Genomic DNA, 71914 nt, shown 5'->3' on the forward strand with positions numbered 1-71914 from the left:
CGTCCAGCAGCACGACGCGCTGGCCCTGGTTGTGTCAAAGGGGGGGGATTATTTTTAACACAATAACGTGCTACTACTATGATTCCTGCATTTTCTATAGATTCTACGCGCTCCTTCCGTGTGAAATGAAACACCCAATGTCGCGACAGGCTCGGCTGCAGGAGAGACGGACTTCAGTTCTGTTTAAAACAAAAAAATACCTGCCTGTAGGAGACTTTCGCTCTGCAGAAGAGCTTTGTCGTGGTCTAAGCAGTCAGGATGTTACTCTGCGGTTTTTAAGGCGCTGTTCCGGGGGGTCTGCAGTAATTGTTCTCGCTTATTGTGGGCTCCTTCCTGTTCCTTACTTTTTGACGTTGGGAAAAAAAATTAAATTCCCCCCCTGAGAATCTTTACTTCTTGTTACTTTTGAGCCGCTGGCAAGATGTCATATGAAAAAAAGGAGCACGTGTTTATCTGTGTTCATCTGTGGCTGAAAACGGGTAGTTTGGACGTGTACCAAAACAAAACCGCCAATGCTTTAACGCTTCTCACGCGGAAATGCAAAAGGACTGAACCTCCAATTAAAACGTGAAAAATAAACATGACCGATGTATGTAAACAAAATGGGCTTTCTTGTGCGCAGAAAACAAACAACAAATCACTCCTGTCTGTCTTGTGGGGTCGTGAGTGGTTAATTGGTTCCAGGGGCTCACCCAGCTGTGTCTGGAGAGAAGCCTGGGTATGGGCTTCAACCACAGGGCTGGGCAGCTTGTTCCCAACCCCCACCCCTCTCTGTGTACGGAAGCGCCTCCTGTCCTGACTAGAGGAGCTCATCTCAACCCAGGGTTTGGGCTTCAAACAAAGGGCTGGGCAGCTTGTTCCCCACCCCCACCCCCCCACTGTGTAAAGATGTGCCTCCTGTCCTGACTGGAAGGTCCCATCCATCTGTGTCTGGAGAGAAGCCAGGGTATCTGCTTCAACCACAGGGCTGGGCAGCTTGTTCCCCACCTCCACCCCCCTTTTTGCAAAGTAGCACTGCCTGTTCTCTGTCTGAAATGCCCTTCCTCTGTGCCCTCTGGTCCACGATTCAGTATTCACTCTGAAGAAGCCAGCTGGACTGACTTGGCCAGTGACCATTAAGGATTTGGAAAATTTGTATCACATTCCCCCCATTCTCCTCTGTTTGAGAATAAAGAGATCTAGTGACTTATCCCTTCTTTTCAGCACAGAAATGTATCCTATGTGATCCCAGAGCAGCGATGTCTTTTCGAGTAAAATCGCATGCAGCATTCTCACCAAGGTGTGAACTATGGCGGCGTGCGGGTGGAACATAGCGTGGTTTTGTGTTTTGCAGCAGGTACCCTTGTGTACGAACGCGCCTTTCTGCACTGTACTGGGGCATCTGTGAACAGGATGTTGCCGTCATAGAAAGACCTTGCTGCAGTCTTCGCCACCTGCCATAGAGAAATACGTGGGGGGGGGGGGGATTAGACGAATATTAAGATCTGGTCATGTACATGAAACGGGTTTGTGCGTGTGCGTGTGTGTAGGTACACTCTCCCCTGGTGGAGATTTGCTAGTCGTATTCCAGAAACAGCAGTGAAATGGGAATCAGGGGGCAGGAGTGGACACTCAGATGGTGTGCGTTTTGGAAAGGAGAACGATTGGCGCTACTTTACACAAAGGGTGGCAGGGGTCGGGAACAAGCTGCCCAGCTGGGGTGTTGAAGAGGATCGCCTGGCGCCTCGCAAGACACAGCTGGATGAGATCCTCCAGTCGGGACGGGACAGGGAAGCGCTTCTTTACACAAAGGGTGGCTGGGGTGGGGAAAGGGCAACTTAAACATCCTGTGTTGTCCAGCCCCACCTGTGTGTGTGTGTGTGTGTGTGTGTGTGTGTGTCTCCCTGACTGTGACAGAAGCTTCGTAGGGCACCGATGTCCTCTGCTGTCCCCCTGGACTACTGAGGGGCTAAGTTTGTGTGAGGCTACATGGGTCAGTTTAATCACCTCTCTCCTCCATTTCTCCTGCCTGATCTCTCTCTCTCTCTCTCTCTCTTTCTCTCTCTACCTTAGATTCATCAGCCGGAGGTGTTATATATATAGCGCTTTTCTGGACACTCCACTCAAAGTGCTTTACAGGTCATGGGGATCCCACTACCGCCACCAGTGTGCAGGTCTTTACAGGTCATGGGGATCCCACTACCCCCACCAGTGTGCAGCTCTTTACAGGTCATGGGGATCCCACTACTGCCACCAGTGTGCAGCTCTTTACAGGTCATGGGGATCCCACTACTGCCACTAGTGTGCAGCCCCACCTGGATGATGATGCTCCAGTCCACTCCCCACACACCGGCTCTCAGTGGGGAGGAGAGTAGAGTGATGAAGCCAGTTCAGAGATGGGGGTTATTAGGAGGCCATGATGGATAAGGCAGCAGCCATATCACCCTGCAACTCACAACTGGCAACCCACTGAAGCTAAGAAGGTGTGAGCCTGGTCAGTACCTAGATGGGAGACCTCCTGGGAAAAACTAAGGTTGCTGTTGGAAGAGGTGTTAGTGGGGCCAGCAGGGGGTACTCACCCTGTGGTCCATGTGGGTCCTAATGCCCCAGTATAGTGACGGGGACACTATACTGTAAACAGGCGCCGTCCTTCGGATGAGACGTAAAACCGAGGTCCTGACTCTCTGTGGTCATTAAAAATCCCAGGGCGCTTCTCGAAAAGAGTAGGGGTGTAACCCCGGTGTCCTGGCCAAAATTTCCAATTGGCCCTTACTAATCATGGCCTCCTACTAAAACCCCTCTATGAATTGGCTACATTAATCTGTAATCTGATGGTATTAGAATCCAGCCTTGCGGGATAACTCGAACAACGCACACACACGGGTACTAATACACGAGGATACATTTATTAATACATAAAATGTGCATATAAACATAACAGATCTTATCGTGAGGATTAGCAGAATACAAAAGGTATATATTTAATCATGAAGAGTTACAGATACCAAGAGGACATACATTCAGTATATCATTCATTTAGACCGTTTCGTAAATGAACTTGGATAACAACTTCTACACTAGATACTCAAAACAAGTACATCACTCATAGGAATTAAATTGATATCAACTGGTTGGGATAACAATTGAATTCTCGAGCTGTAATGCAGAATGTTGAATACTCATCCAATCTGTGGGAATTCAGATCTCCCGTGGACACAAAGAAGCAGTGGCAGGCTGTTCCTGTGTCCAATCGGCACTCTCTGGCTCTGTGCCAGGCAGTGCTCAGTGCAGCTTGCGACATCGTGGGAGAGATTCCTGCAAAGCTCTAGCAGTGGGCTCTCTGAAGACCAGCTAGTTAGTGTTGGCTGAAACTAGCAAAGTTTGTGCACAGGAGGAAAAGTGACTGCGGGTCCCAGCAGGTCAGGATGAAGACTGGTTTGTTCCTGATGAAGCGCTAGTCCTGAATTCTTATTCAGCTGTCCACAGTTCCGACCTGTTCATGAGGCTTGCTGCTGATGCTAACTTCGGGTGGATCCTTTGGTTACGTGCTGGCAACTTTCGCCCTCGACTCTTAGAACAAAGGAAAGTCCTGCCACTCGGACACAGTGGCCATTATGTGGAGGTCCGGACCGAGTCGGAGGATGTTCAGGACGTGCTCCAAGGCTGAAAGTCCAGCAGGCGTGCTGCGAGAATGTCCTGCTCTTGGGAACTGTGCTCGAGAGGTGTCCAGCCGGCCCAGAGGCTCTTTGTTGCCTGTTTATACCTGGAGGAACTGCAGGTCGCTCATTGGTTGAAAGTTTTATGGGGATCAGAGACCCACGTGGGGTTAACCTGCGCTACCAGTTCCTGATTGGCTGATGATGAGTAATAATGCACTCTGACCTTAGGGTCATAAACCAACTTTGAATGACATTTTCCCTTGGAATCTCAGACTTTTAGTCACTAGTAATGACATTTGTTAAGGTGGTTGATGTGTACCAGCTTTTGGGAGCTGTTCCTTAGCAGGACACTCTATCGGCTAGAAAAACACCTTAATTGTGAACCAAATTGAATGGACTCTGTATCAAGCACCACTGAGGTGAAGGAGAGAGGGACTGGCAAGGGAGCAGCAAACTTAATTCTTGTATTTTAATAAACCTTGTTGCTACAACGGTCTCTCTCCTGCGTGAGTGCGCTGGTGGGTTTTTAAGTCACTTGACTGACTAAAACTCTTCTCACACTGACTGCAGCTGAATGGTCTCTCTCCTGTGTGAATGCGCTGATGTCGTTTTAAGAGGTGTGAGTGACTAAAACTCTTTCCACACTGACTACAGCTGAAAAGTCTCTCTCCTGTGTGAATGCGCTGGTGTGAATATAAGTGGTTTTTCTGACTAAAACTCTTCCCACACTGACTGCAGCTGAACGGTCTCTCTCCTGTGTGAATGCGCTGGTGGACTATTAAACTACTTGACTGACTATAACTCTTCCCACATTGACTGCAGCTGAATGGTCTCTTTCCTGTGTGAATGTGCTGATGTCGTTTTAAAAGTTGTAAATGACTAAAACTCTTCCCACACTGACTGCAGCTGAATGGTCTCTCCCCTGTGTGAATGCGCTGGTGTGATTGTAAGTGGCTTATTTGACTAAAACTTTTCCCACACTGACTGCAGCTGAATGGTCTCTCTCCTGTGTGAATGCGCTGGTGGGCTATTAAGCCTCTTGACCAACTAAAACTCTTCCCACACTGACTGCAGCTGAATGGTCTCTCTCCTGTGTGAATGCGCTGGTGGGTTTTTAAGTTACTTGACCGACTAAAACTCTTCCCACACTGACTGCAGCTGAATGGTCTCTCTCCTGTGTGAATGTGCTGGTGCCTTTTTAAGTCATATGACTGACTAAAACTCTTCCCACACTGACTGCAGCTGAAAGGTCTCTCTCCTGTGTCAATGCACTGGTGTGACTGTAAGTGTCTTTTCCGACTAAAACTCTTCCCACACTGACTGCAGCTGAATGGTCTCTCTCCTGTGTGACTGCGCTGGTGGATAATTAAGCTACTTGACTGACTAAAACTTTTCCCACACTGACTGCAGCTGAACGGTCTCTCTCCTGTGTGAATGCGCTGGTGGGTTTTTAAGTTACTTGACCGACTAAAACTCTTCCCACACTGACTGCAGCTGAATGGTCTCTCTCCTGTGTGAATGCGCTGATGCCTTTTTAAGTCATGTGACTGCCTAAAACTCCTCCCACACTGACTACAGCTGAAAGGTTTCTCTCCTGTGTGAAGGTGCTGATAGGGTTTTGAAATGCTAGACTGACAGAAACACTGCTCCTCCATGTGCCATAATGGCAGTTTGTCCACTCCATCTGAGCAAGGCCTTGAGTGATTCTTCCTCATCCCCTGATCGTCCTGTGGTCTCTTATTCTGCAAATGCTCCATGGAATGGTCTTGCTCTGTGTGATGAAAGTGAGATTTGTTTTCTTCATTATGTCCCTCACTTTTCTGCTCAGCAGTGTGAATCATCTGGGGCTCCTTCTCCAGCTCTCTGAGACTAAAACCGCCCAGTTCATTCAGTTGTTCCTCTCTTTGCCCAAGAACAGACACACTCTCCAGTTCATTAAAACTTTCAACAATTTTCTCAGTAACCAGATTATTAAACCTGTGTGTAAAGTCATCAGATGCTAAGGGATTACATGATTGTTTGAGACTGTGCAATGACAGTCTCTCCACTTGAACAGAACAAGGCCTAATTATCAAGCCCTGTAGGAGCTGCTGTTGCTCCTCCCTGTACTGACTCTCCTCTCGGTGCTGTATCTCAACAATGTTCTCTTCACCAGGTACATCAGTCTGCTGCTCTGTACAGTCAATCAACTGGGGCTCCATGTCCTGCTCTGTAAGATTAAAGACATCCAGTTCTTCACTGTGCTCTTGTACAGAGACACAGCCCAGTTCATTACAACCTTGTTTAATATTGTTTGAGTCCAGATTATTCATCTTCTTTGTAAAATCATCACATACTAAGAGCCCAGGTGTCTCACTCTCAGACTCCATTTTCATCATGGGCACAGAGTCCAGAACCTCAACAATCTGTCTGCTCTCTGTGTGCTGCTCACTGAGAGTCTTTTTCCCTTCTGGAGCAGTGAGCTCTGTCTCCTGCATCAGACTGGAGCCCCACTCCTCCTCACTGTGCTTCTGTTCAAGAGGAGCCCTTTCCCAAGCCTCAGAGAGAGCACTGGCCTCTGAACCTGTAAACAGAACAAGACAAAATCTTTATAATAATAAAAAACTTTATTTTATATAGCACTTTTAAAGGTGGCTTCTCAAAGCATTTTACAGAATGCCAACAACAAAAAATACACAAAATAAGCATGATGAGAACACACAGTTAGAGGAGACAGTAGATGGTGGTACTAAATACAGTAGGAGCAGAGGGGTAAAGAATAGTTCAATGAAGGGTCTTCTAAAGAAGAAGGTTTTGAGTCTGGATTTGAAGGAGTTTAGAGAAGGTGACTCTCTGATATCCTTAGGGAGAGAGTTCCAGAGCTTGGGGGCATAACAGGAGAAGGCCATGTCACCCATTGATTGTAGTCGGACTTGGGGACAGATAGGAGAACACAATTAGAAGAGCGAAGGTTGTGAGGTGGGGAGTAAGATCATCTCATATCGCCGACCACCTAATCTGCGTAACCTCCTTGTTCACAGCTCCCTTGACCGCCCTCAACAACCATCCACACCAGGCACTTTCCCTTGCAACAGAGCTCGCTGTATCACCTGCAAGTACACAGCCACCACCACACTCATTCAAGGCCCCTCAGGACAATTCCGGATCACCCAGACAGCATCTTGTACCTCCAGCAACCTTATTTACTGTATCTCTTGCAGTAAATGCCCAGCCATCTACATTGGAGAAACAGGAAGGAGACTCGGAGACCGCTTCAGAGAACACGTCAGGGCTGTGAAGATCAAAGATCTCTCCAAGCCCATTGTTTCTCATTTCACCTCTGACGGCCACGACCACACTAATCTCTCCGTCTGTGTTCTCAAAGACGGTTTTCCGAACTCATACATCAGAAAGACCACTGAAACTAAAATTATTCTGCAGTTAGGATCACACATTCTCCCTTCCCTTAACGACAGATTACTGTTCTTTTAAATTTTCTCCATTCATTGGAAGTTTCATTTCACACCTCTCTGCACCCATTCTGACTTCACACCTCTTGATTGGCCTCTCTTTCTGTCCCCTGCTCCCGCCTCTCACTCCTCCTACCTCCCAACCTTTGTTCTCCCGCTACTTTACCTTTGCCTACTGCCCTGTCTCTCTCACACCTGAAGAAGGCTCCACAGCCGAAACGTTGTGTTCTCTTTCTTCTTTTTTTCAGCATGGAATAAACCTATTACTTGTTCCTAAATAGAATAGAGACAGACACATCAGCGTCAGGTTTGGTATGGATGTATATTTGAGTATCATCAGCATAGTAGTGATAGCTGAGGCCATGTTATCTAAAAAGCTTTAAACTACACAAACGCGTACTAGTACACTGACGATCAATTTGGGTTGTTTAAACAGCGGAATAAGTGGGTATAAGGGGGTGTTCTGATTTAGCTTTGTCAGAAACCTAACTACCATGTAAAAAGTAAGTCTACTGTAATAATATCACAATCACATTACATTTACATTAACAGTGCACTGAGAGAGAGAGGGGGGTTAATACAGACACATTGACTGGACACTACAGTACATTAACACTGCACTGAGAGAGAGGGATGAATACAGACTGACTGGACACCACAGAACATTAACACTGCAATCAGAGAAAGGGGTTAATACAGACACACTGACTAACTGGACACTACAGAGCATTAACACTATACTGAGAGAGAGGGGTTAATACAGACACTGACTGGACACTACAGCACACTAACAATGCACTGAGAGAGAGAGGTGGGTTAACAGACAAATTGACTGCACACTACAGTACATTAACACTACACTGAGACAGAGGGGTAAATACAGACACTGATTGGACATAACAGTACATTAACACTGCACTGAGAGATAAGTGTTAATAGATAAATACTGACTGGACACTGCAGCATATTAGCACTGCACTGAAAGGGGTTAATACAGACATGCTGACTGGACACTACAATACATTAACACTACACTGAGATAGAGGCATTTATACAGACCATACACTAACAGTGCTCGGGGGGGGGGGGGGGGAGACAGACTGACTGGACACTACAGTACATTAACATTGTACTGAGAGAGAGGTTAATACAGACACTTTCTGGACACTACAATGCATTAACACTGCACTGAGAGAGACAGGTGTTAATACAGACACACTGACTGGACACTCCAGTATATTAACACTGTACTGAGAGAGACAGGGGTTAATACAGACACACTGACTGGACACTCCAGTATATTAACACTGCACTGAGAGAGACAGGGGTTAATACAGACACATTGACTGGACACTCCAGTATATTAATACTGCACTGAGAGAGACAGGGGTTAATACAGACACACTGACTGGACACTCCAGTATATTAACACTGCACTGAGAGAGAGAGGGGTTAATACATACACACTGACTGAACACTACAGTACATTAACACTGCACTGAGAGGGGTTAACACAGACACACTGATTGGACACTACAGCACATTAACACTGCACTGAGAGAGAGGGGTGAATACAGACAGACTGACTGGACACTACAGTCTATTAACACTACACTGAGTGAGACGTTAATACAGACTCTTTCTGGACACTATAGTACATTAACACTGCATTGAGAAAGAGAGGGATTAATACATACACACTGACTGAACACTACAGTACATTAACACTGCTGAGAGAGGGGTTCATACAGACACTGACTGGACACTACAGGACATAAAAACTGCACTGAGAGAGAGGGGTGAATACAGAAACATTGACTGGACACTACAGCACATGAACACTGCAGTAAGAGAGAGGGGTGAACACAGACAGACTGACTGGACACTACCGTGCATTAACACTATACTGAAAGAGAGGGGTTAATACAGACACTGACTGTACACTATAGCACATAAACAATGCATTGAGAGAGAGAGGTGGGTTAACAGACAAACTGCTTGCACATTACAGTACATTAACACTACACTAAGACAGAGGGGTAAATACAGACAGTGATTGGCCATAACAGTACATTAAAAGTGCACTGAGAGAGAGGTGTTAATAGAGACATGCTGACTGAACACTACAGTACATTAACTCTGTACTGAGAGAGGGGTTAATACAGACACACTGACTGGACACTCCGGTATATTAACACTGCACTGAGAGAGGGGGGGGTTGATTCACACACACTTACTGCACAGTACAGTACATAAACAATGCACTTAGAGAGAGAGGTTAATACAGACACACTGGATCAATATTCCAGACGAGTTAATACAGACACAGACCGTGGAGGACGGTAATACAATTGAAATAATTTTTATATACACAATCATTAGTATACATATAAAATCTAGACCAATACAACGTAAATACAATATTTATAAATGTTGTTTCATAATGATGTTGGGTTACAAATTGATTCAGTGGAACAATTGTTAAATGTGAACGTGGTGTTTTCAGCACCGTAACCGGACAAAACAGTTCAGTTTCCAGTAAAGAATCCCGTTGCTACATCACACAAGTCTTTCCCACTTCACTCTGCATCTTTCCACTATATTCTCACCAGTGAGGAAAGTTTTTTGATGACAGTTTGATAGTTTGTTAGATAACGAGAATGTTTACTCTTGCGAGATGTTTTCTTTAAAATAAAGTTTGTTATTTAAAAAATCTCACCAGTGAGGAAGTTATAGACACTGGTTTTAAACACACATACTGACTTCATACATGTCACCACACTGACCTGAAAGCTGCAGTTCCGTATCCATTTCTTCTTTTATTTCTGCAGAGACTTCACAGGGAAGCGTGTGTCCAACACTGTTTGTCGGTTCCTGATCTCCTCCTGCTCCAGACTCCTTCTCCCTCAGCTGCAATCTCCACTTCAGGCTCTCGTTTTCCTTCTTCAGTTGCGCCATTTCACTCCCGACACTGTCCTCCACACACTGTGTGATTTTAAACACGGCCCGTCTCTCCAGGATCTGGGAGACGCTGCGGAGTTTGTCTTGAAACTCGTCCTCCGAATCACACATCCTGTTTCCAAAAACTTCTGACACTTCATACACGATCGATTTGAGCAAAACGTGCATGAAAGAGTCAAGCTGGGTTTGCAGATTTAACAAGCACTCCGCCATCCTTCTTCAGAGTCGGTCAGAAACAAAGGCTGACTTCCGGAGTTTAAACAGAACAACTTATTTTTTATTCTTCACAGATCCTGTTGTCAGGGCTGTGCTCTGTTCAAGCATAAACACAGTCGACAAGACGTTACGTATTCAGAACCTGAAGTTATTTTAAAGAAAAACAACAACTTTCTTTAAAGAAAATTATTCAGTCATCCACACGTGGGTGAAATACATGCAGGGTCGCGCAGTATAATGACGTCATTCGTTAGCGCGGCCACAGCTTCAAAACAATAGAGAAGCGGAGCTGAGAAAGAGGAGTTTCTTCAGCCGGATATAAACTTCTCTGCACCTCCTAGCGCGACCTAGTCAAGAGGAGTGAATCACCTGCGACCTTAGCCGTTTTTTCAAGTGGATTTTGATCTCCCTATGCAGGTTTTTGGTTAGAGAAAAACAATGCTGTCGTTTCTTGCCAACTGGCAGTATTTCTTCTGCACTGATAAGCAAGATTTCTATTTCATATTTCATAAATTGTTTGAATTTGTCCATATTCCATAATTGTTTTTTATGTTTGATTATCAGACAAAATATGACAACCCCTCTATTGAGCATATACTTTATTTTCCTGATGTACTGTAGCAGCCCCGACACTGAGAAACGAAGAGAAAATTACTTTTATCTAGCATTTTTCATGTTCAATGCGTTTGACATATCCCAACAGCGACAGAGTTCTTTTGCGACACTGTTTCTACTTCTATCTTCTTTCTGTACGCTTTGATAAAAAAACGAGAAATCGTGCAAGGGGAAAAATGTCTTTTTTCATAGAGAAAACGTGCACCAGGAACTGTGGTGTTGAGAAGAAATGATTTAACACGATACGTGACCTTATTTAACGGAGCAAATGCTCACCCAGCAAGGTCTGGAGAACTTGGAGAGTCTGGTGGATGTGATAATTTCACGGTATTGTGGAAGAAAACAGTCTTTCTTTGAATTCTCAATCAATCGGAATTTCAGTGCGAAATATAAACCCTTTGTCTGATTTAAATATATTATATTTTAAAACTCATAATAAATCAGAAAACATGTTTCTCACTTTGAAATCGGGGCGGTGTATTACTAGTAGCGGCGCTGAGCACACTATGGGGGAATTCAGGTTATGTGATATACTAGAGTTTTAATAAATAACGCATCTGATTTCGGATCTTAAGATTGTAGGTTCGACTTCTAGCTGGTTCGTGTAAATTTTAATCAGGCTCTTCAGTAATAGATTATGTAATGAACCGCACCTGAAAGCGAACGTTGGGTCTGTTTCCTTTGTTTTCCAGCATGAAATAACAAATCGTTACAAAAGGCACCAGCTAATGTCTAATAGCGGTTTTTTTTTTTCAAATTACATTTTCAGGTTTAAGACACTGTTCAATAAAACACAAGTGTCCTTAAAATCTTCAACTTTCAGGTTTGTTTTACTCTGTAATAAAGGAGATCTGAAACTGAGATCTGATGTAGCTGTCTCTAAAGACGGAGGTGATGATTCGCAGATGTGAACCGTGCCTTTTCTCCTGTATGCAAGGGTATTCGCTGCGTGAGCTACTAAATGCGTGATCTGTATTACCCTATTTTGTTCAGATAATCTATGTGGTGTACAGATAGAACTCAACTGCATGGTGTGAATTCCGTGTTAAGCATAAGCAGAACCTGAAAAACCTCGACGTAGCCTTTTGATGTGAAGTCAGACGCGCTTCCGTTGAGCCACGAGGTCACGCCAAAGAGTTACTTTTAAGCCCCCATCAGCGTCGCGATTTTTTTTTCCTCCTGTGAGGAGCGCCGCTCTTCCAAACAGAGTCTCTTCTTCCCAGACCACATTTTATTCTTGCTGCGCAGCTCTTGAGCAGGTGTTGTTCTCGACAACAGATCCAGGAACACTGATTGTTTTTCATTAAGGACCCCATGGTGCAACGGTAGCACGTCTGACTTTAAATCCGGAAATTGAGTGTTTTAAGTACATGGGAGTCAACTGATACTGAACAGGTTCTGCTGCTGAACCTGCAGCCTTCGCCATAAGGTCCAGTTCCCCAGCCTTCTGACCTTATATGTCCATCCCTTCTTGTCAAAACTCGTATTTTCACAGGGTACCCTTCAGAAATCGCAGTATAGAATGAAAAAACTCCAATAAATCTCGGCCGCTGTTGGTGATTTTCCTTTAAAAACAAATGAATCTCCGAAACGTTTATGGAGTGTGTCACTTGCACTAAGACCGAGACGTGTTAAGCTGTACATGAGTCTTTGTGGCTCGGGTGTTAACCAAAAGGGTGGTGTTTTGAGCCCTCCCAGGGACGCTGAGCCTTTTAATGAACACACCCTCCTCACTTCATTTCTCCACGGGCGGTCTTGTACCGCAATCAAATACAGAGCCTGTACGGGGCAGTAAGCTTGCAAATATAGCTCGCTGTGTATATAATGAAGAAGCAGAGGTTAGTTTCTCATGTGCATGTTGCAGAGCCTTACGAAACTCATACCAACAGCTGGGGTTTGATCCCTGCACGGGCTATTAGTTAAAAGGCCATTGTAAATGACGTGTAACAGATTTTCCAGCTGGCTTTTATGTTTCACACTAAATTGCGATCTTGAAACTAAAATAATAAGAAATATGGAACACAACCGTTGTTCCCCAAGAAGGAAAGCTGTTTTACACTGATGTCACTCCTTTTAATAAAATCCAGATTGTGAAGACAACTCTGCCTTATCAAAAGAAAATGTTACACAAAAGTTGGAAAGCACACTCTCAATCCATCTGTATATTTGATTTCCGCCATCCATTCAAGGGTGCTTGGTGCTTCGCAAACAAATCATTTCAGGGAAGAAACTTAGTTTAGTGAACTACTGTTGTATTTTCGCTGATTGAATTTGATCTTTGTACTCTCTTTGAATTCTCAGATATAATATTTCAGAATTACAGTTCAAATTTGTTGGAAAACTTCACAGGCATTATTAGGTTAGCACTGTACAATTGTATTTTAACATCTTGGTATATTTACCTTCATTTTAATATAGAAGTAACCATAAATGTTATTTTGTACTTTTGTCGCACTTTTTAAAACATTTTAGCGGAGGATGCACGGCGACAATTGTATGCTATTATTCCTTGATATCAATGATCAGTTGAAGGATTTGAAGAAACTATCAAAGAAACAGCAGCAATAGCAGATGATTTTGTTTTTTGAATCCATCTTTACACCTCAATAATCCATTTGTCCTTGAAAAAAAGAAAAGACAGGCATGTTTTGAGTTTTGAGAGGAATGATCCTCTTCTCGATCGAAAAGAAACGTATAAATTTGATTGCTTCAGTAGAATTTTGGATTTTCTTTCGAAGATCTCACAAAGTATTGCCAGGATCTATATTTAGCGTTCGGGAGTGATAACACTGCTGATATTGATGGAGTAGAAATCTATGATGTATTGACAGCTTTATCTGAAGCAAAAAGTCCTAGAACGCTGCCTATGAAGTTTTGGGATTCATACCAAGAAGTACTCTTTGTTTTCCACCCCAAATGCTACTATTACATTACACATTATGCAAACATTACCAGTTTTAGTAGCTTCTGGGCGCGATTTTCCAAAACTGAAACTAATTACAAATTATTTAAGATGAACCATGTCCAAAAATTGTAAATCAGGATTAATATAATATCAACTGAAATTACTACAGAAGAAAAGATTTAACTGAAATATGAATAAGACTATGCAAGCCTAGAAAGTAGAACAATTCAGTTTATATAACTTATTTTTTTATTTTTTGAGAAATGGGCTCACACACCGGAAGACACTAACGTTTCTCTTCGTTAGAGTATGTGAATTACAGTTTAACCCAAATGTTTGTAATTGTGAATCTGTTAAAATTCAATAAATCGTCTATCAACAGTAAGAAATTATTAAGAAAGTAAGAAATTGTTTTATTTCATAAACTATAAGACAATGAAGAGAGTTTACTTCGCTTTTGTTCTTTTAACTTAAGTGTTCAGGATCTGAACCCATCTGCAGACGATTGTGTTTCTTGAATCTCTTGTAATCATCAAAAGTCATTGTTTTGTGCTTCAGTTTTTGCTCGAGTTGTAGCATGGATGTTTTAAACGATCATTATTTTTCATGCTTTTTTGCATTTTCCTTCACATACAGAAAAAGTTCAAGGTGTTCATGTCACTGTGCTGCACATTTACGCTTGACCACCTGTAACAGTACAGGACACACAGTGAGGAATTCGTGCAGCTTTCAGCTCAGTGCGGAGTCCAGAGGGAGGACTCGCTCGCTGAATGATCTCTCAGGAAATCCTAGGTGAGATTCAAAAGGTAAACCTGGCTTTCTATGAACATGAGCAAAGAGTTCTCACTCAACAGAAGATTGCGATGTGAGTACAGTAATATAAAACACCTGAAGATGCCAGGGATTGAACCCCGGGCCTGTGGAGCAGTAAGTGACTTGGAGCGCTAATGTAAGAGATACTCACATAAAGTGCTTTTACTGACCATATTACAAATCACAGGAAGTAAGGTCTTAAAACATTGGGCAGTAGTGGGATTTAAACCCACACGCCTGAGAAAGTAGAGCCTAAAATCCAGCATATTAGACCATTCAGCCACACTACCTCTGGCCCCCTCTCCTTTCCTCACATTGCTGAGTATAGGTGCCTTCATGCAATTGAGCCAGGTTTGAATCCCAGCCAATGCATCTCCAAATCTTTTCAAATGAATCTGTGATCTTGTAGCACATCCTCTGAAACCAGCAATCGAAACTGGAGACGTCTTCTTCAACACTGAAAAGCTCAATTAGGACAAAGCAGTAGTACTCAGGACAGCAGTACCATATGTGTTCTTTATTGATTCAGACTCGTTCTCAGTGGTTCTTGCTCACCAAATAACTTAAAAGCTGAGGAAGAACGCTATGAAAAATACTAATCAAAATACAAAATAATAATCATTATTAACCAGAAACAGCAGAAAAACTGGTCACATTTGTGATTATGTCGCTTCTCTGCTTCAGCAAGGTCAATAAAGGACTCTCTGAAAGTAGTGTGGTGTTTCCGGGGGATAGTTTATGTAAACGAAGGTAGTACTTACACCACACTTTACTGTACTCAGATCCGTGGCGTTTCTTCCAATAACTGTCTTCCTAATACAGTCCGTAATCCGTTCCCTTAGTCCTGATCCGTTCCGAGTTCCAAAAGTTCGTAATAAAGCCAATCTGAGATGTATCCTAAACCTGTGTCCGTAATCCAAAATCATAAACCTTTCTCCTTGCAGTAGTTCGTTGTTCTCTTCCAAGTCGGTCCATTTTATTTTCTCCGGACAGCTCATCTTCTTCAGATCGTGTAGAGGGGCGGCCACGGCTGCAAACCCTGGGATGAAACGTCGATAGTAACTTGCCAGTCCCAAAAACGTTTGAATTTGCTTCTTGGTAGCTGGTTTGGGCCAGTTCTTGATTAAGTGTACCTTCTGATCTTGGGGCATGATTAATCCTCTCCTGATCGTATAACCCAGGTAATTGGCTTCCCTAGCCCCCAGACAACATTTACTTGGGTTGGCCGTTAATCCTGCTGCTCGCAACGCTCCAGTTAGTGCTTCCAGGTGTTGTAGATGTTGTTCCCAGGTCGTGCTGTGGATTACGACGTCATCCAAGTAGGCGGCTGCAAAATTCTGATACGGTCTCAGAATTCGGTCCATCAATCTTTGGAATGTTGCGGGAGCACCATGCAAACCGAAGGGTAGGACCCTATACTGATATAGTCCCTCAGGTGTGGCAAAAGCGGTTTTGGCTTTATCTTCTTTGGCCAGCAGCACTTGCCAATATCCCTTCGTAAGATCAAGGGTGCTGATGTATCGAGCGTTACCTAATCGCTCGATTAGTTCATCTATACGGGGCATGGGGTATGCATCAAACCGCAAGATCTCATTTAACCTTTTGAAATTGTTGCAAAATCGAATAGTTCCATCCGGCTTTGGGATCAGAACTATCGGGCTAGCCCACTCACTATGGGATTCCTCGATTATTCCCATCTCCAGCATTTTTCCCACCTCTTCTTTAATCAATTTCCTTTTGGCTTCTGGTACTCGATACGGGGGTAGCCTTACCTTTTTCCCTGATTCCGTGACAATCTTATGTTGTATAAGGTGGGTTCGACCAGGTGTCCGGGAAAAAACATCTTTGTTTTGGTTTAGGAATTCTTGTAGTTCCTGTTTCTGTGCCGGAGCCAGGTCTCCCACGGCTACCGCACCCGTTTCTTCTTCCAGAGGGTCTGGGGAAAAGTTGGTGAGCAGAACTTCGGAGCCATGCCATTTTTTCAGCAAATTGACGTGGTAGATTTGATGCTGCCGTCTTCTGTCATGTTGCTTGACCTTATAGTTGACTGGCCCCACCTTTTCCACCACTTCATAAGGTCCCTGCCAGGATGCCAAGAATTTACACTCTGGGGTTGGAACTAGAACCAGTACTCTGTCCCCAATCTGAAATTCCCTCGCAACTGCTCCCCTGTTATAAATTTGTTGTTGTTGAGCCTGGGCTTTCTCCAGGTTTCCTTTCACTATGGGAACAATAACATTTATTCTTTCTCTCATCTGTTCCACATGCTCAATGATAGTTTGTAAAGGGGAAGGTTGATGTTCCCACAATTCTTTGACCACGTCCAATAGGCCCCTTGGTTTCCGAGAGTATAATAATTCAAAGGGGGAAAATCCAGTCGAAGCCTGCAGTACTTCTTGAACCGCAAACATGAGATACGGGAGCAGCTGATCCCAATTTTTCCCATCCTTTTGCATCGTCTTCCTAAGCATGCTTTTCAGGGTCTTATTAAAACGTTCTACTAGACCATCGGTTTGAGGGTGATAAACAGAGGTTCTGATCTGCTGTATACCCAGTAGCTTACATAAGTCTCGCATGACTTTAGACATAAAAGGTGTACCTTGATCAGTTAGGATCTCTTTAGGAATTCCGACTCGAGCGAACAGTTGTACTAGCTCCCTAGCTATGTTTTTGGCGGTGGCAGCTCTCAACGGAATGGCTTCGGGGTACCTGGTAGCATAGTCTACTATTACTAATATATACTGGTGACCTTTGGTGGTTCTGATCAGGGGCCCCACCAAATCCATCCCAATCCGTTCGAAGGGGGTTTGAATAATTGGGAGGGGAATCAAAGGGTTCCTATAATAAGGTTGTGGCACACTTTTCTGACACTCAGGGCATTCCCGACAGTACTTCTCGATGGCCTTATAGATCCCTGGCCAAAAGAACCTAGAGAGGAGTCTCTCAGGAGGGGGGGAAGGGCTGTGGAACTATATGCATCCTTAGCATTGGCGTATAATAAGTCCAGTGTTTTGTTTTCTCTGGTCGGGCACTTAACAAACTGGTGGAAAGTAGGCAGAGTGGTGGAAATAGATACGTGGTTAAAGTCCCTTGAAATAGCTATAAAAGCGCTAGGGTGCTTTGTTTTTAGCCTGGCTGTGACTGTGTTTATGACGTCACGCGCTACCTCTGCATTTGCCGTAGGTGGAATGTAAACAACGACAAAGATGGCGCATGTAAACTCCTGCGGCAGATAGTAAGGACGCAGTCCTACGGCTACCAGTTCGATGTCCGGGTTACAGACGTGCTCCTTAACATGAGTATGTCCAGGATTACAACATCTGTTGTTGACAAGCACTGCGAGCCCCCCTCCTTTCCTCTTGCCGCTCTCGGTGTTTCTGTCTGCCCGCACCGTCTGAAAGCCACCGATGGTAACGTTCGAGTCCGGAATAAGTTCCTGCAGCCACGTCTCGGTGAAACACATGATACTGCATTCACGATACTCCCGCTGGCTCCTCACCAATGCTCCCAGTTCGTCCATCTTGTTCGCTAAGGACCTCACATTTCCCAGGATGATCGAAGGAAGGTAGGGTTTAAATCTCCTTCTCTTCGCCTTTCGCCTCGGCTTCTCCTCCTCAGCTCCTCCGGCACCAATGGCTTCTCTCCAGTGAGTAGAGCCGGACGCGCTAGCGCGATCAGCTGGTCCCGCGTGTAGACAATGCCTCTGTAGCTATTGGCATTAGATAGAAACAGAGGTCCGAGTATCAGAAAAAACAAGAAAAAGTTTCTCAGCTTCCTAGTATCCATTATGTTGTGATCGCAAATCTAGTTGCCGGCAAAGGTATGAAGAAAAAACACTAACACACTAGCATTAACTAACTGAAAGAAACAAAAAGACACAGAGCTGCTGTAGCAGGCTGCCACTAACACGGCGCCATCTTGAATTTGTACCAGTCTGAGCTAGTATTGTCCTACTCCCCACCTCACAACCTTCGCTCTTCTAATTCTGGTCTCCTGTCTGTCCCCCAAGCCTGTCTATGGGTGACAGGGCCTTCTGGTGTGATGCTCCAAAGCTCTGGAATTCTATTCCTAAGGATACCAGAGAGTCACCTTCCCTGAGCACAATTAAATCAAGACTTAAACTTTCATTCAATTGCTTTGCTCTTCCACTGTATTCCAAACCCTTATTGTAATGGTGTAATTCTGTTGTCTCCTCTCATTGTGTATTTTTTTACTGTAGAGTGCTTTATTATTTATGTACACAGCAAGCAAATGTTCTCTTTCTCAGAGCACACCATTAGCATTAAGCCTTATTAGCTACTAGCCAGCAGCCACAGTGGCAACCCACTGAAGCTAATCAGGTGGGAGCCTGGTCAGTACCTGGATAAAAATAATAATAATAATTATTAATAATAATTGCTTACACTCATATAGCGCTTTTCTGGACACTCCACTCAAAGCGCTTTACAGGTAGTGGGGACTCCCCTCTACCACCACCAATGTGCAGCCCCACCTGGATGATGCGACGGCAGCCATAGTGCGCCAGAACACTCGGATCGGAGACTCCTGGGAAAAACTAAGGTTGCTGCTGGAAAAGGTGTTAGTGGGGCCAGTAGGGGGTGCTCATCTTGTGGTCTGTGTGGGTCCTAATGCCCCAGTATAGTGACGGGGACACTGTACTGTAAAAAGGCGCCGTCCTTTGGATGAGACGTAAACCAAGGTTCTGACTCTACATGATCATTAAAAATCCCAGGGCACTTCTTGAAAAGAGTAGGGGTGTTACCCTGGTGTCCTTGCCAAATTTCCCCCTGGTCTTTACCCATCATGGCCTCCTAATAACCCCCATCTCTGAACTGGCTTCATCACACTGCTCTCCTCCCCACTGAGAGCTGGTGTGTGCTGAATGTAGGGCTGGGCTATGTGGCCTACAATTTAAATCACGGTATAATTTTAATTTGTAATTTTGGACAGTAATGATATATACAGATGCAGCCATTCAAAATGCGTGGGCGATACCGCATTATTTTCCGGTACGCTGTACGCAGTCTACCGCAAGCTACCGGTAAATACCGCGAGTTACCGGTAAATACCGCTAGTTACCGTAAATTCTCCTATAATACAACAAGCAAAATAATAGTATCTAGAATTTCCGCAAGGTGGAGCTAATAAAGCTCAACCTCTCATGTTTGAGCTGTGGCCATCAGTCTTTAACGAAGATATTACTAATAGTATTAATAATGAATGACCTTGGACAAGCTGTAAGTGTAAACTCAAAGTATTGCCCTGGTTAACATTCTTTTTTTCATTGACCGTCTTTGTAAAAGTAACACCACAGCATTTCGCAATCACGCATTTGTTTCCAATCATGCAAAGTACAGTGATTCACGATGCCTTTCACATGCTCATAAAAGAGATTGATTTAGGAACATAAACATATTACCGTATGCAAACTGTACTGTATACAGTATGTATATGTATATTTAATGTCTTAACTGTGCCCGTTTAAGTATTGAATATTCATATCTAATTTTACCACTGAAGGGAAATCTTAGTAGCTGAGCATAAAAAGAATAGGAGCATACTGCAACACGTGTGAAGGCCATAAACGATATTAATTTTGGAACATAAACATACAGTATATAGCTGGTCTTGGTACTTTAAAGAAAAAAAATACACACCAGTATTCCATTTCTCCCTAAACATTTTAAGCTTCGAAGTCTTTAACTAACGTGATACCGGAGTCAACAAGCATACTTTTAGAATTTGATTAAAAGGGAATATAATATGGAATCGCGTATCTAAAGAATTTAATAATGGTATGATTATATTTGTGTACTGCGACAGGGCTGTGTAAGGCTGTTTTGCCTCCCTGATCATGCGACTTCACCTGTAGCCTACTGGTCTAGGTGCGTGACTAACAATGCACAGGTTGTGTGTTTGAATCCAGCTGGTGCTGGACTCCTCCTTTAACAAACATTTCTTCGAAAAAATAGAATAGCGATATTATGGACAATCAATTGACTTTTATATTTCAAAATATCGCAACATGATCGATTCTAAGTCATTTTTGATAACAATGAATAGTCACCTTCTTCCCTTCTGGCAGCGGTTCCTGCTTCTATTGTGTGTGTGTGTGCAACAGAGTAAATTTTTATAGAGAAATGGAGGCTGGACAGTATGCGTTACAATATAAACATTTATATTGATTTAAATCGTGTTCTGATTTAAATCGCAAACGCGTGTTTAATTATGTGTTTTTTAATCATAATCAGGCTAATGCATTTCTACATTTTCTGTATGAACCAGCTTAGAGGTTCATACAGAAAGACAGCTTGTGTTTAAATTGAGTGTAAGGTAATTTTACTTACACTCAATTCCCTTACACAAAGCAGAAGGGAAATCTGCTGCCCCTTATGCAAAACCCTTATGCAAAACCAAACCCTCCTCCCATCCCAGTTTACCCTCTTTATCATCCTCAAAATCTACCTCGATTTTCAACTTAAAGCATTACTGCTTACTGGGTTTTTGAGGGGGAGGTGTCTTTCGCTGGAAATCTCGCCTGCTTCCACTACTGTACTCAACCCCCTCTCTCCCGGAGTGCTGTGACGAATTAAACCGGTTTCACAGGCATTCAAAGTAGGAAGTACAGTGTTAAGTGTTGCAAAAGAACTGCAACGGACATAAAAACTCCCTTGCTTTTAACAGAGCGTTCCATAATTTCTAACCATGAAAATGCCAGGTGAAAGGATTTGTAAACATATTTTGTTAAAGCAAGTCAGTTTTTTCCGCAACACATAAAATACATTTTTCCAAGAAAGTTTAGCCTTTGTCACTAATGAAACCACTAAATAAAGACATAAATATAGAAATCTTAAGATTTGTTTTATTTAATGTTGGTAGCAGGATGAACTGCCAGGTTGAGCTGAGTGTTTATTTTGTCTCAGAGTTGCTGCAAGATGTTAACAGTGAAAAATGTATTTAGAAATGAGTTATTTCAAGATGAAAATTTTCAGAATAATTGCAAATCTAGCAGGATAGAGAAAGCACAGAACACTGGCAGTTAGATTGATCAGATTAGTATGAAAAGTCATTTAGCAAAGGGAATGAGAAGAGTGACAAACTAGTATACTTTAGATCTTTTTTTCTGAACCAGGGAAAATCTGATCATGTTTCCCTATAACAATAATAAAAAAACTTTATTTGATATATCACCATTAAAGGTGGCATCTCAAAGCAATACAGTAGATGTAAAAACAGATAAAAGGACCACAGATTACAAAGTAAATGCATATAAGAAAGACAAGCAGTTAGAGGTGCTACCAAAATTAGAAAATGAAGCAGATACAGACACTAAGTCTTCTGAAAAGAAAGGTTCTGAGGTTAGATTTAAACTGGCCCTGGTGTATGTGTGTGTTTGTGTCTGTCTGTCCTGTGATGGACTGGCGCTATGTCCAGGGTGTATTCTGCCTTGTGTTCGTCGCTTACTGGGATAGGCTCCAAATCCTCTGTATGTAACGAACAGTTCTTTCCGGACCCTATGCGGACGACACAATCCGACGAAGTGGGGGAACACTGGGGAAACGTCATGCAGGAAAACGGGGCTGAAGACAGGGGGGCGTGTCCAAGGTGCGCTGGTGCACGGGGGAGGTGTGGCCGAGGCGAACAATCCAAGAGTAATCCTTAGGGAACATCCAAAAACACACGAGTAAGTCCAAAACCAGAAGATCCATCAGAACAAGATAAAAACCACGAAGACCGGGTCGGAACCGGTGGACAGGGACAAGGAACAGGGGTTAAAACCTTAACGGGACCAGGCGCTTCCTGGTCCCGGACTCGCACGATATGGAAATCAGATGCAGAGCCCGGAAGAGCGTCAGCGCCTGGCTTTTAAGGTGGGCAGGGAATAGGGAGCAGGTGCATGGAATAAAGTCTTGAGTGATAGGGCTGGAGCACCCTTAAGGAGGGGGAACTAATATCGTGACACTGTACTGGATAAAGAGATTAGAAATGGATGGAAGTAAAGGCACTGTGTGGATGGAACTATACACAGTGTTAGAAACCCACTATGAAATGGCAGCATCTCACTGAGAATAAAATATTTTATAGTGCTGGCTTAAGGAAACTGCCTTTCCACCTCTCTTGCACATCAGTATCCATACCTTGTTATTTAAACAAATTGCCTCTAATTATAAACATCTTAATATGCTGGCTCTGTGGATCCGCATCAGCTATGTTTGCCCATTCCTTCAATTCATGTGCATCCAACACACAGTTCAACGCTAGCAACTACACAAAATCGAAAATACAATCCTCACAAAGGCTAAACTTTCTTGGAAAAATGTCTTTTATGTGTTGCGGAAAAATGTTTACAAATCCTTTCACCTGGCGTTTTCGTAGTTAGAAATTATGGAACGCTCTGTTAAAAGCAAGGGAGTTTTTATGTCCGTTGCAGTTCTTTTGAATATAATTAAATCGTTATTAATTTCTTGAGATACGCGATTCCATATTATATTCCCTTTTAATCAAATTCTAAAAGTATGCTTGTTGACTCCGGTATCGCTTTAGTTAAAGACTTCGATGCTTAAAATGTTTAGGGAGAAATGGAATACTGGTGTGTATGTTTTCTTTAAAGTACCGAGACCAGCCATATACTGTATGTTTATGTTCCAAAATTAATATCGTTTATGGACTTCACACGCGTTGCAGTATGCTCCTATTCTTTTTATGCTCAGGCACTAAGATTTCCCTTCTGCTTTGTGTAAGGATGGTATCAAAAGCAATCTTAGGTGGTGAGAACGCTGTGCTCAATGTTTTTAAGGGACTTTCGAAACTCTGCCCCAAAGTCATGTGACTGATTTTTCGCCCTGTTTCATTGGTTAAACGCAATGATCACAAGCACCACCATGGTAACTGGGATGTGTAGTTTTTAATTCTGTTTGAATTATAACTGTACGTACTGTCTTCATATTTGGCCAGGGCTTTAAAGAGAAGGCGCGCCAAAAAATTTCGGTGCCGTCGTCTCTGCTTTAAAGGTACCCCCGTGCTGGAAGAATTTGACCTCGGAACGTTTGCCCAGCGTACTATTAAACCAACGCATTGGCATGTTAAAGCGATTCTATTGAGGGAGTTACTAAATTCTTTAGATACGCTATTCCATATTATATTCCCTTTTAATCAAATTCTAAAAGTATGCTTGTTGACTCCGGTATCACGTTAGTTAAAGACTTCGAAGCTTAAAATGTTTAGGGAGAAATGGAATACTGGTGTGTATTTTTTTCTTTAAAGTACCAAGACCAGCTATATACTGTATGTTTATGTTCCAAAATTAATATCGTTTATGACCTTCAGATGCGTTATGCTCCTCTTCTTTTTATGCTCAGCTATTAAAATTTCCCTTTAGTGGTAAAATTCCATATAAATATTCAAAACTAAGCGGATTGAAATGTGCACAGTAAAGACATTAAATGATTAAATCTTTTCACTACCAACCAATGCACCACGAGTGCCCCTGTCGGTCATTTTGGCCAGCCAATCACTTGCCCTGCGGTGCCCTACGGTGCCCTGCGGGTTGGTTACTGCACCGCGGGTTTTAACCACTCATTTTGAATGGCTGCATCTGTACATTCATAACTACAAATACACTATAAAAAACACTAATACAAATACCACTAATATTGCAACAGTAACACTATCACCAAGACTTACACTATCATCCTCTCTAACACTGACACAAAATACTACTACACTAATAATACTAATAATAACAGTAATGCTATCACTAAAACTAACATGACTACTAGTGTAAATTATCTAACCTCAGCTCTGTAATTATCACTAATATTAACAGGAATACTAGCATTAAAACAATCAATAGCACTATCATCATTAATACTCACATGAAAACTATCATTAATATTAAAAGTACCGATTGTACTCACACTAATATTAACATGAAGACACTAATATTAGTATTAGTTGCTGTCCGTGACGTCACACCACTCTTTGTGACGAAGGCGAGACACCTAGCCGTGGACAGTGACGTGGCGCCTGTTGCTGTGGTTACCATACTGATGATTTGTAAACAGTGGAAAAATGCATTTAAACTGTTACACAAATTTATCAACTTGGAACATAATTTTTAAGCTCTAGCATACAATTCCTAAACAATCATTTGAATAATAATTCTTTAATTTCAGATTGAACATTATTAACACTAAAGGCACTATGGTAATTGATCGATACAGGCTCTATTGAATGTTTTCTAGATATTAAAAACAGGGTCAAAACGGGTCAAAACTTCACCAATCCGTGAAGTTAATCGATTATTCTACGGTTCTTCAGTTGAATTAATTAGTTGTCGATAGATAAGTGATCAATAACTCTCCTCTGTGCGCTCCGCTCACCTCCCGCGGTCTCGCTCTCTGATCCTGGTGCTCTGGCTGGGGTCCGTGACGTCACAGCGCTCTTTCTGATGGAGCAGACATGTCTCCGCTGGAGGAGACTCCTGTCCGGAGCCCAGGGGGCTTTTCTTACAGATACAACATCTCCAAAAATAAAGGCGATTCGTAACAGCTGGAAATGGAGAGCGACAAACCAAGGAATAAAATTCATTAAACCAAAAAAAATAGTTTACTTCACAGACTAAAATAATTGTATAGCATACTCCCGGAGAGCAGAAGAGAAAGGGCACAAGTCCCTGTAATGAGCTCTTTTAAGCATTTTAAACGAATCTCCACAGAATAGAAGCCAGGAGGATCAGACACCTGATCCTGAAGGTTGAAGAGTATCTCCTGGTTTTATTTCCACCCGAGCTCTCAGCTCCTCAGCCGGTTTGATGATTTAATTAACTGTATAACTGTTATCAGACTCTGTTTAACTGTATATTTATAAGACTGTCTGCGAGAGATGTGTGGGAGACGCTGAATCCCAGGGCTGGTGTGGAATCACACACAGACAGGTCTTCTGTGTGATCTGAGTCCCACTGCTCAGAGCTAAAGACTGGTCAACTGGTCACTATTGTAAACACAACCATTGGTCTGTTGCTGCTGAGAATCATAATGCACTGGTAAGAGTGGCAATACTCACAACCAATTAATTCAACTGAAGAACCGTAGAATAATCGATTAACTTCACTGATTGGTGAGAACGAATTATTTTCCCATTTTGACCCTGTTTTTAATATCTAGAATACAATTCAACTGAAGAACTCAGATTGTCAGGATAAAGAGAAGGATGGAGATGAGCTTCTGTCTGTTCAGGAGGTAGGAGTTTTGGTAAAGTACTGAGGGATCCAATGCTCTGTGTGTGAGTCTGAGCTGTGAATCTGACTGAGAGGAGATACATTTTTTATTCTGCCTGTGAAAAGTCTTTTCCTTTGCCAATCAATGTTACATCCCATTCAGATACTCTGCACAGACTGTCAGAGTGAGAGAAAAGGAGAGAGAGATGGACAGATAAGAGCACACATAGCGAGAGAGACAGGAAGTGGGAGAGAGAGGAGAAGGAGCAGGAAGACAGTGCAGGTGTTCAACCACACTGTGACCACAGGAGACAGGAGGCTTTTCTCAGCTGCTGAGGAGCTCAGGGCTCATGGCCACTCAGGCTCAGAGGCTCTGGCAGCAGTCAGGTCTGAGGGCTTCTTTTGATACTGACACTGGAGCTCTGAGAGAGCCTCCGTTCTGACAGGAACAGCCCCTCCTTTTCAACCCTGAGAGACACCCCGAGAGAGCTGTGAGACCCCTGAGACATCTGTGTAGGGAGAAGACCTGTCACCCTGTAGAGCTCTGAGCACTGGGCTCCCCTGTGTGCTTCACTATACAGCAACAGAGCTCTGACTGGACTCCCTGTGTGTCTCTGTACAGGACTAGATATCTGAACACTGGGCTCCTCCGTTTGTCTTCCTGTACAGCTCAGCTCTCAGCTGCCTCATCACACTGCACTGAGCATCACAGCATAAACCACAGACTCACTGTGGAGTCTGACCTGCAGTTCCAGTAAAGCTCTGACGAAACAGACCCATTTCCTAAAGAAGAGATAGTGCAATTTTACTGAAGATAATATGTCCTTCTGTAAAAATATGTTGTCATGTCATTATGTGAAAAGTTTTCATGCTGGCCCAGCAGGGATTGTGGCCTTAAATCACCACTGTTAGGCTGTATTAACAAGGACTGATTATTTTTAATAATCATTATAATCATATATTATCATTAATCATCATCATTATTAATCATTTTGTTGTTTCTTTATGCTTTGAAACTGACTCTTGCTCTTTTTCTCCTGCAGTTGTTATGGTGACAAATACTACTGCTGCTATTACTACTACTGCAAATACTGCTATTATTACTACACCTACTACTGCTACTACAACTATGACAGCTGCTACTATCACTGCTACAGATACAACTGCAACTAGTAATATTTTACTGCTACTACTAAAGCTACTAGTACTACTGTTACTACTGCTGCAGGTACTACTGTTACTGCTACTACTGCTGCCACTGCTACTACTTCTACTACTATTAATAAGGAGGATGTGAGCTGTGTTCTCACAGTTCAGCCTCAGTCTATTAACAAGTGATGATTTTTTCTTTTTGTTGTTTTTCCAACTTTGAAACTGACTCCTGCTCTTCTGCTCCTGCTGTTGCAGTTCTTATAGTGAAGCTGCAACACAGCTTTGCTATATTGTTGAACTAAAGAGTTTAAATACAGCATAACTACAATACTACTTTTGTTACTACTGCTCATGCTTTTAGTATTACTACTGTTACTACACCTACTACTTCTGCTGCCACTGATACAACTGCAACATAAGATTTTACTGCTACTCCAACTGCTACTACTAATGTTACTAAAGCTACTAGTAGTACTGTTACTGCTACTAATACTGCTGCCACTGACACTACTGCTACTGCCACTACTATTAATCAGTCACACAGTTGGCTCCACACAGAGAGATGCTGGGTCACAGCTGGAGGGGCTGGAACATCTGTGTGGGCTGGAGCTGCACAGGGACAGACTCAGGGTCTGAGGGACTCAACTGGAAGAGCTGCTGTCCACCAGGCTCAGTACAGAGGGGACAATCACTGCTGGGCTTTTCTTTCTTTTTCATTTAAATTATTGATTTTTGATCAGAGCCACAGGACAGCCAGTTCTTATTCAGTCCTTGTCTCTGTAATCCTGTGATGACCTGAGTGACCTCACTTCCACCATGGGAACAGGCTCTCTTCACACTGTGCTTGACCAGGACCAGAATACATTGCTGTCCGGAGACACAACAACTTCTTTATGATTCACTGCAGGACACCAGTCATTAGACACTGCCTGACACAGGCAGCAAGACACACAGGACCATATTCAGGACACCACTCACTAGACACTGCCTGATACAGACAGCAAGAATTACAGGACCATATAAATATAATTGATTATCTTGATACTGATTTACAAATATAATACTTGTCTACAATTTTTTTCAGGTCAATATCTGATCTCTTCCTGCCCTTGCAGCACCTGCAGCCCTGTGAGACACAAAGCTGCTCCTGTCTCTCCTCCCCTCCGCAGTGCTGGGAGTGTCTTCAGGAGAGGAAACAGTGATGTGGCTCTCATATATATGGAGAAGACTAAAAGGACCCTGTCTGATTGGCTGTCCCACCTGTGTGAGAAGTTCCTGCTGTCAGTCTGAAAAGGCAGTGCTGTGTGTGATTGGCGGGGCGGGGGGCTGTGTTGTTACTGGGGGTCTGGGGTGCGGAGCAGCAGCTCAGTTGTCCTGTGGGCTCAGGGGTGAAGACAGGGGTCTCAACTGAGCTCTGTCCTGATGACAATGGAGAGCTGCCTGCACATCTTCTCTCTCGCTGTCCTGGTGCTGCACAGCTCAGCCAGTAAGTGTCCAGTATTTTCCTGTCATGTCTGAAATGTAAGATTATCTTAAATTAAAGTTTAGATGGAAAATGAGAAAAAAGTGGGTTGAAAATTGTTTCATGTTTATTTGACAATCAGCTTTTCTGGTTATTAAATTATTAAAATTAAAATAACTATACAAGTTATTATAACTTTTTTTCTGAGTGTGTGATTGAGGAAACATAATTAGCTGCTTAGAATAGTTTTAGTTTGAGATCTTTGTATTTTATTAATCTACAGAATAATGCTAAAATATTCTTAAAATTATTCAAATATTTTATTAAATTTATTGGTATTATTAATTTCATTCAATTGCCTAGACCCACTTTATTTTTTAAATCACCCATATTAATAATAATTCCACATCCATCAATGTACTTTTAATCATAAGGTTATAGTTTTCGATAGAAACGGAGCAAGAGGACTGTGGTTGAGAGATTTTATTTTAAATGAAGCTTTGCGGGAATTTATCAAAAATTGTTCAAAATGATTTTTGTTTGAGTTTGCAAGTTCAGAAAAAAATACAATCTATGGTAATTCTATTCAATAAATCAGCATTAATAATATTTACACCATGGATGCTACATGTACTACACTCATCTCTCTTGTACACCTGTTGGTATAATAACATGTTATTAATACATAATTTATACACATTTAGAAACGATGCTGTATAAGACATGTCTATGTCAGGCTGGGTCAAGAGTGTTTTTTATGTTACCATGTTAATCATCTACACTGGTCATTATCACTCTCTTGATAATTTGTGATTTTATGTAGAAATGTTACATGAAAATTAGTATATAAAATCTATTTAAAAAGTTGTTTACAAATCCTAATCTGTTGCACTGATAATAATACAATTATTCATATGTTAGCAGCAGTTTGAGTGATATGCTGGAATATGTGACAAATTAGAAAAAGTATTCCATAATAATATAATAGCATACAGGCTGATTCAGAAATATTTAGCTTGTTGATTGTTTCATTATCACACAGGGTGATTCAGAAATATTTACCTTGGATTGTTTTTTGCTTTAATTTGCTCAACTCTGTCTCCTCTATATGGTATAATTGTATAATTTACAATACTGTAAACTAATAACGTTCTATCACAATGGAACACGAGTTTTTATAAAACCTAGAAGGAATACTTGTTTTCCACACCTGAAGAAGGCTCCACGGCCAAAACGTGTTTTCTTTCTTCTTTCTTTCAGCACGGAATAAACCTATCAATTATTGTATAATTACAGACGGATGCACTAATAGAAATAAGTTTGTTATTAAAGGCTGGAGTACTTTTAAGTTTCTGATATTTTCATTAACAGATATACATACAGTAAATGTGTCATTAAAGATTAAAGTGCTAGAGAATTAAGTTTTAAGTTTTAATGCAGATATTATGTCTCTTGTGTGTTCTGTCTTTAAGCTGTATGACATTCAGTTGCTGTGAAAACAAGTATTTCTTCTAGGTTTTATAAAAAAAACTCATGTTCTATTGTGATAGAACGTTATTAGTGTATATTGTAACGCAACGGGGGCTCAGGCGGGCGCCCTTGCCGCATTAGGTCGGCCCCTGCACCGTCCGGGGATCGAACCCGGGACTTCCGCGTCTCTCTGCAGCGACCTAGCCCCGTGAGCCAAAGAGAGATCTCTTCACAGCCCAGTAGCTGTGGTCGTGCTATCACAGGGAAGGGCGGTGACGTCACCCGCTCTGGTACGCCAGCTCTTACACACTGCTTGTCGGCCGTAAGCGTTACACTCTCCCCCGCTTAAATCGCCGTCCCCGGCGAAGGGCTATCCCGCCCCACTTCTGACACCAATGTAACGCAACGGGGGCTCAGGCGGGCGCCCTTGCCGCATTAGGTCGGCCCCTGCACCGTCCGGGGCTCAAACCCAGGACTTCCGCGTCTCTCTGCAGCAACCTAGCCCCGTGAGCCAAAGAGAGATCTCTTCACAGCCCAGTAGCTGTGGTCGTGCTATCACAGGGAAGGGCGGTGACGTCACCCGCTCTGGTACGCCGGCTCTTACACACTGCTTGTCGGCCGTAAGCGTTACAATATTCTTCCTTATACAGAGATATAATCATGAAAAATCTAAAATACTGAAAACGTAAAATAGTGGAATCCTAGGACAATTGGTTCTTGTAGTTTTTAAAGGGTTAAAATAAAATTAATATTAGTATTATCTGCTTCACGCAGACAAGGTTTGCTGTGTTAAGACATTGGAGAGACATGCTGTACCGTAAAGGTCACATTCTTTACTGGTGTAGAAGTTAGAAAATGCGGAATTTAATATAAGTTGTGAAAACTTAGTTTCGCTGGTGTATTATTAGCAACTGGGGTCTTATTAGTAACTGATGTGTAAAAGCAATAATTTAACAGTTGTTGGACAATGTCATATTACAACAAGAATTTAAAAATGAAAGTTGTGGTTTATACTTATACAGGATTTGACTGCTATTTCACAGCCATATATTTTAATTTGTGTTTTAGATTTATCTTAGTTACGTAAGGACAGGATGACAGGGCTTATTTTTGGTATATTGTGAAGTTTTATTTAACATTTGTATTCTAATTTGTTGTGTGCATCAGAAATGAATAATAAAATGCAAGTACCTAAGTAAGGCTAATACAAATTAAATATTAGGTACATAACATCATATGACATAAAAAATATAAATATTAAACAGGATTTCACTTAGAGATTTATAACCACAGGACTTGTTTTTTAGCAGTTTTTCAAGACAACATCACAATAATATAAATAGTCACAGTATGCCTGTCTGTGTTAAACCTATCTGGTATTTGGTGAAAATGTTGTGCTTTAATATAATTTAATCAGACAATCATGTGTTCAATTTAGATGTTGAGAGGTAAAGGCAAGAAATACATTGTTCACAGTTCACACTGCATCTCAGCACCACAGCAGCACAGTAGTGAAGCACCTGGCAGCCACTGACCCCAGTTCCCAGAAACACAAGAAGACAAGTCCCAGCTCTCTAAAGTCATGCACTCACCACAGTTACTGTCCACTGTAGTGACCACAACTCCCAATAACACAGGAACACAGGCATTACAGACACTGTCCACTGTAGTGGCCATATGCCCTAGAAAATATACAGGAACTCAAGACAAAGCCAACTGAAGCCATACAGTAATTGCAGACAATATCCACTGCAGTGACACAGCACCCAGAAGAATTGTATTTTAAGAGTTTTTATGTTCCGATTTAAATTCAGCTTTATGGATATTTATTAAAATTATAATGTTATATATTATTTTAAATAAATATAATTTAATCTGTGAATCAAGCTTTAATTAAGGTCTTTAAAGGTCAAATCTAAAATAAAAATACACTGTTTAAATATTTAATGTTTCGAGAGCAAAACAAATTATATAAATGAAAAATTATTAAAAATAATTGTGATAATGATGGAAAAGATATGTTATATTCTTGTCTATCTGAAAAATACACATTTTATTTTTTTCATTTTGTATTTTCATAAATCATACTTTCAAAAACAACATTTTTAAAGAGAGTCATAAATGTGTAAATACAGAGAGCCTCTCCAGTATCTCACACACAGTCACTGTGCTGGTAGACTCTCCAGTATCTCACAGACACTTTGCTGCTAAACTCTCCAATATCTCATACACAGTCAAGTCAAACAGGAAAAACAACATAAAAATATAAATACCAGGTTTGATTCTGTGTAAATGTGAAGTATCCTGTAGATGTGTTTATAAGTCTGTACATTGTACATTGTACTGTATAACATTGTACATTGTATGTATAAATGTATATTGTTTCAATCTCTGCAGGCAGTGCTGATGTGAGGCTGGTGAACGGTGCCAGTCCCTGTGCTGGGAGAGTGGAGATTTATCATGAGGGACAGTGGGGGACAGTGTGTGACGATAGCTGGGATCTCAAAGATGCTGCAGTGGTGTGCAGACAGCTGGGCTGTGGTTCTGCTCTTTCAGCACCAGGAGATGCTCACTTTGGACCAGGAGGTGAACCAATTTGGCTGGATGATGTTTCCTGCACTGGGCAGGAGTCAGCACTCAGGGACTGTAGATCACCTGGGTGGAGAGTGGAAAATTGTGGCCATCACGAGGATGCCGGTGTGCTCTGCTCTGGTAGGATAGTTTATATTAATTTCTTTCCAACTAGGTCTAAGTTGAAATACCACATGTATCAATCTATTTCCCTGTTTTCTATCATCCTAAACTAGGATACACTAGGATATTGTCTGTGAGAAGTATTATGTTCATATTTTGTGACAAAGCCCAGAGTCCTGTCACAATGTGGGGGGGTCCAGACTTACTGGTCACTTTAATTCATTTTCTTAGATCTCTCAGTGTTTCTGTGACAGTGACTTGATCTGCAATGAATGTGTTGAATGTGTTCTTAATAATTTGCAAATTAAGTTTTGCTCAGTAATTTTCTAAGATTCCAGCACAGTGAATAGCATTAATACTCTTTATAATTCCTCAGAAATGTGTTCAAATAATGAATATTATTGCTTTCTCTTCCTATCTTTTCTGATATTCAAACATATTGAGTGGTTAGTGATCTCTGTTATTGTTCTGATATTCCAGCTCATCGAGGGGTCAGACTGGTTGGTGGCAGTGATCTCTGCTCTGGGAGACTGGAAGTGCAGCACAGAGAGACCTGGGGCTCAGTGTGTGACTCTGACTTCGGCTGGCAGGATGCAGAAGTTGTCTGTAGGGAGCTGGACTGTGGGGTTCCCTCACAGGTGCTGAAGGGGGCTCATTTCGGGAAGGGAGAGGGACAGGTCTGGACAAAGGAGCTCCAGTGCCAGGGAAGTGAATCTCACCTGTCCTTCTGTCCAAAGTCCTCCACAAAGACACAGAGCTGCACCCATGAGAACGATGTGGGACTGGAGTGTTTTGGTAAGAGGGGGATAATTCATTTCATTTTGTTTTTAATGGAGCTCAAAACTGAAGCTTAGAAGAGAAACAGATAAGTGTTGCTATAGCTCTGATTCAATACTGGGGATTGGTGTTTAACCATGAAAACTCAATACGATGATCTTCTGATCAACAGTAACTTAATTAAACCATAAATTACCAGCCTTGCTGATGAATAAAGTACTTCAGATTGAATTGGATTGAACAGTAACACGTTAGTGAGATACTTATATGACAGTAATTTAAAGCTCAGTATTGTAAGTATACTTGAAGATGCCATTGAGGGTAATTGCTGGTTGTTATGTTATGTTGTGAAGCTGGTTCTCTGCTCTCTCCCCTATCCTATCTGCAGGATACACAGAGTTCAGGCTGGTGAACGGCTCTGACTCCTGCTCTGGCCGAGTGGAGTTACAGTGGCTCTTCGGGGACTGGGGGACAGTGTGTGATCTCTACTGGGACCTGAGAGACGCCAGGGCTCTCTGCCAGCAGCTGGGGTGTGGGGAGGCTGTAGCAGCACCAGGACAGGCCTGGTTTGGACAGGGCAGTGGACCAGTAAGAGCTGATGTGTTTGAGTGCAGGGGGAACGAGAGCCGTCTCTCACACTGCACTGTCTCTTCATGGGGGAGAGCAGGGTGCTCTCATGGACAGGATGCAGGAGTCATCTGCACTGGTGAGAATCATGTGTTTAAAACACAGTGACACTCCCTCTGCTTACACACAGCAGCACACTGTTTTCATGATTAACTGAATATCTGCTCTGTTACACACTGCCAGTTATGTAAGAGATGCAAAGATGAAAACACACAACCTTGTCATATCTATCTCAAATATTCCCTCAAGGGATTATTAGGTTGTCATTTTCTTTCTGATGGATAGATACACAAATACACTGAGGACTAAAAATCAGTTTTATATTTATATTGATTTCACTGATGGTTCTAAAAGATGAAAGAAAGTTCTGTAACTTAGTATCCTGTAATTAACATCTGACCTACTTAATTAGTTTAATTAATATAGCCCAACTACACAGGAGCCTGAAAAGAAAGTGAGTCTCAGAAAGTCAAGGTTTACAGGTGTTATGTACAGCTGAGCCCCACACACAGCTGACACTCCACTGGTGAAACATCACTCCTGTGGACAGAAATGAGCTCCTTCCTTCTCTTTTACAGAATCAAATATGACCAGAGATTCACATGGAGCAGGTAAAGAGAGAATGAGTACTGTCTTGTGACATCAGTACTGTTTTAATTGTAGTTTCATTTCTGGTGTTAAATTGCTCCTCTCACACACAGTTCACAGTCTGATTTCTCTCTCTCTGTTTGTTTCACAGGCTTCCCTTCTTCAGCTGTACCCCCTTCCAAAACACCAGGTATGAATTAGCCCCTGTTCTGTATCTCCAGGGCTCTCAGTTTGTGTTGATGTCTCTGTTGCTCAGTGGAATCCCAGATCACTCAGTGAGGCAACAGCTGTGTATGTGCAGTTTTTTCTGTGTGTCACAAACACACTCGAGTCTTTGGTATCTACGGCAAACACATCTATCTGAATACTGCAATTTGACACTGGTGGAGCTATTGTCTCTATGCCCAACAGTGTGTCAGAAAAAATAACTTATCTGGTATACTGTTTATGAACAATGTGGAATATGTTAAACTTACTGTATATATTAAATATATATATACATATATACTGCTTATAAATAATCTGTTACAATAAGTGTATATATTAAATTAATCAAAAGTTAAGAAACACTGTACTTGAAATGAATCTGCTGTGCCTAGTGGGCCGAGATAATCTTCAACTTGTAACAGCGGGTCATGGTAATCTCTAAGAACTCCTGATCTTTGACCCTAGACCTCTAATTCTCTGCTCCTAGATCAGCTGTCTCTCAGGCTTGTTGGTGCAGGAGGCGACTGTGCTGGGAGGCTGGAGGTTTATCACAATGGCTCCTGGGGGACAGTCTGTGATGACTCCTGGGACCTGGCAGACTCCCAGGTGGTGTGCAGGCAGCTCCAGTGTGGGACGGCCCTCAGTGCCCCAGTGCCGGCCTCCTTCAGCCAGGGAACTGGACCCATCTGGCTGGACGAGTTGGGTTGTCTGGGGAACGAGTCGTCTCTGTGGGAGTGTCCCTCAGCAGGGTGGGGACAGCATGATTGTGGACACAAGGAGGATGTGAGAATCCTGTGTTCCGGTAGGGGAGATAATTAAAATTACAATGATTCAGATTATTTATTCCCACATTGTGGATATGGCTTGCATCTAGAGTCCCTAAATATGTTTGACTTGTGAGAATGTGAGGATCTTGTGTTCAGTAAGTTAACTAAATAAAATAATCCACATACTGGAATTCCACATTGTGGATACGGTTTGCATCTGGAGTGCTTAAATACATCTTGTTGAGGAAAAGACTGAGCTGGATGCAGAATTAATTTTAAAATAAATATTTATATTTATGATACAGTTGTGAATGCACATATTCACATCCCAGCAAAAATAAATAGAGAGAAAGAAACTCAAGATAAATTCCCCTCCACTAGTGAATGGGGATATATTCATCTCAGTCCTCCAGTAAAATCTAGGGTCCAAACTTTAAACTTCTCACATCAATAAGACCTGTTGTCTATTTGGGTGTATTTGTCTTGGCCATTATCTTTCATGATTTTCTGCCTCAAATGTTTCATTTTGATTTGTTCCAAGAATGGCTTCTGGTCAGATCCTGATGACCCACACAGTGTTAAATGTCAACCTGAGCCACGTTTTCTCCATTCACAACGCTGCACTGCTCATCCTGAGCCAAGAGTTCTACTTTCATGCCTCAGTCTCTTAGTTGTGCTGTTGCTGAATAGCCAAGCTGATCAGAATGACGTTTTGGGTCAGAACCTGATCAGGTAATTGGATTTTAAAGTTCTGTGTGATGCACTGTCCAGATTCTGAATGAACAGAACCACACAGTCCTGCCTGTCACCTTCATGTCAACTGTGTTATTGAACAGCTGTCATTGTTCAGAATGAAACGTTGGGCTGTCTTGTCAGGGTTTGTTTCCATTAACTTTCCCTGCTGTCTTGACAGATTACACTCTGCTGAGACTGTCTGCAGGCTGTTCAGGACAAGCAGAGGTTTACTACAATGGCACCTGGGGCAGTGTGTGTCAGAACGGCATGACGGACATTACAGCTGCAGTGATCTGTAAACAGCTGGGCTGTGGAGACAAGGGCACCGTCAGAGAGACAAACTCCAGGCTGAGCCCGGACCCCAAATGGCTGGACTTTGTCTCCTGTCGCAAACATGACTCCACCCTGTGGCAGTGTCCCTCCTCCCCCTGGGGTCAGAATGACTGCACAGACCAAGAAGTGGCTAATATCACCTGCTCAGGTAGAGAGTGAAGAGTGATGCTGCCTTCCTCTTAAACAGCTCTGCAGTGATTGTCTTTATCTTGAGCAGCTCTGTGGACTAGTGTTTTGCCAAGTTCAGAACATAATAAGAGCTTTCAACTGAATTATTATCAATTTATATCCAAACATGTATAAAAATGAAAGCAATGTCATTGTTATTCATTTTATAATAATAATGTTTTTATATGACTATTAATTCTTGAAGGTCTTAGAAAAGAAGCTGACAGAAGCACTCCAGCTCCTCAGGAGCAGCAGCCTCAGCAGCACTGCCCAGGTGAGATCAGTGTGTAAAACAGTCAGAGACACTGCAGCCCTGAGCTGAGGAACAGTAACCATACAGCTCTCTTCTAGAGCCACTCAATACCTCACTAATCTCTACTACAGCCACTGAGCTGAAGACACTCAGTAACCTCTCTGCTCTCGTCTACAGTCACAGATCTAATGACACTTGATAACCTTTCTGTTGACTTTCAGTCCCACTGGCTCTGCGCCTGGCTGGAGGCACTAACTGCTCTGGCCGGGTGGAGCTGCGGTACGAGGGCTCCTGGGGGACAGTCTGTGACGACTCCTGGGACCTGCAGGATGCCCAGGTGGTCTGCAGACAGCTGGGCTGTGGGGACGCAGTGAGTGCAGCAATAGAGGCCTCATTCGGACCAGGAAACGGCACCATCTGGCTGGACAAGGTGAACTGCACAGGCAGTGAACTTCACCTGTGGGACTGCTGTCACTCTGGACTGAATCAGACCGACTGTCAGCACAAGGAGGATGCAGGGGTTACCTGTACAGGTGAGGAGAGTCTTAGAACTGTAGATGAACAAAGTAGCATATTGATGGAGAAGATACACTGTTACACTTATTTTATCACTGCTTAATATCTAACTGAACCAGCTAAAATCATCAGTCAAAAGATTGGGATGTTGTGTAGCCCTGTGTATGTGAACAACACTAGTCTTTAATTCAGAACAAGACACCTTTCATCCTGCAATCCTACATTTGACCTCAAGGAACAAATGTAAAGTTTTTTTATTAAGACCACTGTGGATTCAACCTGCTGTAAAACCAAAGTCAATATATTGACAGTTCTCCTATCTCTTTTACAGGTTTGTCAAAGACAACAGCCAGTCCAACAATAGCTACAGGTGAACAGAAATCCTCCTTGTCATTGATAACTCCTGTCTTTCTGTCTCTTCAGATTCCCAGTGTAGCTGTAGTGTCACCTCTCCTCCCTCAGTGTGAAGCTCAGTCTCTTCAGATTCTCAGTGTAGCTGTAGTGTCTCCTCTCCTCCCTCAGTGTGAAGATCAGTGTCTTTTGAGATTCCCAGTGTAGCTGTAGTGTCTCCTCTCCTCCCCTCAGGGTGAAGATCAATGTCTCTTCTGATTCTGAGTGTACTGTAGCTGTAGTGTCTCCTCTCCTCTCTCAGTGTGAAGATCAGTCTTTTCAGATTCCCAGTGTAGCTGTAGTGTCTCCTCTCCTCCTTGAGTGTGAAGATCAGTGTCTCTTCAGATTCCCATTGTAGCTGTAGTGTCTCCTCTCCTCTCTCAGGGTGAAAATCAGTAATTTCATCTTCCCAGTGTAGATCTAGTGCTAGTGTCATCTCTTTCCTCACTGATTTAGTGACAGTCCTGATGGGTAAGGTTGGGAATCCTTATATTCTTCGTTGATTTTGGGTTAACCCTGAAGCCATGATAGCCCCATATGGGAACAGGAGGAGAACAAGACATGTGTTGAAGTGTATATGAGCCCAAGAGCACCTCTCCTGATCCCTGTTCATCTATTGTCTCCCCCTCTCTCAGGCAGAACCAGGACAACACCCCAGACACAGCCACTGGGAGGTCTATCTGCCTCGCCCCTGGTCCTCCTGCTGCTGGGGGCTCTGCTCTTCGTGGTGCTGGCCCTGTTAGTGGGGCAGCTGATCCAGAACAGGAAGCTGAGGAAAGGTAGGGAGGGAAGTCGCCATCCACATAGTGACCTCTAGTGGTCATTTCTGTCACTCACATGGAGTTGATATTTATATAATTACCTTTTCCTCACACAGCCCTATCTAAGGGAGCACTTGCCCACTATCATGATGCTGTCTACGAGGAAATAGAGTACAAACTGGCTAGAGAGGGAACCTACAGCGCCCCCAGGAGAGGTGAGTGGAGAGAGTCTTCAGGTGTGATTAGTCTCCACCCTCTAAGGAAAATCTGAGGACTTAACACTTGTAGAAAATCTCACCATACTGGTTTAAAACCCATGGGATTTTTTTTCTCAAATGGTGTTAAAGTAACTGAAGAAAATCAGCACTGCTCCGGTCCTGATCTGCCTTATACACACAAACTCTGAGGTACTGTTCACACCCTGGCTTCTTCCACAGCCAGTGGAAGACAATGAGTCTGCTGTCTGACTGCAGGTATTATTGATCTGTCCTCCTATTCACAGGGAGATTCCTCTCTGACGAGCTGCCCTCTGGATACGATGATGTGGAGGACAGTGAGGGAGACCCAATACCAGGTGAGGGGAGTCTGCTCTTCAGTGTTGCCTCACACTAGCCTTATCTCAGCAAATCACAGATGCTGAGCAAAACTAGATCTGGTCAATACTGGGGTGGTAAACAGGGTGCTACTTTAATTGGTTTTGATAGAAAAGGAGACTGCAGAAGAGCATGCTGTAAAAACTGCCTTTCAGATCAGATTAATCAGCGACCCTAGAGTTTTGGCTTAACTATACACCACAAAACATTTAAGATCACACTTTACAATTACTTTGCAGCTCTATGGTCAAACTAAGTCTGAGTCCTGAAGTGTACATTCTCTGTCTCTCTGTGTGGTTCAGGAGACTCAATAGCTTCTGTGAAAGAAGAGATCCCAGAGTACTATGATGATGCAGTCACTGTACCTCAGAGTCCACACGCCTTGTCAGGTGGGTTATTTCAGTCCAGTCACATGGGGAATCTCTGCACCAATCCCACTGAGTCTGAATCTCTCTACTCTCTCTTCTATCTCAGCCTCTGAATACGGAGTCTGTACTATTCTGCACCAGTTACATGAATCTGACTCTCTCTCTGTGATCTCAGCCCTGCACACTCAGTCTGGGTCACTGCTGCCAGTGTCCAGCTCCTCTTCAGTATCTCATAGGGTTCACATCATCACCCTGTCTGTCCAAATACAGCCAAACATTCTCTGCCCTGTTGTCCTTCAACATCTTATTTGAAAATCTAGGAATTGTTTTACATTTATTACAGTTGTGAATAGGACTGGAAATCAGGTTCCCCCTGAACTCCTGTACTTAGAGCCTGGAGTTTTAGTTCCTGTGTGATGTTGAGTTAATCAGTGTGTTCTGATGAGCTCCAGCAGTCCTGTGCTCTAGATAACTCAGTGTGCTGATGTGTGACAGTGAAGCTGTGCTCTGCGTGCTTTAGGAGAGATGATGTCCTCTGTGAAAGAAGAGGCCCCTGAGTACTATGATGATGCCATCACTGTGCCCCAGAGTCCAGACACTGTGTCAGGTGAGTTAAATTAAATAAGACTAAGGAGTACCCCCTGTACCAGCCCACAGTAGCCTTTGTTATTAGAAATAAATCTCAACCTAATTTCATATCTGCAAATAAACACTAACTGGAAATGAAGAGGCCAGTTTGTGTCAGAATGACAGAGACATTACTGACCTGCTCTTCTGTTCACAGGGAGACTCCTCTCTGATGAGACACCCTCTAGATACAGTGATGTGGGCGATGGTGAGGGAGACCCCACTTCAGGTAAAAGGGGCTACAGCCAGGGGGCTCAGTGTGGGTTAGGTAGTTCAGGGATGGGAAAGATAACCTCCAGTAATCCATCTCTGTTGCACTGTCATCCAAGACAGGGGGGAATCAGGCATTTTGCAGTAGCGGTAGCTTCACTCTGTCATGTCCTACAAGGATCAATAACAGCCAATAAAGGCTGAGTGACCTGAATTGTACAAAGTTAGATCACAAAGATCAGAGTGTCATTGAAACCCACCTACTGACACACCTAGCCAATCAGATAGCCAAATTGATTTAAACTGATCAGCAGCTGATTAATGATGAGGGAATGAGGTCTGGGCAGAACAAAGCTTTAGATTCCCCAAGACCAGGAATTCTGTTCTCTGACTCCAGAGAGAATTACTAGGCTCAGAAATTACTAGGTCTTCCTCACTGTGGTTTTAGAGCATTGATACTCCATAAGTATAAGTAAATTCTACACTGAATCATCAGTTCTTCCAAAAAGATACAATTTAATTTTTAAAAAATCCTATTTAACACTTTTGACTACAATATTGTAACATCTATTCTGTATACTATAACTGTTAGTCCACTAATAGCCATTGATATCAAAGCAGATTACGTCTCAGATATGTTCTATTATGCTTATTTTTTTGTTATGCAAATTATAATTATATTAATAAATTGTATATTGTTTGGTTAGAATACGTGTGAGACTATAGATTATGATGTTTGATTAGTTCCTAAAAGTCTACAAGTACTCTCAAAATATACTGCTATAATTTCTGATTGTTACAGAAAATTAAAATCCCCATTCACTACACTATTGTGACTATGTAAGTGTTTTAAAAAATCTAGGTACACCTGGCTAATGTCATCAATTCCAATTCCAATTCCTATTACAGTACATGGTTAGGGGCTGTCAAGCAAGGAGATGTTTGCTGAGATGTTGAGGTGTGAGATTCAGTGATCAAAGCAACCATGAAATGTAGTTAAGTTCTGGGTAAATGATTGTCAATCAACCTTCCAGGAATGATAGAAGGCAAGAGCTAATTCTTACTTCTACTTGTCCAGATCAACTGGAAAGACCAGATTGGAGTTTTGTCTGACCCTCATAAAGAAAGCTTGCCTTTCTGTTGTTTTTAGAAACTTTTATTTCTTCTTTAGATAATCCCTTAGTTAAAGAGTGCCTCTCTTGGCTAGTGGGAGCATCTTTAGAACAGGGAGATAGGCTTCCATTCATCTTGTAACAGTTGGGTTCACAAAGAGAGAGATTTAACTGTAGGTTGTAATGTCTTTGGTTTAGAAGGTTTGGTTTCTCTTTCTTTTATGTAGGTGATCTGTAAAAGCTGAAAAACTTGGTAGCAGTTTGAGGATTTTCAGGGTGGTTAGGATGTAGGTGTCTAAAAACACCTTGTCAGCAAATTTGTAATTGTGTGCTGTATGTTTGTTGTGTGTAATTTCGTGTGTGTTGTGTGATTAATAACAAATATTTAACTATTGGGAATATATTTGGCAAAATCTTTACAAGTTGGAGGCTTATGATTATGACTTTATGATTTAATTATTAATTTATCTACTCAGTCATTTCTGATATTCACAATTTTCATAATACTTATTTGTATCAATATTATGTTAATAACTGAGTCATTTTTAAAAATATGAGTCTGTGTCTCTCTGTCAGGTGTCCCCCACGCTGGCCCTGGAGTGGACAGGGTCCTGCCCACACTGCCCTCTGAAGAAGGAGCCCCTGACCCTGACAGGACTGACTACGATGATGTTGGGGATGAGTCTCAGGGAGAGGATGGGTGCTGTGAGACTGACAGGGCTGTCTGGGAGAAACTCCTCCTGCAGGTCTAGACACAGAAGAGCTTCACCAACAGAGTCACGCAGTCTTAGAACAACTCTGAGCACTGAGACTGTCTGTGACTTGAGTCCACGTCACTCCACTGTTTCCACACTGACACTGTTTGTGACCTGAGTCCACTTCACTCCACTGTTTCCACACTGACACTCTCTGTGACCTGAGTCCACGTCACTCCACTGTTTCCACACTGACACTGTGACCTGAGTCCACTTCACTCCACTGTTTCCACACTGACACTGAGACCTGAGTCCACTTCACTCCACTGTTTCCACACTGACACTGTCTGTGTCCTGAGTCCACTTCACTCCACTGTTTCCACACTGACACTGTTTGTGACCTGAGTCCACTTCACTCCACTGTTTCCACACTGACACTGTTTGTGACCTGAGTCCACTTCACTCCACTGTTTCCACACTGACACTCTCTGTGACCTGAGTCCACTTCACTCCACTGTTTCCACACTGACACTGTCTGTGACCTGAGTCCACTTCACTCCACTGTTTCCACACTAACACTGTCTGTGACCTGAGTCCACTTCACTCCACTGTTTCCACACTGACACTGTTTGTGACCTGAGTCCACTTCACTCCACTGTTTCCACACTGACACTGTTTGTGACCTGAGTCCACTTCACTCCACTGTTTCCACACTGACACTGAGACCTGAGTCCACTTCACTCCACTGTTTCCACACTGACACTGTCTGTGACCTGAGTCCACTTCACTCCACTGTTTCCACACTGTCCTGCAGCTTGTGTTTTGCAAAATTGAGACTTGAACATTCCATTTCTGCTCAGCCTTTCTTTTAATACCTTTTGATGTTCCAGATATAGGAAATAAAATTGTTGATTGATGTACAGTTCTGAATGTACCACTTTTGATGGGAATATTTTTTAATACGTTTTATTAAAGTTTTGCTTTGCAACAATCTTTGGTTTTGATATGCTAATTTCTAATGTATGACATTAAAGGTATCATTAAAAATGAATGAGCCCTTGGTCACTCGCAATGATAAAATCAAAAGAAAGAAGAAAGTTACTTGTTTGTTTCAAATCATAAGTATCACTAGATCCACACAAAGGACAAAAAACACTGTACACAAAGATAGACACAACATGATACAACCTAAATGTTATTTAAATTTCCCTACAAATCAAGAGAAATCATGGGTCCTGCAAGAAAACACTGTACAGCATCACTAATCCAAAACCTACAGAGAGTTACAAAAGCATCTGGATTTAAATAACTGGAACACAGGAAAGCTTAAACTATAAACAGGAATGACTTACATTGTAAAACTCATGATCATAAAGGGTCAGGCCTTTTTAAACTAACTTGCTAAAATAATATCAGAATGTTTTTGGACTGTGGTAAAAAAAATAATTAATAATTGCTTGTACTTATATAGCACTTTTCTGGACACTCCACTCAAAGCACTATACAGGTAAGGGGGACTCCCCTCAACCACCACCAATGTGGAACCCCACCTGGATGATGGGACCACAGCCATAGTGCACAAGAACACTCACCACACATCAGCTATTAGTGAGAAAGAGAGAAGAGTAATGAAGCCAAATCATAGATGGGGATTATTAGGAGGCCATGATTGGTTAAGGACAATGGGAAATTTGACACATCTTTGTAGAACAGAGGGACAGTTAGTCCTCAATAATATCCTCTACTCTTTTTGAAAGAGGTCCCAGCATTTTTAATGGCCACAAAGTCAGGACCTCAGTTTTACATCTTACCTGAAGGACAGAGCCAGTTTACAGTATAGTGTCCCCATCACTATACTGGGGTATTAGCACCCCCTGCTGGCCCCAATAACACCACTTCCAGCAGCAACCAGTTTTTTTTTCCCACCCCAGGAGGTCTCCCATCCATGTACTGGCCAAGCACACACTTATTTAGCTTCATTGGGTTTGTCAGTTGTGAGTTGCAGAGTGATATGGCTGCTGGCAAGAAACTAGACCACCTGAAGGAAACTAATGCAAACATGGGGAGAAACCACTCGGCTCTACTCAAGGACAATTTTTATCTTCCACCTACGATTTCAACATTTTCCTTGGAAGATGTCAAACCACAGAGCCTCTGCTGCACCTCAGTGCCGGCTGTAGTGCCGGCTGTAGTGGACATCCTGTTGAACATAAAAAGCATATTGAGTTCCTTGGACATGAAATTACCAGATAAAAGCCCTTTCTCGTCACTTGCTCAGCGAACAGGCTTAGCGCAAACAGAACGCAGGAGTCTCAGAGTGGTGTGTCCAAGTGGCTGTAAAAGAGCAGGCCTCCACCAGTGCCACAGCTTAGCTGGTTAAAGTGCCTGTCTAGTAAACTGGTGAACCTGAATTCAAATCCTGCCAGTGCCTTTCTTTCTCTCTTCATGGTAGAGTTTATCATTATGGACAGCAGCAGGCATCTGCCTTAAGTTTAATGTAAGTGTTCATTTCTGGAACTTCATTTCTGGAACTTTTCAAAAACAGCACACAAATTGCAATAGATAAAATACTCATCTTCCCTGTCAGTGCAGAATTACTACCAGCTGGCAAGAAAATAAAAATGATTTTTAGTCTTTAGCCTTAAACCTATGAATGTAGAAGAAAAGATTATATAGAAGATAACCCTTAGACGTTCATCGAAAGCTCAGTAAACAATAAAGCAGAGGCTCATGTTCTGAATTCTCCTCGCATCTGATTTAAATTGTACACTGTGTAGACGTCACTCTTCCTAACACAATTAAAGAGCCGCAGGCAAAAGTGCCTCTCAGGAGTTCAGTTCAGTGGCAGAGCACTTGCATCGCGTGTATAAGGCTTTGTTTTCTATCGCCACTCTGGATTTCTTTTTAAACATGATATCTTATCTGTGATTATCTTTCGTGTGACTTCCCCCGTGTGTGAATTTCAGAGCGACACATAAAACCGTTTGTCTGTTTTAAAGAGATGTTTTTTTTAAAAACAGACCAAATGAAAGACCTAGTAGCTAAATACAAGTAGGAAACACGAGAATCTAACTGAGAAAATTTGGATCGGAGTGATGTATAGTATTACTAATAGCGGCACTATTACAGTGGTGTCGTAAGAAGTATGCCATCAGGGCCAGTGGCACAATGGATAATGTGTCTGACTTCAGCTCGGAAGATCATAGGTTCTATTCCTATCTGGTTTGTAAGGTTTTTAAACCACGCATCTCAGCGCTGTCACTATAGGGTGTGCAATCCTACACAACCTTTCTCGAATTCTTTCCGCACTTTCTTCTTGTTTCACCACCGTTACTGTTGGACCACAGCCACAGAATTGAGAAGAGATACGGTTCCAAGAAACTGTCTTTAATAATCACGTTGAAAAAGGTTATGTTAAAGTTTTTTTTTTACTTTAACATAACCTTACATTTGCCTGTTCAGTTCAAGTTATTTTCTGTACCCGCAAATTCCACCATTATTCTGTTGTCTCCTGAGAAATACAAGTTTTGTGTCAAATCACAATAACTAATACAAAGAATCTATTCAGTTAACACCCAGCTGTGTACAGAACACATTTAAGACTTACACCCCCTTTAAATATGTATTTCCTTCATTTAGGTTTTCTTCCCTCCCCAGGATACCTGCAAATTCACTATTGCATATTAAAGGCTGTACATGCATTACCTGTAATACACTAAAGGACTGAAGGACACCCTGACTGATTGTGCCAGAGAAAGTGACACACATTGTGTTTTTCTACATTCTACATTCACAGGTTTTTGGCTAAAGACAAAAAAAAATAATTATCATTTTCTTGCCAGCTGTCAGTAATTCTGTATTTTATCTTTTTATGGATTTCTTGAATAACAAGTTGTGCCAAAAACGAAATGAACACCTCCATTAAACTTAATGCAGAAGAATGGTGCTATTTATAAAGATAAACTGTACAGCAGGATAGGCAGCACTGGGATTTGAACACAGCAGGCACTTTAACAAAGTGAGCCACAGCACCAGCAGAGCAGTGTTTTTTTATGGCCACTTGGACACACTGCTTTGATACATCTGCGTTCGGTGTGCGTTCTGCCTGCTTGCCGAGCAAGTTGAGGAAGGATGGGAAATGGCTTTTATCTGGCAATTTCATGACCAAGGAGCTCAATATGCTTTTCATGATCTAAAAGGTGTCCACTAAAGCCGGCACTGAAGCGCAACACAAAAAAATGTAGCTGGGGATCCTCAAATCAGGAGTGCAGAAAAGAGCACTGTTAAACACCGTTGTGAGTGCAGAACATTTGATAACAGTGTTCTTTAAACAAAAAGTGAAAATAGTGAATTTGTCTTTCACTTATATTATAAATATATAGTTATAAATTATAAAGCAGAGACTCGTGTTCTGAATTCTCCTCACATCTGATTGTCTTGCTTTGACCTTTAAATTGTACATGACCTAAACGTAGCAGCATCTAAACTGGACAGTTGCTTTCAGTAGCTAAAGACCTGCCCAGACTGACGTTGCACAAACAGGGTTTCGGCATGTTTTCCGTCTCCGCCTGGGGGGGAAAGGACAGTAAAATAGCAAGGAAAATACAAGGGAAGAAAATGAAAAAACAGTGCTCACTGCAAAACAAAATGAAAAAGAACATTAAAAACATATCTGGGGAAAAACAAAAACACAGAATCCAACTGCGAGAGCTTTTTCAAGTTTTCGGTACTCCATCATGCTCCTCTCATATAAGAAGATATCTCTCATTTATCTCTGTACAGGCCAGCTGGGGGTCCACAGCTGATGGTAATTTAAGTAAGTAGCTGTGTCAGCATCTGTGGGCTGCAAAGGAACGAGTAAAGGTTTATTCCATCCTGAATAACGTTTCGGCAGTGGAGCCTTCTTTGGGTGTGGTACAGAGTAAAACTTTACTTGTTTCATTTATGTTAATTTAGACCTGATCTCCAGCAAATACCTAAGAGCACCTAAACTCAAGAGTTGCTTTCAGTAGCCAAGACACAGGCCACACTGCTCTAGGTGAGGCTCGAATTCACAACCTCGGCATGACTCCGCTGTGCACTGCTGTATAAGTACCACGTGCTGACCGATTGCACCACTGGAGCTGCATGGTTTATATTTCTGTACATTGTACATTGTACAAGTTGCACAAACACAGGGTGAAACGTGGTTTCGGCATGTTTTCCGTCTCCGTGTGGGGGGAAAAGGACAGTAAAAGAGAAAGGAAAATACAAGGGAAGAAAATGAAAAAAAATAGTGCTCACTGCAAAGGAGGGAGGAGATCCCAGGTTTTTTCATTTGTGGAAGTAGTGAAAGCAGACGCCCCTATTCTGCTGTGACCTGGATTAAAACCAGGGTTGTTGTAGCCACAATGCAAAGGTGTGGTCATTAGACACCCGTGGGGTGTTGTTCTGTTCTTGCTAATTGTTTCCTGCCCGTCGCAGGCAGGAGTCCACGCGAGGAAGATGCGCTGGACAGAGCTCAGAGGGGGCAGCTGGGTGGCTTTCCTTCTGAGTGACGTTCCTGCAACACTCTCCCGCTACTCTTGGTGCGCTCATGCCACAACACAGGAAAGCTGGAGCAGGTGGCTGTGTTCGGTGCGCACAGTAGAAATAGCTCAGTTGGGAGAGTGTTAGATTGAAGATCTAAAGGTCCCTGGTTTGATCCCGGGTTTTGGCATTTTGTTTCATCGTGCCCTTTGTTCCTCTCTCCAGCACCCCCTGCCTAAAGTGATGCTTCCCTTTCTCAGCCCGAAACACAAGTGAGACACCAGCAGCAACCCCCCGCAGGTTCCTGTAGTGTAGCGGTTATCTAGTTCGCCTAAGATGTGAAAGGTCCCCGGTTCAAGACCAGGCAGAAACAGCCTCTCCTTGCACGCTCCTGTACTTCACAGAGGTCTTGAGCCACCGGTCATTTGTTCCCAATGTGTTTCCGGTGCCTTCCTGCACTCTTGTACCAAACGCACGTTCCTTCTGTACGCGGAGCTGATCATTTGCAATTTGGCTGTGCAGACAGACCAAGATGAGCTCTGTCGGCTCAAGAGCAGCGCAGGACCTGCAAGAACAACAGAAAGATTAGCATCCAGCGGGGGCCTCTTAGTGAGCCCAAGATCTCATCAAGAATCGACTCCAGCAACAGGGCTGGGCGCATTGTTCCATACTCCAACCACTCTCGGTGTAAACAGGTTCCTCCTGGTCTCTGCTTGAAATGCACTGTCCTGTGTTTGCTTTGGTGTAACTGGCTTCCCCTGCATGGGCAAATGTGAAGAAGATCCTTAGTAAGTCATTGAAGAAAACCGAGAAGAGGTCGGAGTGGCCTCTGTCGTTCATCAACAATCCAGTCAGGCAGTACTCCTCTGTAAAGCGCCAATTGGCTTTTTTTTGCCTTCAAGTAGTAAAAGCAGACGCCCCTTTAGGGAGCCTGTCAGCACCCACAGCTTTCCCCTTCTGTAAGCTCTCCATAGCCTCTCAGCTCTTCTACTGTCAAATCCCCCTCAAGTACTTCCCTATCTTCTTCACTCAAAACGTTTTCTAGCTTTGAGGTAAAACAATGAATTTCTTCATCCTTTACCTCTGTAGAGCTGTACAGTCTTGAGTAGAAGGCCTCGGTGCAGGAGAGGATAGCACTCGGCTCTGTTCTCTCTCATCCCTCCTCATCAACTACACTTTCCATGACAGACTTGGAGCCTACCACTTTCCTGATAAAGAAGCGAGTACACTTCTCATTTCCTTTCCAAGAACTGCACTCTGCTTCTTAACAGCACTCCTCGACTACTTTCTTCCGCTATGCTCCGGATGTCCTTTTTTAAAAGGGTGATATCCTCGAGCACATCGAAGCCACTGTGCAGCATCGTGTAGGGACGCTGCAGCTGCCTCTGTTTCCTGGCTAGCACTCCTCTCTGTCTGGCAGCAGCCTTCCTTCCTTCAGCCATGAAAAAGGCCTTTGTCCTCACCTTCACCTCCTCCCACCACTCTCCTACTGACCCGTACAGACACTGCAAGGACAGCCACTGTGATAGTTTCTCCTTGTAGCGGGATACTACCCCCTCGTTCTCTAGCAGCTTTGTGTTGAGTTTCCAGAGGCCTGGACCAAAGACAGTCCCGCCCTGGAGTTCCACTCTACACCCTAAAGCCTGATGATCTGAGAAGAAGACAGGCTGAAGAGTGACCCCAACAACTTTCACTCTCACTGAGACAAAGCAATAGTCAATTCTGGAGCTGCTATTCCTCCCTGACCATGTATATCCTGCTGTTGTGGGATATATACATCTATATGTGTCTGAGAGTTTAAAGTCTTGAACTCAGTTTTGCAGGGCCAATGAGCTGGAATCCAATTTTATCAGAGAGCTAGACTGCCTGTCTGTGTGCTCTAAGATACAATTAAAATCCCCTCCCACTATCACGTCTGTGCTACATAACAATAGGGGAGAGAGTGCCTTGAGTAGCTCCACCCTTCCTCCCACGTCAGTAGGACAATACACAGTGATTAGCCGCAGGTTAACGGTCCCCCATTCCACATCCACACACAGCAACCTCCCATTTATGACCCTCTGAATACTTTTCAATTTGAATGCCCATCCTTTGAAAAGAATGGCCACGCCAGAGGCTCTGTTGTTATTGTCCCCTGACCAAACAGAAGGCCATTTATCCCACCTATCTTCAAAGCTTTTATACCTCTCATGATAGGCTAAAGCACACTCTTGCAACATCAACACATCTCCCTCTCTCTGCTGGAGGTAATCAAAGACAGACTGGCATTTAACTCTGTCATTGATACCTCTGGTGTTAAGAGAAATTATGTTTAGAGCCATATTACATAAGAAAGTGGAACCAGTCTTTACAAAACACATTTCTCTTCTGTCTCACCTGTTACCTTCTTCTTTTTCTTCTTACCAGTTTCCTGCCAGCCATCCTCTGAATGAGCCTTCATCAGGGTAGCAGCAGTAAAAGCGTTCACAGAGTCCATTTCAAGGAAGGGGGTAGAGGGAGGGGTGGAGGGGTTCCAGCTGTCCCCATCACCATGCTCTCCTTCCTCCTCGCTCGGGGAGAAAACAGAGTCATTTTTCCTTTTCCTCAAGTCCAGCTCCTGGGAGCACTGAGGGGAAAGGGGTGCAGCCGATGCACCAGTCTCCTCTTCCCCCTCACCCACCAGCTGCTGCAGATCCTCCGTGATGGACTGGAACTTGAACTTGAACTTTATTGCCATATGTAACCGGTACTGGTACAATGGAATTCTTACTTACAGAAAGTCTCTCGTTTGTAAAACAAGTGTAAAAAACAAAACAAAGTGCAAACAGTGCATCAAGACAATGTACAAACAAACAATAGACAACGTGCAAGTAAACATGCAGACAGTTTGAATGTAAACAATACAGACGTGTAAACAATGACTGGAGACGTACAATAAATAAATTACAATGAGGTAGATGGTGATGGTGTAGGTGTGGTCCGAGGGGGATGGCTAAATGTGTTCGCCAGTCTCACTGCTTGTGGATAGAAGCTATTGAAGAATCTAGTGGTAAGTGACCGTATGCTCTTATATCTCTTGCCTGAGGGCAGTGGGGTGAAGAGCTCATGCCCGGGGTGGTGACTGTCCTCTGTGATGGCCAGAATTCTACCACGGCAGCGGTCCTCATAGAGCTTTTTAATCTCGGTGAGACCGCAGCCGATGATCTTCTGGGCCATCTTGACCATTCTCTGCAGTGCCTTTTTTTCTCGCGAAGAGGTGTTGCCATACCACACGGTGATCCCATTGGTGAGGACGCTCTCGATAGTGCAGCGGTAGAAGTTCACCAACACATGTATTGGCATCCCCCATCGCTTGAGGCACCTCAAGAAATAAAGGCGCTGCTGAGCCTTCTTCATGATAGAGTCAGTGTTCACAGTCCAGGTTAGATCTTTAGAGATGTGAATTCCCAAAAACCTAAAGCTGGTGACTGTTTCCACTTCCGTTCCATCAATACTGAGTGGGCTGTGAGTGTGTGGCCTGTGTCTCCGAAAGTCCACTATTAGCTCTTTCGTTTTCTTTATGTTCAAGTCCAGGTTATTGCTATGACACCACCTAAGCAGCTGTACAACTTCATCCCTGTAAGTGGACTTGTCATCATCACTGATCAGTCCTATTATAGTGGTGTCATCGGCAAACTTAATGATGCAGTTGTTGCTGTGTCTTGCTGTGCAGTCGTGAGTAAATAGGGAGTACAACCTTGGACTCAGACAGCAGCCTTGTGGGGTTCCAGTGCTCAGGGTGAGTGGTGTTGATGTTTTATTGCCTATCCGCACCACCTGTGGTCTCTCAATAAGAAAGTCCAGCAGCCAGTTACAGACAGAGTTGCACAGACCTAATCCCCTGAGCTTTGTCACCAGTTGACTGGGTATGATGGAATTGAATGCTGAACCGTAGTCCACAAACAGCATTCTCACATAAGAGTTCTTAGTGTCCAGGTGTTCCAAGGTTGTATGCAGAGCCAGGGAGACAGCATCATCCACTGATCTGTTGTTCTGGTAGGCGAACTGCAAGGGGTCCAGGGACTCTGTGATGGAGGAGTTGATGTGTGACAACACCAGCTTCTCCAGGCATTTCATCACCACAGATGTTAATGCTACTGGGCAGTAATCATTCAGGCATGTCACTTTTGTCTTTTTGGGGGTTGGAACAATAGTGTTTTTTTTAAAGCAGGTGGGGACCATGGACTGTGACAGGGAGGAGTTAAAGATGTCCGTAAACACTGTGGTCAGCTGGGCTGCACATGTCCTCAGGACGTGAGGTGGTATCCCATCAGGCCCTGCAGCCTTACGGATTTTCACCCTGCTCAGAGTCTTCTGCACGTCCTGCTCTGAGAGTTTCAGAACAAACTCGCCCTGCACACTTGGGGTCTTCTCAGCATTGCCCGTGTTCAGAGCATCAAAGTGGGCATAGAAGTTTGCCCGCTTTGGATCATTGTCCTGCTGCAGAACCCAAGTGCGCTTCAGCTTGAGGTCACGAACAGATGGCCGGACATTCTCCTTCAGGATTTTTTGGTAGACAGCAGAATTCATAGTTCCATTTACCACAGCAAGTCTTCCAGGTCCTGAAGCAGCAAAACAGCCCCAGACCATCACACTACCACCACCATATTTTACTGTTGGTATGATGTTCCTTTTCTGAAATGCTGTGTTACTTTTACGCCAGATGTAATGGGACACACACCTTCCAACTTTTGACACACAAAAGTTCAACTTTTGTCTCGTCAGTCCACAGAGTATTTTCCCAAAAGTCTTGGGGGTCATCAAGATGTTTTCTGGCTCATCAGTGGTTTTCGTCTTGGAATTCTGCCATGCAGGCCATTTTTGCCAAGTCTCTTTCTTATGGTGGAGTCATGAATACTGACCTTAACTGAGGCAAGTGAAGCCTGCAGTTCTTTGGATGTTGTTGTGGGGTTTTTTGTGACCTCTTGGATGAGTCTTCGCTGTGCTCTTGGGGTAATTTTGGTCTTTAGAAATGGCTTTATAAACTTTTCCAGACTGATAAATCTCAATCACTTTTTCACACAGGGCCATGTAGGTTTAATTTTTCCCTTAATAATAAAAACCTTCATTTAAAAACTGCATTTTGTGTTTACTTGTGCTATCTTTGTCTAATATTTCAATTTGTTTGATGATCTAAAACTTTCAGTGTGACAAACATGCAAAAAAAAAAGAAATCAGGAAGGGGGCAAACACTTTTTCACACAGCTGGCTCTGTGGCGCAATGGAGAGCGTGTTGGACTTTTAGGCCTTGATAGAATGAAGTCATTCAAAGGTTGTGGGTTCGAGTCCCACCAGAGTCATGTATCATTTTTATTGAACCTTTCGAAATCCTCTAGGGATTGGTGTTGATCAAGTCAAATACAGGACTTCTTAAGAGTCCACAGTTGAAAATGAACCAGCAGCCACAAGAAAGAAATTAGCACTGGACTGTGATCACATCACTCCTGTCCTGGAGTCTTTGCACTGGCTTCCTGTCAACTTCAAAATCCTCAAGCTCAGCTATAAGGCTCTCCATAGCTTGGCACCTCAGTACCTGTCTGGGTTATTGCCCTACTCCCCACCTCACAACCTTCGCTCTTCTAATTGTGTTTTCCTATCTGTCCTCCAGTCCATCTGGACTACACTCTATGGGTGACAGGGCCTTCTCCTGTTTTGCCCCAAAGCTCTGGATCTTTATCCCCAAGGATATCAGTCACCTTCTCTAAACTCCTTCAAATCCAGACTCAAAGCCCTCTTCTTTAGAAGAGCTTTTAATGCACTATTCTTTACCCCTCTGTTCCTACTGTATTTAATACCACCATCTATTGTCTCCTCTAACTGTGTATTCTCATCCTGCTTATCTTGTGTATTTTTTTAACTTCATTGTTGTCATTCTGTAAAGTGCTTTGAAAAGCCACCTTTAAAAGCGCTATATAATGTAAAGATTATTATTATTATTAATAATGAACAGTGCATTTAACACTGAGCACATGCGGTCCTTCTTTGCAAAGGATTGCAAAGGTTGGGAATTAGCTTTTCACTCGTGTTGTTGAAGACCGTATCCTGGCTGTGTTGCAGGAAATGTCTGGATGCCATCACCGGATCAAGGAGAGGATCAGGGTTTTGGGAAGTCTTTTTGATGCCTGACACTGTGTGTTTCCTGGTTGTAACGGGTGTCATTCTGGACCAAAACAACAGAGAACACCATTGAAATCGCTGAACTGCCTAGCGGACACTTTGTCACCTTCTTCTGACCTGTAATTAATGTGATTCTCTGAAAACGTGGCACGTTGTATCTGTGCTACCTTTATGGAGGGTGACCACACTCATAAGGATCATAGATTCGATCACAAGCATCTAAAAACGAGAATGAGAAAATGACATCACGCTATAAGGCTGAATGGCACGAATTCTCCTGTTCCTTCTGCAGCAAATGTGAGTTTTTTTGCTTCTTAACACTGAGATAGTTGGAGATATTTGGCAGCTGTGGGATTCCAACTCAACCCTCAAAGAGACTGGAGCTTTAATCCAGCTCTAAACTAAAAACTGGGTGACTTGTAAGGGCTGGTAGGAGAGGAAAATAATAAATGCTTCTTTTTTGGTCTTTAGCTACTAAAAGAAAGGAAAAAATATTTGATTATTATTTATTCACCAGTTGTTTTGATCAAATTATTGTAAAGCAGTGCCATATTAAGGTATAATATGTACATGAACGTCATGTCTGAGTCGATGATGGCAGCTGAGTATCGCTGGAGGACAGTTCATCATGAGTGGGTAAGCCTGCATAATGAGGGAGAAGAGATCGGCCTCTCTGATGCAGTGCCCAGTGACACTAACCTTCTGTCCTACTGTTCTCTGCTAATGTAGAGGGTGAATGCTTATTTAGGTGAATGTAAGGTTTCATTCTTGTAAAATATTTCCGAGCACTTTTTTTGTTGCTGAAAATTAATCTTGTGCATTTGAATGAATTCCGATATTGTCACCTAATTCTATACATTGTTTCATCAGACTAGAACTTTTATAGGAGCTCAATTGCATTTATGAATTGCATAGTGATAGTATTTCTTTCCGTTTAAATACTTCAGTCAAAAATGTAGAGAAGGTGCTCCTGTTTTCACCATTATAAGAACTGTGATGCACCAGTAATATTTACTCTCACAAAAGTATTGTAATTGTATTGTTCTGTTCTGTAACAATCTTGAGTAACACAAACCTTCTGTTTTACTGCACTACACTTCTCCAGAGGCCAGTTCAGCACACAAGGATCCTCAGTCAAACAAACACTGCAATCGCTTGATAAAAGCCATTCCTCATCCTTTCTCTTAGTATTGGTGCAAGTTTTGTATCCAAAGAAGGCGATTTGACAATGAAAGGTGCAATCATCTTAAAGAGAGTCTTCATGAAGGCATGCACAGCTTAAGGCACATGAAGCTGAATCCGTGAGCTGATTGACACAAAACAATGTCACTTCACATTATCCGCAAAGCTGTTTTGCTTGTCTGACCACCTCTTCGTACTTTACAGTGAGCGCATATATTTCAGTTTCTTCTTTTGTATTTTCCTTACTATTTTACTGTCCCTTTCCCCCATGTGGAGATGTATCCACTGCCAAAACTGCTGTCTGATTATTTAAATTATCTGTAAAACTGTTACATGACTTCATCTAATTGTAAATTTATAAGACAGTCTGTGAGACATTTGTGAGAGTAGCTGAATCCCAGGGCTGGTGTGGAATCACACACAGACAGGTCTTCTGTGTGATCTGAATCCCACTGCCCAGAGCTACAGACTGGTCAAATGGTCACTATTGTAGACACGACCATCGGACAATCGGCTACAAATAATCAATATACTGATCATATTGTCACTACTGGTGTTTATTACATAAATACTATATATAAATAATAAGATAATTCCACACTCAAGTGTGTTATAAAACATTTATAAACATTTTGGGAGGCTGACATACAGTAAAGAAAGTAATACTGAAGGGCTGGAAGTCCTGGAAAGCGTTAATAGAACCTTCTTGCTTTCGACCTGGAACAGAGCCCACAACTGCCAGATCAGTGACCCCTGAGCCCAGTTCACAGAGAGGAGAACCAGGGGCTCTTCTATGTCTCTAAGAGGGCTGGGAGGAAGGATAAAAGGGGGAAATGTGACATGAGTCCAGGCTGTTCTGTCTGATATTGTTCATGTAGCAGCACTGATTGTCTGAATATCTTCTGGTTCTGGATTGTGAGGATAGAGAGCAGTACGGAGTTGAGATCCTGTCTGAGTGTGAGTCTGAGCAATGAATCTGACTGAGAAAAGAATAATGATTTTTTATTCTGCCTGAGAATTTTCCTGAGAATTTTTCCTGAGAATTTTTCTTCTTTTCCAAGTGGTGTTACATCCCCTTCAGATACTCTACACAGACTGCCAGAGAGAAGAGGAGCGAGAGATGGACAGATAAGAGCACACACAGCAAGAGACACATACGTCTTGATTTACTTTGAAGCAAGTGTTCATTTCTTTTCAGGAACAAGTTGTTTTTGAACTTCAAGAAATTCATACAACTTCTGAAAGATAAAATACAAATCTTGCTTCTCAGGACAGAAGAAATGCTGCAAAAGAATGCCAGTGATTTGTGAAAAGCAACGGGAATGTGTCCCTCTGCAGCTGTTAAACAAAGGGCTGGTGGGTCAAACGCACTCAGGGACGTGCTTCAGATTGTGATGATGTAAACATAATCTCCGCTAAAAATTGAAGGGATTTCTTCGCAAACCCTCTTGAATGTTGCAGGAAATCTTCATGTTTTACCTGTGTGCAACTAAAACAAGTAAACAATTCAGTACCTAAGTCAATGTCCAAGAAAACCATCCTCACGTGTGGAATTTTTCTTTAACTGGCTGTTGGGAGAATTCATTTATACACCCGTTGTATCCTTAGCAAAAATATTTTAAAATTAGAACACAGATTTGTTGGAGAACTTGACAATCCATGACAATCATTATTAAATGAGCATTATAGAAATGTGCGTTGATATTTTTAATATGTACCTTAATTGTAATATATATATATAATTGCTTTGATATGGATGTTCATTTGAAGGAATTGAAGAAACTATGAAGGATCGCAGAACAACCAAAGATACATTTGGGCATCTGCTATTGGTAAAGATTAACGAATACAGTAAGTGTGAAGCTTGCACATACACGAGAGAAAAAGATCAGTTTAAATTCACTTCATTAGACTGACGGTGTGTATAGCAATGGATGGTTCCGATACATCGACCTCTGGGTTATGGGCCCAGCACGCTTCTGCTGCGCCACTCTGCTGACAGCTGTCGTAGTGTGATTCAACACAACTGCTCTATCTTTGCTTTCTAAAAGTGCGCCCGAGATGAAAAGTTTCAACGGCAAACACAGACGTCACTTTGAGCACTTGGTCTTTTATAGTACGAATCATCACACGCTGCTCTACATGGGCGTGTCTTCAAGATCGTTGAGAACCAAACCTTCTGCTTTCCGAGGCAACTGATTCTTTCCTTGTTAATTCACAAATCTTCAATGGGAATCAGTGAAACGAAAACCAAACACATGTACACACTCGCGTCCAAGCCTGAAAGAAAAATGATGGAAGCATTTGAGAAATAACAAGAGTAGTCTGAACAGCTCCAGTCTATCAACTGCTCTACAAAGTGATCGCTACTTCCACACCCAGTTTATAACGCTGAAAATGATTCAGGAAGCACAGCAAAGTTCTAAAAGCAGTGGTTGAAAAGCGTCTAGATACATAAAATGACAGTTTCTCAAAAGTAAAATCTTAAGCTTTTAAATATTGTCATCCATATATTTTCGTTTTTCTCTTTTTTACATAACACGCTTTCGAGAAATAGACTGTCTTGTAATGAAGGCTGCATTAGAAAATGTGTGTCTAAATTAAAATCGGGTTTATGACTTCTGCGTTTTTCAGCTTTCTTAGCGCTTGGGTCTCGATTCAGATATTGCAATGAAAGCAACAGGGGAGTAAGTTTTCCTTTTCTAAATCAAAGGTGATCTGCTCACAAGGAAGTATAAAAACTTCAGCGTTTACTTTTTGAAGACCGCAAATTGTCGAAACACTATTGCTTCATAAGCTAATAAGTAAGGTTTCTGAGCACGCATTGTATTACTAATGCTGTTATTAATAAAAAAAAAAAGCTTAAATTCACATAATGGAATTTGGACGGCTCAAAGTAGTCTATTCTTTGTACAACTTTACTTGCCCGCTGAGTAGAGTTTAAAGCAACGGCAGCAGAAGTAGCAGTAATAGCAACAACGTGGTTAGAGTGTCACAATACACTCTATGAAATTATTGCGGCTTCAGATCGTTTTGTTCTGTTGAAGCTGCCTACAGGCTCTGAATTGCTGACATTGGCTGTGATCTTTTTTCAGGTTTCATGTAATTCTTCACATATTTGAAATATTTAATTCGGGTTCGCCTAATACACGGTGCAAACCGTACCTGCAGCACAATGCTGTGGCACATGAAGCCGTTTTGTTTATCGGTTGTAAGGATTTAGGAGCGTACTACAAATCGAGCAAGCGAAAAGAAAATTAAACAGGAGTCACTTTTTGGATTGCTAATTCATTGTGCTCTGTTCGTCTAGGTTCAAATCCTATCCTTGTCATGGTTAAGGCCTGAGACGTGTGTGTTTTTTCTAAACGGTGTTTGCATTTGTTTCCTCTTTACTCCTGTAAACTCAGGATTTTTTTTTTCCTTGGTGGCAACAAAACGCTTCTGTAAATGGTAGACTCTGCTTTCAAATTAGCTGCACCAGGCATTCGGATACAGAAAAACACAGGGATTTAAAATTCAGGAATATGAATGGCCAATTGCTTACAGCTAGGGTTTTTACGTTTTCTTATTTAGCGATTTGTGTATCAATCTTTTAACAATTCATTAAAATGCTAACAATATGTAAAATCAAAACAACAGCACCGTTAAATGCCGGGGAGACAGGTAGTTTTTTTTTTTCATCAGATGCCAATCTCTAATGCTGTGTGTGAGAGCTTACGTACCTTTCCTTTTCTCACATTTTCTGACAACTATTCCAAAGGGGCACCCTGTCAGCTCCTAATACTTTTTAAAAGTCTGCCTGCATGTTTGATTATTGTCGTTTTATTTAGAAAAAGTTCAATATTGATCATAACTAAAGAAAATTAGGATCACGAATAAAAAAAGGGCTGAAGATACGAGTCGCTCTTGAATCAGAGCTGGGCGACACGGGCTTCTGTTCTGATATGATTGTACGAGAAGCAGGAGGAATCTCTTCTCTCCTATGGAGCATGAGCTGAATCAGGAGTGAGACATTTCGTATGCTCGTGCATATGTTAACACATGACCTACATCGTAAAACTAAATTAAAAACTAACATTAAGTTGTCAAAGACATTCATTTATATACAAACAAGAGACAGACATAGTAATGATTCTACATTAACTTGTCCTGCACTGATCAGACTAATTGAAATGTATGAAAGCCCGTTTCCGCCAGGGAGTTACAAAAAACGCGCTATGGTATCGCAGAATTCCGACTAAATAACTCAGAATTGCGACTTAGTAACTCAGAACTCCGACTTTATATCTCACATTTGCAACTTCGAAATAGCCCATATTTCATTGTCTGTCCTTTTGTTATTGTAACGGATTCGGGTTCTAGCTAGCAAGACCTGGGTTTGAGCCAATACAGTGAGGCACGAAGTAGGGTAGGAGCGGCGAGGGCACAAGCCCTAGAATCCGAATTCGTTACAATAACAAAAGGACAGACAATGAAATATGGGCTTTTCGAAGTCGCAAATGTGAGAGATAAAGTCAAAATTCTGAGTTTTTATGTCGCAATTCTATGATTCTAAGTCACAATTCTGAGATACCATAGTGCGTTTTTTTTACTCCCTGGCTGAAACGGGCTTCCATTGGTTCTCAGTGCTGCGAAGCAAAAGCAATCTCTGGAAAATCAGACAAATTATTATCAGATCATGTCAAAAGCTGATCAGTATTTCTTTACTGGGAAGCAAAGAAATGCTTGTATTACACATTTTAATATGACATGCAATTACACGTGAAAAATAGTAAAATTATTTTCATTGCGGTACATGTTGATAGAACAGCCCCCACGATAAAGGAAAGTGTGGACGGACGTGTCGCATGTTCCGTACTCTGTCTGACAGCGAGTTTAACACACTTTCCTCGGAAATTAGAAACTAATTGAACAATAAATTAATCTGAGCAAATTTTACACGTGTGGGTGATTTAATTCTGTCGAAATTGCGTGGAACTCTGCTGGGGTCAGATACACACGGGAAAGTGTTCAGGCGGCTTCACGGAGTCCCGCCTCAGACTGGAATCAGGTTCTAATTAGACGCTGAGAACAATCCGGGTCTCTGTATGTAATTGATTGTGTTGATTGAGCGGTAGTGTGATCAGGTGTGCGGTAGCAGGTCCTGCCAGTATAAAAACCTAGTCACCGCGTTCACATTTTATGCTTTCTTGCTTCAACACAGTTTTGTGGTTTACTTATTTTACTCCTGTAGCATTTGAACGGGACGTTAATTTGGCGATGCGCTCGTTTCTCTTTATGCTGTGCCTGTACACAGGGGCCGGGCTCCCCGCACTGGTCTCCGCCGGGCCGGCTGGCTGGGACTCTCGGGAATTGGCGCTCCAGGCCGACCTCCCGGCTCCTGAAGTCGCAGCCCAGTTGGAGGACTTGAACCTGGCAGATGCGCCCTCCGAAGACCTGTCTGCAAGCGAGAACGACTCGCAGTCCTTGGCTCAGACTTCCGCCGCCTTCCCGTGTCCAGAGACGCGTACTCGCCCTACTTCGACAAGGAGAAGATGAAGCCGGCAGCCGCCCCTTACCCGCCTACATCAAGAGCGTCCTGTTTCCTCCCCAGCGAGGGCGGCAGCCGGCTCGCCCGGCCATCGGGGGCACCCGAGGAGTGGCTGTGTGGTGCGACTCCAGCAGGATGTACGTGAGGGTCAGTCGGCTCCTGTTCGGCTTCAGCTGTCGGCCATCGGAGGTGACCTTGGGCAACTGCAGCGTCAGCCGAACCACACGCAGTTACTTCTACTTCATCTACGGGCTTCACGAGTGCGGTACCGAGCGATTGGTAAACGGGTCTTCATCTACAGGCAGTGTATCCATGTGAGCTGTAGGGCCAGTGTCGGGGTTGCCTTTCCTGGGAATACCCCTTCCTCTGTGACCTTGCAGGTTGTCCAGGGCTGCCTGGTGTACTCCAACACTCTCCGCTATGCCCCGCCCTCCTCCAGTGCACCTGTGCATCGCTTCATTCCCTTCTTGTGCCGGTCAAGTGCTCCTACAACAGGTAGGCAGGGCTCTGCCGCTGCTGAGAAGCTGCTGGGAAAGTGTCCAGAAGCCCCTCATCCCCTCTGTCCTGCAGGTTCCACTACTCCTACAAGGTTGGCTATGTCCCCACGTGGGCCAGGAGAAGGACCTGAAGAACAAGCACAGCTTTGTGCTGCTCACCACCAACTGTAAGCTCCTTGAGCGAGTGGCTCCTCCTGCCTGCAGGGGGTGCTGTGTGCAGGTGTAATGCTGCCTCTCTCTCTCTCCAGCCCACTGGGTCCGGCTCTCTCCTAAGGATGAGTACTTCCTGGGTCAGCCCATGTACTTCCAGGCCACTGCTTACTTTGCCACAGCGGAGCAGAGGCTGTACATCCACTCGTGTTACGTAACGGAGAAACCAGACCAGCACTCGCAGCCCCGTTTCCCTGTGATCGACAACTTGGGGTACGGCCCCTTCTTGGAGGGGAGGTGGGCAGGAGCCCTGAGAGCCTGCAGGGGTTCATCCTTGTCCTCGGGTGCATGGTGGACAGCAAGGCAGATGGCTGCCTGTCCAGGTTTGTCCCCTCCAAGCAGGAGGATGTGCTCCGCTTCACAATTGATGCCTTCCTCTTCCAGAAGAAGCTGTCCAGGAAGGTACTGCTCTCAAAGGCTGCTCAGCCTTCTTGCTCTACTGATCCATGGTCTGCTTTCACATCCATGATCTAGATGTGAACCAGACTGTGGCAGCTGTAGTGCCTAGAGCTGCCAGCTTGCCTTCACTGATGGCAGAAGGTCCTTCTCTGTCCCTCTATTGGCCTTGATCCCTTAGTGCTGTGACCTTCCCTCTTGCAGCATGAAGTGACTGAGCTGTACATGCACTGTGTCATGGCTGTGGCTCCTGCTAAAGCAACACCAGGGACCAAGTCCTGCACCTAAAACGGAGGCTAAGAGGTACTTCTGCAAGGAGCCTGCTGAGGGTGCTCTGGGACATGGCTCCTCTCCTCCAGGTGGGAGGAGCTGTATGGTGACCATGAGGTCTGTGCCTGCTGTGAGTCCAGGTGTGCTGGCAGCCGGAATGAAGGTGGGTCTGGTTCTCTATCCCTTGTGGATGCATCTCTGCCCAAGAGACAACCATGCTTGGACAACTAAGGAATGATCCCGTGCTGGAAAAAGGGACTGTTTAGATAAGTAGACTGTAGGTCTCTGGGTATAGGAGATCCCTCACTCCTGGGTGCTGCTTGTCCACAGGTACCAGGAGCCTGGTGACCAGCAGTTGGGTGGCTGTGGCACCAGTAGAAGCTCCTCTGGATGTGGGAGCTGACTGGACTGAGGATGAGGAGGGAGACCCTCAGAGCACCAGTGAGGATGTGGAGGGAGCAGAGGACTTTGGAGATGTTGGCCAGTGGACAGGTAGGGTCTGGCAGGAGGAGCTCCTGTAGGGGTGGGTGTCCTGCAGTTCAGCTGGATTGTTCTCCTTCTTCCTCCCCAAGTGCTTGAATGAAGGCACCAGCCTGGCCCTTGTGACTCTCCTGCCTCCACTCGCCTTGTAATGGCAACATTTCAATAAAGCTGTGAAAGACCCTTCTGCCTGCCCTTGTTTCTTTATGGTTTGGATGGGTTGGAGAGATTCAAGGGAAGTGAGACCCATTAATAAATTGAAGTACTGTATTTGTGGGGGTTCCACTTTCAAGAATGCTTCCTGTATTGCTGCCAATGAGGACTGAAAATGGCTGGAGTAATAAAGCATTGTACTGGGGCAGATGGCCGCACTATTCCTTTGGCAGGTCATTGTGACTTTTTTTTACTGGGGGAGAGAGAGGTGTTCAATATACTGGAAATCCTCCCGTTTCCTAGAGGGGTAGTGGTTATGGAGTGAGTTGCTACTGTAGTGCCCAGTAAGAGCGAGATCTGGTGTCCTACTCTGGGCTGCACAAACTGACTAAAATAAACACAAGGAAGGAATTGTCAACAGGGGCTTGGTGTAAAGTAGGCCTTCCTTCCTTAGCAGAGGAACAATACTGGTGTGTGAACATCAGTGAATAATGGTGCAGTTAGAATCTCGGAGGTCTTGTGTTATGGGTGTTGGTTTCACAGCAGTGGTAGTGGACAGTCATGAGAAGTACTAGGATTGAGACTGGAGGTCCCAGCACTTGATCCAGAAGACAGGTGTTCACAACCACCTCTATCAGCAGCACAGACTGTGTAGATTGAGACTGACTGCTTACTACACAAAGCCTCTCCCCTGTTTCAGTGTCCCGTGTCATGGATTTCAAGTGAATCCTAGTTTTCCTTTGTGACAACCTATAATTTGCACAAATCATGATGGCCCACTAAGGCTGTCAATTTTTAGCCCTACTGCAGTGCCCTGTTAAAGTTTCAAGGATTTAGAACAAACTATTTTATATAATGGTTCTGAAGGTGGCTTCTCAAAGCACGTGATAGAATGCCAATTAAAATACACAGGATAAAACAATTCCAATAGACTGAGGAGAAAAGTAGAAGCAGAGGGGTGAAGAATAGAACCAGTTAAGTAAAGGCTCTTCTACAGAACAAGGTGTTGAATCTGAATTTTAGTTTAGGCAAGGTGACTCTGCTATCCTTGGGTAGTGAGTTCCAGAGGTTGGGGGCATAACAGCAGAAGGCCCTGTCACCCATACAGTATATATCATTCATTTAGACCATTTTGTAATTGAACTTGGTTACAACTTCTACATTAGATACTCAAAACAAGAACATAACTCTTAGGAATTAAATTAATATCAACTGGTTGGGATAACAATTGAATTCTCAAGCTGTAATGCATTGAAGTTGAATACTCATCCAATCACTGGGGATTCAGATCTCCTGCGGGCACAAAGAAACAGTTGCAGGCTGTTGCTGTCCAATCCGTGCTGTCTGGCTAGGGGCCAGGCTGTGCTGTGCTGCTTGCGACGGTGCACTGCTGATGCTCACTGACCGGCTAGTTAGTGTTGGCTTTAACTAGCAAAGTTTGCACACAGGAGAAAAGATGACTGTGAGTCCCAGCAAGTCAGGAAGAGGACCGTTTCGTTCCTGATGAAGAGCTAGTTCTGAATAGTGGTTCAGCTGTCCACAGCTCCGACCTGTTCACGAGGCCTGCTGCTGGTTACTCTCTGGCAACCTCCGCTCTAGACTCTTAGAACAAAGGAAAGTTCTGGCACTCAGACACACTGGCCATTCCGTGGTTGTCCGGGCTGAGTCTCAGAATGGTCAGGAGGCGTGCTGCGAGAATGTCCTGCCCTTGGGAGCCTTTCTGCTCCTGGGCCGTCCCACCCTGGAATTGTCTCACACCCCTGGAATTCTCCTTTGAATTCCCTTTGGAATAGTCTTGGAGCTCTGTGTTGCCTGTTTTTACCTGGAGGAACTTCAGCTTGTTCATTGGCTGAAAGTTCCATGGGCATCAGAATCCCACGTGGGTTACTCAGCCCTACCAGTCCCTGATTGGTTGATCAAGATGAGATATGAGTCACTTACTCCTGACACTTAGGAATGCAGTCCAGATGTTCATCTGGCACTCCCTAGACAGATAGGCGCCAATGGATGCCCATTGATCATGATAGCTAGGCTTAGCTAAATGCATCCCCATTTGGGAGCTGTCCCTTATCAAAAGAAAACATCTTTAAATCAGCCTGCATGAATAGCTTGAAGAGAGAGATGGGGCCTCATTTGGGAAAGCACAGCAACACTTAATTCTGTCTTATTAACAAGCATTGCCGCTACAATTAGTAGGAAGAAAGATACAATGTTTTGAAAATGTAATATGTTTTAAAGGATTAAGGGGAAAATAAATACTATATATACGCAAACTAATTCAACTGAGCTCCTCTAAAAAATATAGCCTGAAGAATTGCCAAAGCACAATGTATCAATTTGGGTGACACTGGGGGAAAAGGATCACAACATTGAAAACCACTAGGCTTATTTTCAACAGCAAAATTTGTGCTTGATAATATTTGACAAAAAAAGGAATATTACACGCACGGAAACCAATATTTACCACTAGGGTAGAATGCAGCATAGAACAGTTGGATAGAAGGTTAGTGTAACTCTATAGTGCATCACAGAGGTCAGTCTCTTCCCCCTCATTATGCAGGCTGACTTGTTCACAGTGAACTGTCCTCCAGCGATAGTCAGCTGTAATCACTGATGCAGACATGATGTTAATACTCTGACAGCATCTTGGCTGATTTGGTTAAAGGGTTTTCCTATTAAACAGGAGATTCTGCGTTCAAATCCCACCAGTGTCTTTCTTCCTGTCTTGTCTTACAAAATGTATCACTATGGATGATTACATGCAGCTTGATTTTGTTTAATGCAAGTTTTCATTCCCTTTCTGATGGCTCTCTACAGTAATTTTTAAAAGTACTAATCGGGATGGATTACTGTACATATCCTCAATTAAGGGGAATATATAAGTAGTGACCATCCAAATTGCATTTTTGTGTGAAACACATTTCAGAAAATCGAAAACCAATTTTCAAAACTCACAATAACAAGACAAAGGCAAAACATAAGTTCACTTGCACTTTATGCATATTTACCACAACCTTGCCTTCTGATCATAAAAAGTCTTAATTTTAATGTAGCAGTTTTAAATGGGACATTCAGAACATGACATATGAGAATATATGGTTAACCGAGGATGAGCAAAGGATGATCACACTTTCTGCTTATTGCTATGAACCTACCCCTGGTTATAAAAATGTCTCAAAATTCTGACACTGAGGTGTGAGACAAAATGTAACAGGCTCTCATAATCCCGAAATACAAGAAATTTTACTGTAGCGTTTTATAAATTTGACCCTGTGAACATTGCATGTCCCTCCTTACTCATTACCAAAACATCTCAATGTCCCGGCACTATGTACATTTGTAATTACAACACTTCACTGTTTCATTTATGAGTTGTGACATTGTGAACATGGCATGTTAAAGTATATAGAAAATCTAGATCAGAACAGGCTAAATGCAATTCCTAGTGATTTATCATTTTCTTACTTTCTAAATGAAAAAAAATATTTTTTCAGTGATTATGACACTTCAGTATGACATAAAATATGCTTCAATGACAGAATAAATAATAATAATAAATAATCATGGAAAAAATACCCAAAGTGGACATTCATAGTTGTGATTATAGAATGTTAGATATCGGGTGGGTAGCTGCGTCAGCATGCGTAGGCTGCAAAGGAACAAGTAAAGGACTATTCCAGCTGAAAAGAGAAGAAAAGAATCACAATGTTTCGGCTGTGGAGCCTTCTTCAGGTGTCCGAAAGACAGGGCAGTAAGCAAAGATAATTTTCTTTTTATCTTTGCTGAATGCAGTTTATCGCTGATGACATCAAAGACATTAAGGACATTAAGGAGTTTTTACGGCTAACAGCTCCACATCAACTTCCTTTCATAACTTTCATAACTAACCTCATCAGATCCTTCAACTCTTTTCTTGGGTGAATATGGTTTTCTGGGGAGTTGCGATGTTGGGCATACAGTAACTGGACATTTCCCGGTGATTCTGACACGTGTTAAGCACTCGCATTTCCTGCAAATATTAAAATGGTAAAAGTTTCGCTGAGAAATCCAATCGACCTTTGCGAAGACAATGTTTACATCGCAACAGAAACCCGTCCTTTGGTGGACTCAAACCACCGACTTTTCAGTTAACAACCGAATGCGCCACACAGACGGAATGGTGGATTCGTGTCTCACATCACAACTTTCCGGTTAAAAAAAAATATTTTTTTGCCAGCTGGCAATATTTCTTCTGCACTGATAATCAAGAATTGAATTTAATTTCTCGCAAGCTGTGTGAATTTCTTGAAATACAAGTTTTCCAGAAAGGAAATGAATACATGCATTTAACGAAATCAAGCCCTTTGTGATAGTCCGAAATGGTACGTTATGTACCACAAGATAGGAAAAAAAACATGATTGGGATTTTAAGCTACTGTACGTGACCTATGGTACCAGACCGGGGTAAAGTTAGCTTGAAGTTCGAAAACGATTTTGGCACGCCTGTAGCGTTTACACGAAACCTCTTAGAATCGCGAGAATACTTGCTTTGTGCATAAAATACATTGTGAATGCTTTCTCAGCCTTTACTTTTTCGTTTATATTACATTTTTTTGGACCAAGCACGAATATTCTTTTGTCCATATCTTCGCAACGGAAGCACAGAACGCCTTCAAACCAAATGCATTTTAAAGACCACGACGTGGATATTTCCACAGCCTCTACATCAAAGTATCAGTGAGCTAATTATCTTTTTTTAAACCTCCGGTTTTTCATCGATGAGTAATTACGCACTAACTGGAACCCGGGGGACCGCTGTATACACAAGTTCACAACGCGAGAAATACTGTTCAATACGGCTTCATGCGAAAAACCCGTATATGACCATAGGAAGCATAACTGTGCAGTCTCCAATTACCCAGACTGTAAGCACGGGAATAAAGCTTTGTCTGAATTCTGAAACCCTTCCTTTACGTCCTGTTTTCATTCAGGTAAGAGTCAACTATATGCAAAATACTACTGACAGCAAGAAGATTAAAATATTCTTTACTCAGCAGCTTATTAAACACAGCTCCCATGATGTTCAAACCGATTTTTTACACAGAACACTGACACAGCTTTGCGTTCTGAATCTCTTTTTCTCGTGTGTTTATTTAATGTGGCACAATGTACTGGGATAGGGGTATTCTGTTCACAAACCAATAGCATTTAAACCACAGCACCCACAATGCTGCAAGTAAGTGTTTTGCACACTAAGCAGAGAGCGATGTCTTCCTCGTTAGTATAGTGGCAAGTATCCCCACCTGTCACCCGGGAGACCAGGGTTCATCAGGACATGCATTGAAGTGAAAGCAGGATGCGCTGCGACATCCACTGTGCAGACCCGCCACACTAAGAGGTGAGTGGGTCTGTTCGATCACAGCGCTAGGCGAATCCCTAAACAGTGTGCGTGGCAACAAACGAAACGGGCCTGTTTCCGCCCGGTTTCGATCCGGGGAAATCGGGCCCAGTAGTGGCGGGATCTGTACAGTGCATGTCGCAGCGCTTCAATGTGCTTCCTGATGTCCTACCCCGAGTGCAGAAAAGACAGCATCCACAGCAACAACAGCTCAGGTCTCTGCACAGGAGCTAAGCTGCCCTCATCTCCTCTGCTCTGCGGCTCCTGCGGAGTGGAGTCCTGCCTGGAGCCGTGTTTGCAGGCTGCGGCTCCCCGCGCCCTGTCTGTGCGTCGTGTCCAAGAGCTCCTGGGAGGAAGAGAGAGCCCTCCCACTCGGGGGCTTTTCCACGGTCTGTGTGAGGAGGGGCGGGTGTGTCCAGTAGCTTATCGAGCGGAAGCCTGGGGCGGCGGAGAGCTGTGATGGTGCAGATCTTGAGGTGTCACCTCTTTGTCTGCTTTCCCGCCCCCCCTCCGCCCAAACTCTGCTCCAAAGTATCCCGGCAACCCCTCACACCTGCACTTGTCACAACCTAAGGTGCGGTCATGAGACACCCATGGGGTGTCGTTCTGTTCTTGCTTATTGTTTCCTGCCCGTCGCAGGCAGGAGTCCATGCGAGGAAGATAAGCTGGACAGAGCTCAGAGGGCGCAGCTGGGTGGCTTTCCTTCTGAGTGACGTTCCTGCAACACTCTCCCGCTACTCTTGGTGCGCTCATGCCACAACACAGGAAGGCTGGAGCAGGTGGCTGTGGGCTTTGCGCACCGCCGAAATAGCTCAGTTGGGAGAGCGTTAGACTGAAGATCTAAAGATCCCGGGTTTCGGTATTTTGTTTCATCGCGCCCTTTGTTCCTCTCTCCAGCGCCCCCTGCCTAAAGTGACGCGTCCCTTTCTCAGCCCGAAACGCAAGCGAGACACCAGCAACGGTCCCTTCAGGTTTCCGTAGTGTAGCGGCTATCACGTTCGCCTAACACGCGAAAGGTCCCCGGTTCGAGACCGGGTGGAAACAGCCTCGTTTTGCACGCTCCTGTACTTCACAGAGGTCTTGAGCGACCGCTCATTTCTTCCGGTGCCTTCGTGCACTCTTGTACCAAACGCACGTTCCTTCTGTACGCGGAGCCGATCATTTGCAATTGGGCTGTGCCGACAGACCAGGACGAGCTCTGTCGGCTCAAAAGCAGCGCAGGACCTGCAAGAACAACAGAAAGATTAGGATCCAGCGGGGGCCTCTTAGTGAGCCCAAGAGCTCATCAAGAATCGGCTCCAGAAACAGGGCTGGGCGCATTGTTCCATTCTCCGCCCACTCTCGGTGTAAACAAGTCCCTCCTGGTCTCTGCTTGAAATGCACTTTCCTGCGTTTGCTTTGGTGTAACTGGCTTCCCCTGCATGGGCGAATGTGAAGAAGATCCTTAGTAAGTCATTAAAGAAAACCGAGAAGAGGTCGGAGTGGCCTCTGTCGTTCATCAACGATCCAGTCGGGCAGTACTCCTCTGTAAAGCGCCGTTCGTTCACATCGATTGGCTTTTTTTTTGCCTTCATTTGTGCGAGTAGTAAAAGCAGACGCCCCTATTCTGCCGTGACCCGGATTCGAACCGGGGTTGTTGCGGCCACAACGCAAAGTACTGACCACTATACGATCACAGCGAGTTACCGAGACACACGCGGCAGGGCGGAAAGGGCTGTGCTCTCTTCGTGTGACATAATTCGGAAAAGTCCTGACGTTGCATTTCAACTGAGCCCCAGTATACATCGACCCTTTGACACTCTGAGTGACAACTCTCTTGCGTGTTTTCTCATATTTATGTAGTTTGCTTGCATGATGCCGGGAACAGCATGGTTGTTCGCTGCCATATAGTCTAGCGGTTAGGGTTCCTGGTTTTCACCCAGGCGGTTCGACTCGGTTTTGCCTCCTGCTTTCCAAAAGATCAGCACCGTGTACGAAAGAGCCGCATTAAAACTACTCGAACGTGCAAAACGTGCATAAAGAGGGGGCGCTTGTTTCCAACCGAAACTTCTCGCGTGTGAGACGAGCTGATCATCGCTGTGGGAGGGTTACTCTGGTAGACAGGGCTGACCTTCGGCAATAGGATTTATAGTCTCCAAGATGATATTTGCACTTTCTGGAGAGGCGATTTTCTCCACTTCAGTAGCCCGATTTCGTCGATTGCGTGGAGAGGGCTGTAGAATGTGGTGCCGCCTTTCCTGCTCCGTCCATGACAGGCGTGCTGGTCTCTGGAGAGAGAGCACGGTCCATCAGCGCACTCCAATAAAGGCACTGGAAGCAGCTGAATCGCATTGGCGAAGCTCAGCGCTGGGCCGCTGGGCACGCCTTACCACCGTTTCCGTAGTGTAGTGGTTATCACGTTCGCCTCACACGCGAAAGGTCCCCGGTTCGAAACCGGGCGGAAACAGACATCTTTTGTCGCCAGGCACAAAAGGGGATTGGGGATTCGCCTAGCGCTGTGATCGAACAGACCCACTGGACCCACCTCTTAGTGTGGCGGGATCTGCACAGTGCATGTCACAGCGCATCCTGCTTTCACTTCAAGGCGCGTCCTGATGTACCCCAGTCTCCCGCGTGACAGGTGGGGACAGGTGACAGGTCCTATACTAACGAGGAAGACATCGCTCTCTCCGACCCCCGGCATCGTGTCCCGACCCACCGTGCTGGAAGCCGACGCGTGCTGTGATTCCTTTACGGAGCAGAAATGACAACCGAGGAGCCGAGAGATCATTTCAGCATTTCGCGTCTGAACGGAAAACACAAACGACCAACTCGGAATGACTTGCCTTTGACGCTTCTCAAAGCGTTCTTTGTGCATCGAACAGACCCACTCACCTCTTAGTGTGGCGGGATCTGCACAGTGCATGTCGCAGCGCTTCCTGCTTTCACTTCAATGTGCTTCCTGATGTCGAGTCGTGTGCCGTGCGGAGGCTCTGAAAGGGGGAGCAATGAAAAGGTGCACGACGCTGTGAAAGAAAACAGAGAAGTGAAAGGCAGTCATTTCTCTAAGGAGGTGAAAGAAAAGCTACTCCCCGTCGGGGAATCGAACCCCGGTCTCCCGCGTGACAGGCGGGGATACTTGCCACTATACTAACGAGGAAGACATCACTCTCTCCAACCCCCGGCATCGTGTCCCGACCCAGCATGCTGGAAGCCGACGCGTGCTGTGATCCCTTTACGGAGCAGAAATGACAACCGAGGAGCCGAGAGATCATTTCAGCATTTCGCGTCTGAACGGAAAACACAAACGACCAACTCGGAATGACTTGCCTTTGACGCTTTTCAAAGTGTTCTTTGTGCACGACGACTGCGCCGCCTAGCAGATACAAATGGGTTGTACAACTTTGAACTAGCAAATGGAAGAGGGCTAAGCCCCCTCTCTTTTAGCCCAGGTTCGATCTGTCTCCCAGAATCACCAGGGCGCACACACACACACACACCCGTGCCGTTGAAGTGCTCTGCTTCATTTCTAAGGGCAACTCAATTCACTCCTACCCCGAGTGCAGAAAAGACAGCATCCACAGCAACAACAGCTCAGGTCTCTGCACAGGAGCTAAGCTGCCCTCATCTCCTCTGCTCTGCGGCTCCTGTGGAGTGGAGTCCTGCCTGGAGCCGTGTTTGCAGGCGGCGGCTCCCCGCGCCCTGTCTGTGCGTCGTGTCCAAGAGCTCCTGGGAGGAAGAGAGAGCCCTCCCACTCGGGGGCTTTTCCACGGTCTGTGTGAGGAGGGGCGGGTGTGTCCAGTAGCTTATCGAGCGGAAGCCTGGGGCGGCGGAGAGCTGTGATCGTGCAGACCTTGAGGTGTCACCTCTTTGTCTG

The 71914-nt window shown here is 43.6% G+C and overlaps 2 protein-coding genes and 4 non-coding genes across 6 annotated transcripts; 3 read left to right on the plus strand and 3 right to left on the minus strand.

The window, feature by feature from the left end:
- Positions 1 to 2863: 2863 nt before the first annotated feature.
- LOC148663014 (uncharacterized) lies at positions 2864 to 10630 on the minus strand. Its single transcript, XM_088631335.1, has 2 exons — positions 9874 to 10630; positions 2864 to 6201 (listed from the first exon to the last, which is right to left on the minus strand). The coding sequence occupies exons 1-2, from the start codon at positions 10259 to 10261 to the stop codon at positions 4124 to 4126; spliced, it is 2466 nt and encodes an 821-aa protein (XP_088487461.1). The 5' UTR covers positions 10262 to 10630; the 3' UTR covers positions 2864 to 4123.
- Positions 10631 to 28395: 17765 nt separating this feature from the next.
- Positions 28396 to 42377, plus strand: LOC148663015 (scavenger receptor cysteine-rich type 1 protein M130-like). Its single transcript, XM_088630865.1, has 17 exons — positions 28396 to 28453; positions 33074 to 33388; positions 33759 to 34076; positions 34576 to 34608; positions 34737 to 34775; positions 35280 to 35594; positions 36473 to 36775; positions 37001 to 37069; positions 37270 to 37581; positions 37896 to 37934; positions 38590 to 38733; positions 38832 to 38930; positions 39218 to 39289; positions 39611 to 39697; positions 40197 to 40283; positions 40461 to 40532; positions 42202 to 42377. The coding sequence occupies exons 1-17, from the start codon at positions 28396 to 28398 to the stop codon at positions 42375 to 42377; spliced, it is 2538 nt and encodes an 845-aa protein (XP_088486991.1).
- A 26652-nt stretch (positions 42378 to 69029) lies between these two features.
- trnav-aac (transfer RNA valine (anticodon AAC)) lies at positions 69030 to 69102 on the plus strand. The gene has a single exon. It is a non-coding gene; the product is annotated as a tRNA-Val (tRNA).
- Positions 69103 to 69665: 563 nt separating this feature from the next.
- Positions 69666 to 69737, minus strand: trnah-gug (transfer RNA histidin (anticodon GUG)). Its single transcript has one exon. It is a non-coding gene; the product is annotated as a tRNA-His (tRNA).
- Positions 69738 to 70431: 694 nt separating this feature from the next.
- Positions 70432 to 70504, plus strand: trnav-cac (transfer RNA valine (anticodon CAC)). The gene has a single exon. It is a non-coding gene; the product is annotated as a tRNA-Val (tRNA).
- Positions 70505 to 71125: 621 nt separating this feature from the next.
- Positions 71126 to 71197, minus strand: trnad-guc (transfer RNA aspartic acid (anticodon GUC)). Its single transcript has one exon. It is a non-coding gene; the product is annotated as a tRNA-Asp (tRNA).
- Positions 71198 to 71914: the final 717 nt, after the last annotated feature.

Source organism: Lepisosteus platostomus, chromosome 5 (genome assembly GCF_059453375.1).
Source record: "Lepisosteus platostomus isolate fLepPlt1 chromosome 5, fLepPlt1.hap1, whole genome shotgun sequence".
NCBI classification, from domain to species: Eukaryota; Metazoa; Chordata; class Actinopteri; order Semionotiformes; family Lepisosteidae; genus Lepisosteus; species Lepisosteus platostomus.

Excerpts from the sequence above, each read along its gene's own strand:
- LOC148663015 (XM_088630865.1), top strand. The coding sequence starts at position 28,396 with ATGGAGAGCTGCCTGCACATCTTCTCTCTCGCTGTCCTGGTGCTGCAC. Across the intron at positions 35,595-36,472 it reads TGTGAGAATCCTGTGTTCCG|ATTACACTCTGCTGAGACTG; the intron begins GTAGGGGAGATA and ends CTGTCTTGACAG. Across the intron at positions 39,698-40,196 it reads GAGTCCACACGCCTTGTCAG|GAGAGATGATGTCCTCTGTG; the intron begins GTGGGTTATTTC and ends TGCGTGCTTTAG.
- LOC148663014 (XM_088631335.1), bottom strand. The coding sequence starts at position 10,261 with ATGGCGGAGTGCTTGTTAAATCTGCAAACCCAGCTTGACTCTTTCATG. Across the intron at positions 6,202-9,873 it reads TACGGAACTGCAGCTTTCAG|GTTCAGAGGCCAGTGCTCTC; the intron begins GTCAGTGTGGTG and ends TTCTGTTTACAG.